This window comes from Delphinapterus leucas, chromosome 2, assembly GCF_059928025.1.
Source record: "Delphinapterus leucas isolate spDelLeu-1000000601 "Yukka" chromosome 2, BTC_Dleu_Yukka2, whole genome shotgun sequence".
NCBI classification, from domain to species: Eukaryota; Metazoa; Chordata; class Mammalia; order Artiodactyla; family Monodontidae; genus Delphinapterus; species Delphinapterus leucas.
Window position 1 is genome coordinate 35,655,406 of NC_143130.1, and position 72,089 is coordinate 35,727,494.

The window sequence follows — 72,089 nt, forward strand, 5'->3', positions numbered from 1 at the left end:
TTTTAAAATATTCTTTTCCATTATGATTTATCCAGGATAGTGGATATAGTTCCCTGTGCTATACAGTAGGACCTTGTTGTTTATCCATGCTATATGTAATAGTTTGCATCTACTAACCCCAAACTTCCAGTCCATCCCTCCCTATACCCCACCGCTTTGGCAACCACAAGCCTGTTCTCTATGTCTGTGAGCCTGTTTCTTTTCCTCCAGCTACTGTGGACTCATTCATATATGTCTATTTCCTAGAATAAAAGCCTCATCATGCCTTATTGAACCGGAAAACATTTCCAGAAACATGAGAAGTGAGTTAAAGGATATGACCATTTTGATGACCTTTCAGATTACTGTCGATTGCTTTTCAAATACTATTTCTGGATATTTTTTTCCAACGGACATCTCTCAAAGAGATGAAAGACTTATGTATGAAGGTGTTCATTTCGGTGTTATTTATAAGAACACCATTATACAACAGAAGGATAATAACTGACTTAATCCTATTAGGAATAAGGCAGCATGTAGTCAAATAAGCAATTAATGGTTAAACCACTTGTGAATGATACTACTTCTTGATAGATTATTGATCAGCTGTTGAAATAATAAAGACAAATACTAAATAGTAAAATTTAAAACTCTACCTGACAAAATAGAAAGAGAAAGCTTGAAATAGAGTCTCAATAGATTCTCAACAATTGTTACAATGTTTTAATACACACACATTCGAATACAACTTTAGATAATACTTTAAAATGAAGCTCGGCAAACTTTTTCTGTAAAGGGCCAGATAGGAAATATTTTAGGCTTTACAGGCCAGATGGTCTCTGTCACTGCCCAGTACTCAGTACTGCCCCTGTAGTGAGAAAGCAGCCATAGACAGACAGTATGTGAATGAATGAGCATGGCTGCGTTCTAATAAAACTTTATTTACAAAAACAGGTTGCAGGCTGGATTTGGCCCACGGGTCAGTTTGCAAACCCCTGCGTTAAAGGGAAAAGAGAGACTTACCTGGCGGTACAGTGGTTAAGACTTCACCTTCCAGTGAAGGGGGTGCATGTTCTATCCCTGGTCGAGGAGCTAAGATCCCACATGCCTCGTGGCCAAAAAACCAAAAACATAAAACAGAAGCAGTATTGTAACCAATTCAATAAAGACTTTAAAAAAAAAGGTTCACATTGTAAAAAATCTTTAAAAAAAAAATAAAGGGAAAAGAACTGTGTTGTGAATATATGAGAATATTTTTCTAAGTTTCCTTTTATAACCTTACTATATGACCATCTTTTAAAAGTTTAAGAAAAAGGTGGACATATAATATAAAAATGGGCAAAAGTCCTGACCTGATGATTCACAGAAGGAATACCACAATACCATAAACACAGGAAAAATGAAGTATTCACCACTTTTGAAATATGAAATGGAACTTTTAAGAACCCCAAAATACTTAGTGCTCACAGAAGTGTAGTGAGCTAGCCATGCTATTACAGCACCAGTTGGAAAGTCAAATGGCAACACTTCTCTAGTCAGAAAGGTGTTAATATGCCAAGAGTCTGCCACTGTTCAAAGCCAAAACGTCAGAAAATATAAGTAATGAGGGGCAATTCATCCAACCAACTATGAAAACAAAACGTAAAGTTTGAGTAATGAAATTAATGTGGAACATAGGAGAGAGACAGAACAATGGAAAAGGAGAAAAGGTTCAGAAATAAACACCAAAGTATGTGGGAATTTATTATATCTTATAGGTGGCATTTCTGATCAGAGAGCAAAAATATTAGGACAACTGGGCAGCCATTTGGAAAGAAAAACTGGATCCCTACCTCACACCTTCCCCCCAATTAATTCTATATGAAAGATTTAAAGAAAAAAAGAACTATAAATGTACCTTTAAAAATTGGGCAGTTTTTTTAAAAGAGCAAACTCAGAGAGAGGAAGGCCTTTTAAAGTATGCTGCAGAAACCATAAACAATATGACTGTGGGATAATATTTTTCTTAAAACTTTTTTTCAGACTTAGGGCTTCCCTGGTGGTGCAGTGGTTGAGAGTCCGCCTGCCGATGCAGGGGATATGGGTTCATGCCCTGTGCCGGGTAGATCCCACATGACGCGGAGCGGCTGGGCCCGTGAGCCGTGGCCGCTGAGCTTGCGCGTCCGGAGCCTGTGCTCCGCAACAGGAGAGGCCACAACAGTGAGAGGCCCGCGTACCGCAAAAAAAAAAAAAAAATTTTTCAGACTTACTGTATCAGAAAATTATAAAAAATTTGATAACACACTGTGTTGGGGATGGTGTGGGAAAACATGTCCTCTTATGCTCTGCTGTATTGAAATGTAGTGATATCTAGCTAAATAAAAATGCATATACCCTCTGACTCAGCAATAATTTCACTCCTAAATATTTACTTTATAAATATAATTGCACATTTAAATGAAATATAAAAAGGTCATTATGTCTTTCAATACTGCTTGTAACAGCAAAAGATTGGAAACAAAAGCTTAAATGTCTATCAACAAGGGAGTTAAAAATAATACTGTATACGTTACATGTATTCATACAAGTGAAAACTGTGAAAATTATGTCATTATGAAGAATGACAATGCTCTTTCCTTACTGATATGGAAATATTGCAAGACATCTGGTTAAGTGAAAAAGGCATGGGGGAAAATTGTGTTCATATCATGCTAAAATTTTATGGGAGAGAAAAGGAAAACGTATACTTATAAAAGTGTAGACGGTTTCTGGAAGGATACATGTAAAACTTGTAAAAGAGGATGTATCTGGGGAGAAGAGATGGGTGGCTAGGTGGAGGAAAGGGAAATAAACTTAGTTTTCATTGTATACCCTTTTTTAAGTTCTTTAAATTTATAATAAAGCATTACCTATTTAAAATTTAGATTTTCTAATAATATTTAAAGACTCAGGGAAATATTTTTCTCAACAGCATCCCCTATTTTTCCACTTGGATGGCTAAGAACCAACTAAAACGCAACATGTCCAAAGCTGCACCCCAGATTCCGCCCAGAATCTGCTCCATCCGCCATTCGCCTCACATCAGTTAATGGCAACTCTATTCTTGTAGTCGTTCAGGCTGAAAACACGGAACTATCAACGGCTTCGATCTCTTACATCCTACATCCAAACTCTGGCCACACTCGGTTTCTTGTTATTCCTAGAAAATGCCAAGCACCATCCAGTCTTTGGGCCGTTGTATTGGCTGTGCTGTCCCCGCTGCAGGGCTCCTCCTCGCAACCTGCATGCTTCACGCCCTCTCTTCGCTCAAGGCTGTGTCCATAAGTCACCTCACTGAACTGAGAAGGAACCAGCCCTCTAGCCAGCACTCCTGACCCACTTTGCTTAAAAAAATTACAGGGTATCCATGACCTTTTAGCATAATGTACAACTTCCTTTTATATTTGTTGTCTATCTCTTACTAATTGACTAAGCTTCATGAGCGCATTAATTTTTGCCTATTTTGTTCATTGATGTTTCCTTCATAAGCCCACAGAACTATTCAGTAAGCCCACAAAACTATTCGCTGAATGAACGAATTCATTAATGTAAAGTTTACAGAGCACAATATAAAATTGCACCTACAGTATAATGAGTTTTGTAGAAAAATATATTTAAAATATTTAAAGATTTTTTTAAAAAAGATGTTACATTATGGGCCTTTGCATATTTTGCAATATTTTTTCCTCCTGTTGCTCATGAAAGAGTATTCTCTCATTGATTGCTTGGCTTCTTCTCCTCCAATTTCTGGGGGAAGGAATGTATCTGCTTAGCTCAGATTCTTCCAGGTAGAAATGGGGAAATGGGCAGAAAGAAAAGATGAACTGCAAGGAAGTGAAACAAGTTTAATTAATTTAATATTGGGAATGGAAGCAGAGTCTCTGAGAGGAAAAATAGAAACTTGAAAAAGGTGAGGAAGGGAAAAAGGGAAGAGAAACCCCTTGATGTTGGGCTTTATGAGAGATTTTTGCTGGTAGGTGAAAGTGAGGGCTAAGGAGTTTTGGGGAAGCTGCAGGGTGTGGGAGGTGACAAGAGGATGGAAATGGGAAAGAAAATTTTAAGAAGTGTTCCTATTGATTATAAATGAGATTCCCTTTGATTTTCTTTAAGAATCTCCGGTGAAGATCTCAATGGCTTTTGATTACTTGCTGGCACTGGATCACATAAATTCTTGGCTTTTTTAGGGAGAAAGAAATATATGGCAATATCGTAAAAAGGAACGAAATTGTGTCATCTGCAGAGATGTGGATGGACCTAGAGGCTATCATACAGAGTGAAGTAAGTCAAAAAGAGAAAAACAAATATCGCATGTTAATGAATATATGTGGAATCTAGAAAAATGGTACAGATGAACTTACTTGCAAAGCAGAAATAGAGACACAGGTGTAGGGAACAAACGTATGCATACCAAGGGGGAAGGGAGTAGGGCGGGATGACCTGGGAGACTGGGATTGACATATATACACTACTATGTTTAATAGCTACTGTATAGCACAGGGAACTACTCGGTTCCCTCCTTCCCTAAATGGGAAGGAAATCCAAAAATGAGTGGATATGTGTATATGTATAGCTGATTTCACTTTGCTGTACAGCAGAAACTGACACAGCAGTGTAAAGCAACTATACTCCAATAAAATATATATATATATATGGCACCATTACAAATGGTTTGTTCAGGGTGGTGGCTTTCTGTATTATTTTAATTTTCTTCTTTATATTTGTCTGTACTTTTCACATTTTCCTCCATTATAAATGTATTCCTTTTATAGTATAGAAGGACATGATTTAACATTTTTCTTTACCCTTCATCCTTCAAAGAGTCTCTGTAGCAGTCAGTGGCTGCCTGAGGCATCTGTCCTTTGCCTGCCTATTTTAGGCAGGCTCCTGGACCAGGAAAGTGAGCCTGCTGTGCTGCAGACGGAGTCTTCTCCTGACCGTGGCTCTGGCCCTCTTCCCTCTGACTCTCACATGACTCGCACCCTGGCTGGCTCTGGTCTGTGCTGGCCTCAGCTCCCCAGTACCCTCCGCAGCTGGCTGCTTTGGGTGGGGTCCTTTGTCTTAGCTCTGGCCCTCTGGACCAGAAACTGAAGCCGATCTACCTTCATCTCTCCCGAAAATGGAGGTTTGGTTAATAGCTGTACCCATCTGACTCCTGTACATGAAATCTTTGGTTTTTTAATTTTAAATTTTATAACATTTCATCATGATACTCATCAGGGGCTACCCTTCCACATCATAAGAGTGGTGGCTTTGGGCTGCCACCTAGGGTCACCAGTTGTTCTGGTTTGCCCAGGACTGAGAGGGTTCTTGGGACAATGGCCTTTTCAGTGCTGAAACTGTGAAAGTCCCGGGCAAATCAGGATGAGTTGGTCACTGCTGTCATCACAGGCACCAGTAGGCTTTATCGCCACTGTCTTAGTTGACTTCTGAGGTTAGCCGTGAGGACACTCTCGTCACTCTGATACAAGTATGTTCTCTCCACAACAGGTGAAGACCATGTCCGCTTCTCTCCCCAATCATGGCAGGAATCAGATTAAAATGCAGGAACTTTCCTCCACATCTGTTGCTCTAAAGGGACTGACAAAAGTGTCAGAGGAGGAGAAGGGGCTCCACACCGGCCCACGCCACCAGCGGAGAAACACAGCCCAAAGGAAACATGGCTGAGGGGCTCCAAAGGGTCTTCTACTCAGATACTGTTCCCGGTACAAACAATACGGCTCTTCCCTGGGGTTGTGCAGACAAGAGCTGTACCTCTACAAACAGGTCAGCTCAGTGCTCCCAGTTCCTGGAAATTTGCATATCATGAATCTCCTTTGAGAGATGAGAAGGGTTTTTAGACAAAATTATTTTAAAAACACAAGGCTCTCACAGGACCCAAAAGCACAAACTCACAGCTTCTAACTAGGTTAGCTAAACAAGGACACTCCTCGGAGGGAACTGCTAGCAGACTCTATTTTAGGCATTTCAGGGGAACACTGGTGATCATGACTTACACTGGATAGAGTGGCTATTTAGGGACATTTATTTTTGCTGAAATATTTGCTGAGTATTTTTATAAAGCACTTCAAATCTGAAAAGATAAAAACAATTTCTGTAGGAGCCTTTAGAAGAGGGTGGGAAGGAAGATGGTGATCATAACACTGTAGCATTTATGTTATGACACTTTCTGATACATTCAATGCCATTTCTTTAGAGTGAAGCTAAGGAACCAGAGCAGAGATGACAGCATAAACTTGGCATGAAACAAATGTTGTGAGCTTGGTGCCTCTGTTGGTTTTCCCACAGCTTTCATCTTCCCAAAGGGATAGGATAATAACTAAAGTTCCAAGGAGGCAATGACTCCTTCCATTGGGTGGAAATGGGCGGTTGGGAATTGTGGATGCATTCAGGTTTTGGGATTTGGTTTTCAGGCAACTTGCCAGGGATGGGTTCCAGCCACCCAGACCATTGTCATTGTGCCTCCTCCAGGAGCACTTTCACTCCTGCTTCTCACAAAGAGTTAGGGAGTCTTGGAGGAATGGTATACCTGAGAGCCTTAGTCCTGCTTCCACATTAACATTATCTGGAGATCTTTTAAAACCATTCATGAGGGCTTCCCTGGTGGCGCAGTGGTTGAGAGTCCGCCTGCCGATGCAGGGGACACGGGTTCGTGCCCCGGTCCGGGAAGATCCCACATGCCGTGGAGCAACTAGGCCCGTGAGCCACAACTGCTGAGCCTGCGCGTCTGGAGCCTGTGCTCCGCAACAAGAGAGGCCGCGATAGTGAGAGGCCCGCGCACCGCGATGAAGAGTGGCCCCCGCTTGCCACAACTAGAGAAAGCCCTCGCACAGAAATGAAGACCCAACACAGCCAAAAATAAATAAATTAATTAATAAAAAATTTAAAAATATAACTTTCTGATAAAAACAATGATTTTTTAAAAAGTGGAAAAAAAGGACTGGAAGAATAAGTCTGTATCTTATCTGTATTTTCTAGAATATACCTGTAACGCATTTGTAATAACAATCCAGTAAAAGTTATTTCAAATTTTATAATAGTCTGGAGCACATCCAATCCCGGCAATGCTGGTCTCCCAAGACCTGGCAGTCCTGGTATTGATTTGCTGTGTGATCTTGGGAAAGCACCTCATCATTCTAGAACTCAGCCTCCCAAACTGTGTAGTGACAAGGAATCAAATGATTCTTAAGGCTCCTTGTTAGCAGCTCCAGCAAAAGAGCTCAGTGCTCATCTCTGAGTCTGTCATTCTCTTCCCTATGGACAATGACTGATTGAACAGATACTCTATGCAGGGAAACTGCTCAAGAATGGGAAATAAACACTATACTTCCTTGGCTTAAAAACAGGGGGCAGGGACTTCCCTAGTGGCGCAGTGGTTAAGAATCCGCTTGCCAATGCAGGGGACACGGGTTCGAGTCCTGGTCCGGGAAGATCCCACATGCCGCGGAGCAACTAAGCCCACGTGCCACAACTACTGAGCCTGTGCTCTAGAGTCCATGAGCCACAACTAGTGAAGCCTGCGCGCCTAGAGCCCGTGCTCCGCAACAAGAGAAGCCACCACAATGAGAAGCTTGAGCACTGCAACAGAGTAGCTCCTGCTCACTGCAACTAGAGAAAGCCCACACTCACCAACACAGCCAAAAATAAATAAATAAAATATAAATAAATTTAAAAAAACAAAAACAAAAAGAGAGGGCATACTCATGGATACAGAGACCAGATTGGTGGTTACCAGAAGTGGGGAGGGCATGGGGGGTGTGGGTGAAATGGGAGAAGGGGGTTAAACAATACAAACTCCCAGCTATAAAATAAGTCATGGAGATGTAATGTACAGCATGGGGACTATAGTTAATAACACTGTACTGTATATTTGAAAGTTGCTGAGACAGTCAATCTCAGAAGTTTTCACCACATACACAGAAAATCTTGTAACTATGTATGGTGACGATGTTAACCAGACATTTATTTCACAATATATACAAGTATCGAATCATTATGTTATACACTTGAAACTAACATAATGCTATAACATAATGATATAATTATATCAATAAAAAACAAACAACAACAACAAACCCAGAGTGCACAGGGAACTAAGGCACCAAAGATCACTTTATAATTTTCTTTGTGGTGTCAGAATACCATCTAATGTGATTCTCTTCTGTTAAGAGTGGAGGGAACTCTCCCCAAATCTCCCAACCAAAGCCCAAATTCTATAACATGTTCTTTCTAACACCTTCTTACTGAGGTGCTCCATGCTTTTCCATGGTGTGCTTTCCCCCTTGCTGCAACAGGTAATAAATCCAACTTGTTCAACTACAGGTGTGTTCCTGGAGGTCTTTGATTAGAGGGCACTGACAATATTAAGCATTCAAAAACATTTATTGCTATTATTAGCAATTGCTATTTTATAAATTTATTTATTTGGCTGCGTTGGGTCTTCGTTGTTGCACACGGGCTTTCTCTAGTTACGCTGAGCAGGACTTCTCTTGTTGCGGAGCATGGGCTCTAGGCTTGCAGGCTCAGTAGTTGTGGCTCACGGGCTCTAGAGTGCAGCCTCAGTAGTTGTGGCGCACAGGCTTAGTTGCTCCGTGGCATGTGGAATCTTCCCAGACCAGGGCTCAAACCCGTGTCCCCTGCATTGGTAGGCGGATTCTTAACCACTGCACCATGAGGGAAGTCCCAGCAATGATTATTTTAAAAAATAATTATTACAGTAAGTCCCCTACATACGAACCTTCAAGTTGCGAACTTTAAAAGATGTGAACGTGTGTTCTCGTGTCCAATCACGTAAGTTAATTCACGAGCCTGGAGTACATTGTCATGTGCGTGCATCCTCTACAAGTGGTTGTGCTTTTGTGTACTTTACTGTACAGTGCTGTATAGAGTACAGTGGATGTCCAGAAGCAAAAATAAAAGCAGAGGTATATAGCTGATTGTGTTAGTTGGGTACCTAGGCTAACTTTTTTGTACTTATGAAAAAACTGGACTTACGAATGCGCTCTCGGAATGGAGCTCATTTGTATGTAGGGGACTTGTATTGTTATTAATCATGTGAGTCTAGCATATAAGGTGCATCTCTGGGGATGTGGCTGAGATACCACCAGAAGGCAGACTGGGAATAGGTTGCAGAAGGCCTTTGTTTCACATTGTCTTGTATGAAATGGATGGCAGAGCCCTGATACACACCACACACACACACACACACACACACACACACACACACACACACAGATACTGACAAATCTCAATCTTTAGAAGGTTCCTCCACAAAGGGAGAAAACTTGTCTTTCCTGTTCACAGCTGAGTCTCCAGCATGCAAAGGAAAGCAGGTCACATCATATAGCCTCAACTCAGTAAATTTTTCCTGAATGAATGAATTCAAGCATCCTGGGAGACTTTAACAGTTTAATTTAAATATTAATAGATCAGGAAGACAAACATAGCTAAGACATATATAGTGCTTACTCCCTACCAGGAACTGCACTAAACATTGAACATGTATTAACTCAGCTGTCTCTGGTCCCCATCCTATGAAGTAGATACTATTATGAACTCAGTTTTACGGAGGTGAAAACTAAGGCACAGGGCGGTTTAGTGGTTCACCAGGGATCCCATGGCAGGTAGGTGGCTGAGTGAGGATTTAAATCCAGGTAGTCTGACTTCAGAGCCTGCGCTCGTAACCAACATGCTTTACTGCCTTGCAGCACAAAATAAAGATATAGAGAGTAATAATGTGCAATTAACTTCACAGGTGGATTTGTGTTGTTTCTATCCAAAAACACAGAAAGTACATTTTTTTCTTCCTTGAGTATGAGGGGAAAATGCTCTTTGCATATTTTTAATTGGTCATTTCAAAGGCCACAGAGTGGAAATTACGTAGATCATATAATTTGACCACAGCAAAATAACATTACCTATAAACACCAAAAATAACAGGGGGAAAGCAGGAATGAAATATCAGGAATGAAAAAGGGGATATAAGAACAGATTCAGAGGAGATAAAAATTATAAAGGAGTTCTATTTGTAACTTTATGCCAATAAATTTGAAAATGTAAATGAGATGGACTTATTTTCTAAGCAAAGAAAAATGACCCAAAATTGACTCAAGAAGAATCAGAAAATGAATACTTCATTACTTACCAATAACTTTGGAAAGAATAATTAAAGATCTAGCCTTCTAAAATCCATCAAGTCCAGATTGTTTTGTAGATGCATTCTTTAAATCATCAATAAGCAGATAGATATCTTGATAATTTAAAAATACCAGTGTGGGGCTTCCCTGGTGGCGCAGTGGTTGAGAGTCCGCCTGCCGATGCAGGGGACACGGGTTCGTGCCCCGGTCCGGGAAGATCCCACATGCCGTAGAGTGGCTGGGCCCGTGAGCCATGGCCGCTGAGCCTGCGCGTCCGTCCAGAGCCTGTGCTCCGCAACGGGAGAGGCCACAACAGTGAGAGACCCGTGTACTGCAAAAAAAAAAAAAAAAAAAAAAACCAGTGTGTAGGAAAAAACCAAGATGCTTTCAAAATCATCCTAGAAAGTTAGCGTAACCTTGTATCAAATTTGAATGAGAACCTCACCATCCCCTAAAAAGGAAAAAAAAAATTTTATTTATTAATATAGATGCCCCCTAAAAGCCCTAAGGTAAATAAATAATTCCAATCCAACAGCGTATTTTAATAAAAGAACATACATTGACCACATAAAGTTTGTTGGGGGAATATATATGTGGTATAATTAAGGGTGGCATCTTGAATCAGTAAGAGGAGGAAGGACTATTCAGATTTGGTGCTGGGACAGCTGGCTTCTCGCCTTCATCAAATCCTTGCCCTACCTTATGCATAAATCTAATTTCCAGGTGAATTGATAATCTAACCAACAATATCATCATCAACAACAACAATAACAAAAAAGTTCTAAGTTCCTAGAACATTTAAGCAATTATTCTTGCGATTCTGGGTCTCCTTAAGCAAGGTAGGAAATCTAGAAGCCATGAAAGAGAAGACTTACAGATTTGAGTACCCAAAACCTTGTAACTGCTTTACAGAGAAAGACCCCCCTCAATATTATTCAGTACTTAACAAATAATGGGTACCACATGGAAACATTTCCACAGGTAACACTATGGAAACATTAAGTGACAAAGGCAAACTACGGAACAATATTTATGTTTTTAAGATCGATAAAATCGATAACGCTCTGGCAAGTTTGGTAAAAAAAAAAATTGGCATGGGGAGGGAGAAAATACAAATCAACAATATTAAGAATGAAAAGGGGGTATAACTTCAGAGAAAAGCAAACACTATAAGGTAATACTAGTTGTAACTTTGTGCCTGTGAACTTGAAATTGTGAGATGGACAATTTTCTAGGAAAATGTAAATGACTAAAATTGCCTCAAGAAGTAGGACCTTTTTTGTAAAGGAAAAATAGAATTTTGTGTGTGTGTACAGATAGACAGATACAGATATAGATAGATAATATATATCAGTGGGTTTGTGGTTTGATAATGCAGGTTACCTCGGGGGAATGGGACTAATAATGGAAGGTGACCGGCTAGGCTGAGGGGGGGCAGCTGCTTTCTAAATATAATGCCGCGTGCTTTGAATTCTATACAAGCCACGAATTACTTCTGTTAGAAAGGGAGCAAATATTGTTGGTGAATGGCTCCCCGGGAAGTCCTAGGAACAAGCAGGAGGTGGGCTAAAGGATGGAGTTGGAATGGAATCCAATGGTTTGTCTGTGATAATCAGATTCCTCCCAGGTCTTACAGTCTCACTCGCCCCCTCTTCTCTCCCTCTCCTTCCCACACTGTGGACAGACATCCTGAGATCCGAGGGCGTTTTATGAAGGAAGGCAGAGCCGCGGAAAGAGCAAAGGAGACAGGAGTTCAAATCCCTACCCTAGTCTGGGATCTGGGAGCGTCCCCTCACTTCGCCTGATCCAAGGGTCGCCGTGTCCCATCTGCACCCACCCTCTGGGGCTCCTGGAGGCTCAAGTTAAGTTGTTAAGCGAGTCTAATCCCTCAAGAGCTGGAGATGAGGGGGCGGGGTGGCCGGCGCCTCTGCCCGCAGCTGCAGGTAGGCACATCCCCACCCCCGCTGCCCCCTCCTTCCTCCTTCCTCCCCAGCACACACACCCACACAAACCGCTCGCGTCGCGGCTGGAGAGATGCTCTCAGGCGCCAGCGGGCAGCAGAGCCTCGGCAGCCAGTAGAGCCGAATAAAGAGCTGGAGGGCTGGGGTTGCGCAGGAGATCTGCAAACCACAACGGGGGACAATTCTTATCTTTCTTTCATGCTTCTTTCTTTCTCTTAAAAAAAAACCTCCCTTGTTCCCACTGTAACTTGGAGGAACAAGGAGTGGTTTGAAGGAACTGACGCAGAAGTTTTATTTATAAACCTTAAAGAAGTTCTGGGCAAGTCACTCAACAGGACCCGCGAGGCCCCAGGTAACCCCAGCTCCCGGCGCTGGCTCAGCCTGGCAAGCCAACCCACAGCCTCAGGCAGGGGTGCGGGGCGCCCTCTGACTTTGCTTTTGGAGTAATGACACGACCCGTGACGTGGACCCAGGTGGCCTCGCTTGGTGAGCGTCCCCACCAGGTAAGCGCACTCCCGGGGTCTCCACTGGTCACCTGGGTGGGACCTTCAGCTCCTAAGAAGTAAGTCTGCACAGTTTAGCCACATGCATGAGTGGGAGGTTGGTAGGAGAGAGTCTGCTTTTATCACAGGAAATTGTGGGAGATAGGAGTGAAAGATGGTTTAAAAAAAAATTCCTTTTTTAAAAATTTTTGCATTGACGCGCGGGGATGAGATGCATAGGGGCATGAATTTTTGTAGGAAATGGTTGTGGATCGGGGCTGGAGACAGGCGTCTGAATTTCTGCAGGGACTGAAGGGGGAGCAAAGTCCACATTATTGCAGAAACCTATGATGAACGGGAGGTGAGAGGTTATGAGCCTGAAAATGTGCAAGAAATGGTAAAGAGTATGAATCTAAGCATTTTAGAGAAATGATGGGAGAAGCACTTACCGTCCTGGTTTCATCTGACCCCCGTGCTCTGCCTTCTCCACGAAGATGCTCACAGACACTGACAACAGTGGACGCCCTCACGCACTGCCCGCGCGCCCGGAGCCCGCGGCGTTCAGCACCTCGGACAGAGCCCAAAAGGGCTGCGCGCGGCGCCCGGTGAGCACAGGGCGTCCTGTCTCCTTCGCCCCAGGCCACCGCGGCTCGCCTCTGAGGGCGACTACCTAACCCCGCCCCTAGAGCTGGGAGAAAGGATTTTCGAATCGCAAGAGCAAACGTGGAACTCAGTTTCTGATCCGCTTCTAACTGCTTCCCGTGACTGCAGAAGGAAGAGGCGGAGTATAAAGATAGCCCCCACGTTTCTGCAAATACTACAGCTGAACGGGGTGGCCTCCTGGATTTGGAAAGGTGTACCCAAACTTCTTCAAATTTTAACATTTATTGAGCGTTTTCCATGTGCCAAGGCCCTGTGCTAGGAGCTCTACCTGAGTTATTTTATTGTTATAGCACACCACAAATGTGTCTGTGATTATCCCCATTTTACAGATGAGAAAACTGAGGCAAGAGAGGCTGAGTAACTTGGCCCAGTTTATACAACCACCGAATGGTAGAGCTGTGTTCTTACCGGCTGCAGTAGTCAGGAGATGTGTCCCGGCTGCAGTAGTCAGGAGATGTGTCCGAGCAGAATTCTCACTGTGAAAGAGCTCTGAACTTGGGCTCAGAGGAACAGAGTTTGAATCCAAGCTATACCACTTACAAACGTGTGCTCTTGGGCAAAATTACTTAACACGTCTGAACTTCAGACTCTGTATCTGTAAAATTAGGATAATAAAGCTTCCCTTGCAGAAGTGTGAGGGGAGGGTGGTCAAAAAGATCATGAATGTGGAAAGACTCAGCAAACTTTGAATTGTGGTTGGGTGGTGGAGGCAAGAAAGGAGGCAGCAGGTGATTGGAAGAGAAAGAGGACTGGTAATGGCATTAGTGGCACTCTACAGGGTGCTGGGAGGGCTTAGAGGTAGGATTCTGGATGAGCTTAATTCAACATTATAACCCCGTGGCTCTTTAGAGGACTTTGGAGATAGTGTTCACATATAGCCTGCCCTAACAATCTTGTAAGGCAGAATCGGAGTTCTATTCATTTGGAAAGACGACGCTTGCCCTTAATTACTCAGCTACCTAGTAGCAGAGCTGAGGTTAGAATCCAGATCTCCTGCTTCTCTGTCCTGTAATCCTTCCACCATGACTGGTGCATCCTCCAGAGCTTGGATTACGGAGCAATTACAGCACCAAAGTATATTTAGGTAAGCACTGTAAATATCAGGTTGGCCCATGCAAAACTGATCATGGTTTGACCATTTTCCACCTACAGAAACAGTAACGCCATATGGATCAATCTAATAAATGTTCATTGATTATATTCTATTTTGTTCCACAAAGAATTTAAAACAACTTATAAAGATCCACAAGATGCCAGGTTTATATATATTAGAAGCAGTCAAGAAAATAGAGGAGAAACAAGATGTAAGGCTGTAGCCAGAAATAAGATGAATATAAAATATGCATATTATAAAGTCCTAGAAACTTGCTTTGGGTCACAAAGTACAATAAAGTGTATATCCAGTCCCTTGCATAGGGATATGAGAAACTTTGCAGACGTTTGTAGGAGTCTGTTGCTCCTCCACTTTTGCATATTTTTCTGCTAGCATTAATATAAGTAGTCTTGAAACCAATGCAATGCCTCAACCCTCTGAAAGATTTACCACTGTGCCAAACAAGGGAAGTTTAACTGGAAATCTGATGCCAATGAGACTCAAGAAAGGGGAGATAAAGCAAATGGTATTTTATCTGCACTGAAGTAATGAAGTGTTAGCTATTTATAATGGTTCACATAAGCACATCATACTTTATAAGTTTACAAAAAGGGCTTCTGCGTCCATCAGCTCCTTGGAGCCTCCTAACAAACCTGTAGAGGTAAGAAACTAGGAAGTGAGGGGAAGAACAAAAACACAACATCATGACTTGTAGCCCGTGTATTTTACTCTTTATGCTTCATGTCATAAACCCACATACCTACAGAGGCTAGGTAAGTAACTTGAATGTGTGAACTGGGCCAATTGTAAGACTACAGAGAATGGCAGGGCCTTTGTCAAACTGGACAATGAATAATCCATCTTAAAACATTCAAATGAAAAAAAAAAGTTAAAGCGGGGCTTCCCTGGTGGCGTAGTGGTTGAGAGTCCGCCTGCCGATGCAGGGGACACGGTTTCGTGCCCCGGTCTGGGAAGATCCCACATGCCGCGGAGCGGCTGGGCCCGTGGGCCATGGCTGCTGAGCCTGCGCGTCCGGAGCCTGTGCTCCACAACGGGAGAGGCCACAGCAGTGAGAGGCCCGCGTACTGAAAAAAAAAAAAAAGTTAAAGCACTGTTCCAGTGGAGCAATACATAACTGTGCACCACATTTAGCCCTCAGCCCAGTATTATGCAGCCTTGTTCTACACTAATCAGGCTAAAGGTCTGGGAAGACATGGGAGTGAAGGAGCCTAGATTCAGTGAGATTAAAGACTCAATCTCTGTCTTTAAACTTCCCACTTATAAACTGGGAAAGATTGAACAAGATGGCTCCTCTCAGCTTCAAAAGTCTAAGACTTCCATAATTTTGTGGATAATGAAATAATTCAAAGATTTCTGGACAAAAAAGGCAAATAATTCCACCCATTCATCCCCTTCATTAAAATAATTTTTTTGGGGGGGTGTTAGTGATGTTTTAGTTTTCAGCATTTCTTTTCCAGTCCCTGTGCCTTCAGAAATTATGTTAGTCACCATTATAGTGGAGATGAATTAAACAGAAAACAGCCCTGAAAAGTGAAAAGGATGGCAGGGGTGGGAGGTGGGGGTGGGAAGGGAGCATGACAGGGAGGAACCAGCCAAACTTTGCTCACTTCTCAGTTTACTCCTTTTCTGAAACACTTGAAGAAACCCCTCACCACTTTGGGGTTGCTAATTTTTAAAGATAAAAACGTGGTGCCTAGAGCAGCCAAAGGGGATGGGATTTCAAAATTCTGGGCATGTACCAGCTCTTTTCACTCAGGACTGCTTCCTTTTCTTCCAAGAAGCTTAGAAAGCCTGAAAGGCATCTGCTGTTTCCAGTATTAGGTGTTTTTAACATTCATTCTGTGTGATGCACAGTAGGAGATAAATTCCCAAATTAAAGTAAATTCGGGGACTTCCCTGGTGGCACAGTGGTTAAGAATCTGCCTGCCAATGAAGGGGACACGGGTTCGAGCCCTGGTCTGGGAAGATCCTACATGCCATGGAGCAACTAAGCCTGTGTGCCACAACTACTGAGCCCGCGTGCCACAACTACTGAAGCCTACGCGCCTAGAGCCCGTGCTCTGCAACAAGCGAAGCCACCACAATGAGAAGCCTGCACACTGCAACGAAGAGTAGCCCCTGCTCGCCGCAACTAGAGAAAGCCTGTGTGCAACAACGAAGACCTAATGCAGCCAAAAAAAAGTAAATTTGGTCTTGGTTGACTCCCACATTCGATGGGTCACTATTCAATTCTAGCTTTCGAACATCTCTGCAGCTTGATTCTTCCATAACTTCCTCATTTTGGTGCTTCTGAGCCTCATCTTCTCTCAGAGCCTCCTCCAGCCTCCCATCGCACCCTTCCAATCCTGAATTCTATAGATTTCTTTAGAATTCTACAGATTTCTTCAACACCTAATGTGGAGTAGACACATTGAGTGTTTGATGGTGAATATATGAATGAATGAGCCAGCAAGTAATGCCAGTGTTTTAGTGAAGGTTTACCATTTTATAAATAATAAAAATTAACTCAAGCTCTGCTAAACAGAAACATGGCTTCTCGAGTGTTCACAGACCCCAGAGGGAGCTGAACTGCTGAAGAGAGAGGCGATTCTCTCCACCTCTCATATCAGCTTCTCAGTGTGTTAACTTCATTCTTCTCACTGTGCACTTCAGCCTTTCTGCTTCTCTGTGCATGTGGCTACCTGACCAATGCAGCCTTATCTCCAGAGTCCCTAACACTTGAGTTCCTACAAACAGCCCAAGATAACTGGTGTTTCTCAGTCTCAATGTCAAATTCTACCCAAGGTCAAGTCAGTCAAGCACATGGGGCAGGTCAGAGAGTACAAAGTCACCTACCAAAAGCTGAACACTGTGTGGGGAGATAGATGACAGAGAGAAGGGTCAGTGTGGGCTGGCAGGACATCTCAGAAGAGTCGCCCACTCACTGATCTCTGAATGACCCAGGGCAAGCCAATCCTTCACTCTTGGCTTCAGTTTCTTCATTTGTTAAATGGGGGAGAGAGGACAACTGATAGGGCCATTTGATGCTTCAAAGAAGGCAGCTGGTATCAGCCTGGGGCAAAAACATATGTATTAACACTTCATTGGGTTATAAAACCTTGGGAAGTCTAATGAGAACCCGCTGCATAGCACGGGGGACTCTATTCAATGCTCTGCGGTGACCTAAATGGGAAGGAAATCCAAAAAAGAGGGGATATATGTATACATATAGCTGATTCACTTTGCTGCATGGCAGAAACTAACACAACATTGTAAAGCAACTATATTCCAATTAAAAAAAAAGAATCTACTGTATAGCACAGGGAACTCTACTCAGTACTCTGTAATGACATATATGGGAAAAGAATCTAAAAAAATAGTGGATATATGTATATGTATAACTGATTCACTTTGCTGTACACCTGAAACTAACACAACACTGTAAATCAACTATACTCCAATAAAAATTAAAAAATAAAAAACAAACAAAACCCTTGGGAAGTAGGAATAAGGGGAAATGGAATACGAGGCCAGGCAAGAGGAAGAGCAAATACAAGGGCTACATTATTGAGCTACTCACATGTTAAAGACAAGTGCACTGATTGCTCAGTCTTGCGGAAGTTGTATAATCCATTGCATCCCACCCAAATCTTTTAAACTCACCAAAACCAGGCTATTAGGAGACGAAAGGGAAAAGCGTTTTCCTGACATCTACTTCCCATCTCCCATTGGTCAATATTTTGCTCTACAAAGGACTAATCCCCCCACACTTCTGAGCTGAGTAATTCTGTCTCTCCAGGCAGCTGTTGGAGAAACACTTTCTACAATAGTCAGTTTCTCCTGATCAGTTGAAACCAGGTGTGGGGCTCAGCCAGCTGCAGCAGTGACAGCAGCAGCAGTGCCCTGACTCTAAGACTGAGGTATAGAACTTGCTAAGGCCACTCAGGCAAGAGAGCAAGGTGAGCGGCCAACCCCCAGAGAGGGTAAGCAGACAGGGCTATGTGAAACTGTGATGATACATAAAGCGAGTCTGGCGTAATTTGCAAGACTCTTGTCAACTAGCTATGTGAACTGCAATCTTTTACTTTTATTTTTTTTAATTAACTTTTATTGGAGTATAGTTGCTTTACAATGTTGTGTTAGTTTCTGCTATACAGCAAAGTGAATCAGTTATAAGTATACATATTTCCCCTCTTTTTTGGATTTCCTTTCCATTTAGGTCACCACAGGGCACTGAGTAGAGTCCCCTGTGCTATCCAGTAGGTCCTCATTAGTTATCTATTTTATACACAGTAGTGTATATATGTCAATCCCAATCTCCCAACTCATCCCACGCCTCCTTCCCCCCGTACCCAGTACCCATATGTCCATTCTCTACATCTGTGTGAACTGCAATCTTTTCAACCCAATTTTCTTGACATGAAAAGTGTAAGGCAAATGCAGCACACCAACAGTTAATGTTCAGGCAGCTCATTTTATCTGGGCTATAAGAATGAGGGAAGGGGGCTTCCCTGGTGGTGCAGTGGTTGAGAATCTGCCTGCTAATGCAGGGGACACGGGTTCGAGCCCTGGTCTGGGAGGATCCCACATGCCGCGGAGCAACTAGGCCCGTGAGCCACAACTACTGAGCCTGCGTGTCTGGAGCCTGTGCTCCGCAACAAGAGAGGCCGCGATAGTGAGAGGCCCGCACACCGTGATGAAGAGGGGCCCCCGCTTGCCACAACTAGAGAAAGCCCTCGTACAGAAACGAAGACTCAACACAGCAAAAATAAAATAAATTAATTAATAAACTCCTACCCCCAACATCTTCAAAAAAGTAATAATAATAATGAGGGAAGGGTCTGATTCTGTCCTCACACGGAGCTCCTGCATTTTCGTCATTTAAGCAATTTCAGTGGGGAGGCCCACAGTGAAAAAATGGTTAGAGACAACCCAAAAAGTAGCTCACTGTGGACAGAGAATGTTATCTCTATAGATGGGCTAGACATTCCAGACCTCAGAGAACAACTCAGATGCTGCGCCTCCATCCTGCTCTCTCCTTAGGGGCCAGGGCAGTGTTGACTGGGGACAAGCCTGGGCTCAGGGGAGGAGGTGGCCAATGATTCCAAGTGAAAGGAGAGAAACATCTCCCAGATATTCCATCTTCTTCCCTGCTTTCCTCTTCTCTTTTGTCCCCTACCTACCTCCCCTACTCCCTGCACCCCCTCCCCAGACTTCGAGGTAGTCCAGAGCTATGTGATTTGCACCACACACAACATAGAGAGATAACGCAATGATCCACCCACGTCTCCTTCCCATCTTCCTTTCCTTTTTCCCTTCCTCCCTTCCTCCATCTTTTGCTTTATCTTACTTTCGAATTATCACACAGCTGATGGGGGAGAAAAGACAGTTTTCCTGCCTCTAGGGGCTCAGAGATATGAGGAGGAGGTGGACCCAGATGATGAACCAGATCAATACTTCAACTGAGAAAGCTGAACCCAGGGGATGCAGTATCCACTTTTTTCTTTTGGTATGTCGTGTGTGTGAGTGCGTGTGTGCATGTGTGTTTGTGTGTGTGAGAGAGAGAGAGAGAGAGAGCACACGCACAAGAGAGAGCGAGAGAGAACGTAAAGATGATGTATAATATTCCAGTGTATGAATACGAATATACTACAGTTTCTTTGTTTTCTTCTTGACGGGTTGTTTCTAGTTTTCACTGCCAGCATCATGTCTGCACACGTTCTGCTATGCATATTTACCAGTAATCTATTCCTGAGAACAAAGCAGCACAAAAATGAGTGGCTTAAAACGATAATCATTTATTTGCTCGTACTTCTGCGATCTGGACCAGCCTCTGGGAACTTCTGCGGGCCTCACCTGGGTTCCCTCACTCAGTTGCAATCATCTGGGGCTTTGGCTGGCCTGAGATGGCCTCGGCCACACTCTGATGTTCGCTGGGGCTGTCAGCTGAAGCGCCCTGCGTCCTTTCTGGTTAGGGATACCCCAGACTTCTGCACATGGCAGTTGGGTTCCAAGAGAGCAAATCTTGAAGCTGCAGGGTTCACTGGGGCCATGCCTTGAATGTCACACAAAGTTAGCTCTGCTGCATTTTATTGGTCAAAGCAAATCACATACTGACGCCTCCTCTCCATGGGAGGAGAGGCAAGACCTCATTGCAAGTGGTGTGCACCTGGGATGGCAGGACTTTGTGGCCATGCCTTTCAGTCTAGCACACAGCTAAACCCAGGCATGGAATTACTGGGTCAGAGTGTAGGCATTAATTTAGCGGAGCCATTTGTGCTCCCACCAATGTGTTCCTGAATCTTCCCATCTTTCTCCATCCTTGGTACTGTCGGTCTAATTTTAGCTGCGCTGGAGGGTGTAGTGGTATCTCATTGTGCTGTAATTTGATTTTCCTTGATTACTAACAAGGCTGAGCACCTTTTTCTGTGCTTATTGGCCATTTGTGTATCCTCTTTTGGAGGAAGTGATTTGTAGGAGTTCTTTATATAGTCTGGATATGAGTCAGTTGTCATTTTATTCCTCTTTCTCCCTTCCAGCCTGAGTGATTTTTCTCTTGATTCAAAAGGAAGTAACGTTTGAGCTGAGATTTGAGGGATGATGAATAATTAAAGAAGAGCAGGGAGGTCTTAGAGTTAGAAACAGAACAGGGTTAGAAGGAAGAAAAATAAAAAGTGGGGCATTTGAGAAATGACCAGATTTCAAGATAGATGGAGTATCAAGAGAGCAGGAGTAGCAGGGCAGGTGCTGAAGAGGTGCGGCCAGGAGGTGAAGGGCCCCTTGGATGGAATGGAAAACAGCATGTTTTCACTGCACATTGCCTTTTCTTTATTTAGCCCTTGAAAATTCCGCTTTAGATGTCCAGAGTTTGGGGACTAACAAGCTTATAGACACATAGAACTGTAATAAAATGATCATATGACCACAGACAGAAACAGAAGAGAGAGAATGGCCACATTTGGGGGGCGCACGTGGGTAGAGAGAGAGAGGGAGAGAGGAAGAGGGACTCAGTAGGAGATTGAAGAAAGAAGCATAGAGTTGAAGAGACAGAAACAAACTTCTTGTGAATATACTTAATAATATACGGTGTCTTTGGATGGTAGGGATTTTACAGAAAATCTTATAGGAACACACAAACACAAGTGCAACAAGATCAGACTGAGATGGCATTATCAGAATAATGCATTTGGAAGAAGCAGAAAATGATGTGAAGCAGAAAGATACAACCTAGACTGTTAACCACAGTTAATTCTGAAGAGATGAGTGGCTTCAAGGTGGGCTGGGGGCGTGTAAAGGGTACTCTTCTTCTTTATATAGTTAAGTGTGATTTGGGCTTTTTTTTTTTTAAACAAAGTATCTATTCATGGATTAAAAGTTTTAAAAGGCAATACACCCATCTCTCAACTTTAGCCAAGAAAAGCTGCTGACTTCCTATTTAATAGAGGAATAGAAATTGATCAATAACTGCTCAGGGTAGTGGGGTAAGAGGAAGGATGACATGCATCAGAGAAGGAAAACTCAGGCATTGTGACACCTGCCCAGCGGAGCCTGAGGGACAAAAAGTCCACATGGAGGGGCCGTGCTGGCAGAGCATGGCCAGTGAGGGACCCGGGGCTGGCAGGGCATCAATTCTGGGAGACCATTTCTCCTTATTCGTGGGAGACCTCGTGACCAACACCCATTTTGGAAGCTCTGAGTCCAGGAATTAGGTAATTGACATGAGGAGAAGCAAAGCAGAAAACCCAGGTTTGACAGACCTCAGCAGGGGGAGCTCTGGAACGAGCTTTATTTCCTAACATTCGTGAGCAAAAAGGCAATCCCCTTGTCCATCCTCTGCCTCAGATCTGTTCAACCAGAGAGGAGGATGTAGCATTGCATTATTTGAGCTATTCTGAGAGCCTGAATGAGGTGGGTGAGAACTCAGACATCTGCTCGAATAGTGGGGACTAAAACATGGAAATGGACAGCTGGATTGCTTTTGTTTTACAATATTTCCCCCCTACGACAATGGTGATACATGTTTACTTTAGGAAGTACAGCAAAAAGGAAAACTCTTCATAATCTTATCACCATTTTGGTGTATTTCCTACTGGTCTTTTTGATGCACACCTAGAACTACACTGCATTAAACCATTATTTATGAGGTAACCTATTAAGTGTGACTCATTGCTAAATGCTGAGGCTACAACAGTGAACAAGATAGACTCAGACCTTTCCTTATGGAAACTTAGACTTTAGTGAGGCCGACAGACAGAAAACAAAGTTTCTGTTAGCACAAAACTGCATTTGTGATAAGTGTCATGCAGTCAACCCAGTAAGAGCTTTGCACGTTTTATTGCTTGCTCTCTCCTAGGCGTCATGCCAACCGCTTTACGTGTGGTTACGTGTTTTATATACACTGTCTCATTTAATCTTCACAAAGTCAGGTAGTTTGCCACTATCACCACAGTCACCCCTGCCATGTTACAGATGAAGAAATAAACCCAGAGAAGTTAAATAACCAAGCAAGGTGGCATAACTTGGGATCAAACTGGGACACGGCTGTATCTAGAGTCTATAACAGCCTTGCTGCTCAGATCAGCTCTATAGAATACATGACCCTTTTCTCTCTTCTCCCCTTGCTAGGTCTGATCGCCACTGTGGCTCAGAGACTCTAAGCTGTAGCCAGTATGATGGATGACAACACCGAATTAAGGACTGATGGAAACTCACTTTTAAAGGCCGTGTGGCTGGGGAGGCTCAGGCTGACCAGACTCCTCCTGGAAGGGGGTGCTTATATCAACGAAAGCAACGACAAAGGCGAAACGGCTCTCATGGTGGCATGTATCACCAAACATGTGGACCAGCAGAGCATCAGCAAGTCCAAGATGGTGAAGTATCTGCTGGACAACAGGGCAGACCCCAATATTCAGGATAAGTCTGGCAAGACCGCCCTCATCCATGCTTGCATCAGAAGAGCTGGGGGAGAAGTGGTCTCCTTGCTACTGGAGAATGGAGCAGACCCCAGCCTCGAGGATCGCACAGGGGCTTCAGCTCTGGTTTACGCAATAAATGCAGACGACCAGGATGCATTGAAACATCTCCTGGATGCCTGCAAAGCCAAAGGCAAGGAGGTGATTATTATAACAACGGATAAATCATCTTCAGGCACCAAAACCACCAAACAGTATCTTAATGTCCCTCCTTCACCCAAAGAGGAAGACAGACAGTCACCTCCACTGTGTGCATCTCCCTCGGGTATTGAACTGAAGGCTCCAGGCCTAGGCTCTCCACCCAGTGAGAAGGAAGATGACTTCTTTAGCCTCCAGTCAGGGCATCCAGGTGGTTCCAACACCTCCAAGGCTCCTAATGAACCTGGGTCACTCACTAGGAAGGTCGGGAACCTCAAAAGGGCCCGTTTGCCTCAACTGAAGAGGCTCCAATCTGAGCCCTGGGGCCTGACCGCACCCTCCGTGTTGGCCGCCTCTATGCGCCAGGATGAGAGCCATGGCACAAGTGCAGACAGCGAGGTCATCAAGAGCATCAGTGACATGTCCTTCCCCAAAAGGGGCCCCCTTTCCAGAACCAACAGTACTGATGGCAAAGACCCCAGCCTCTTCCTCACGGTCACGGAGCAGGTTCTGAAGATTCCAGCCTCTTCAGCACCAGCCTCGTGGAAGGCGGCCTACGAGAAAAGTCAGCCTCCCCGCTCACGTCTGGCCAGAAGAGGAACTCTCCCTATTGACCAAGAGAAGGGTGGTATTGGCCCATCAGGCCCCTCTGCTCTCAAAGATGCAGTGTCCCTCAAACGGCTGGAAGATGACCTCTATGATTTAGATTTACAGCCAGGGGCCGATCCGCCCAACTCCATTTCCCTTGAATCAGGCAAAGGACCCTTAGATTGGAAGAAGCTCAACAACTCCCACTTGTCTCTTTTCCAGGGTTCCAGGGAGGCCCTGGATGCTGTGCCCTGCACATCTCCCAGCTCAGTGCACCGCAGGCCACCCCATCTTCTAGAAAGACGGGGGTCCGGAACTCTGCTACTAGACCGAATTTCCCAGACCAGGCCTGGCTTCCTTCCGCCTTTAAATGTAAATCTGAACCCACCTATCCCGGATATTAGATCGAGCAGCAAACCTTCCTCTCCACTTGCTAGTGGTTTAAAATCCATGGTACCTGTTGCTCCAAGTTCACCAAAGAGAGTTGACTTGAGAAGTAAAAAGAAGCTCCTCAGAAGGCATTCTATGCAAGTTGAACAGATGAAGCAGCTGTCTGACTTTGAAGAAATCATGACCTAGAAGCTTTTTCAGTGAGGTTTTTTTTTTTTTTAAATCTATGTAGTTTATGAAAAGTACCATAATCTAGACCAACACGGTCATGCAGAGTCCCTGCGTCTTGATCACTCCTTACTGTTGGTGTGTGGCTGCTTCAGAAGAGATGGAAACGGTGCTGCTTCCCTTCTGAAAGAACATCTGGGTTTTGATAGGCCTACTTGAAAAGAGCCCAGTATAATTGGGTTTTGGAGATTAAAAAATCTCCAAAGGAAGAAAGCCTTTGGAGTTTGAAAGTCACACCACAGGTACAATGATCTAAGCGGCTGACACCCATTATTTTCTATCAGACAAACAATTTAAATCACAAGATGGTATCTGGAGGATGTCATGTGTAATAAATCTATAAAGTGCCTACAAAGAAAACGAGGCTTTTTCGAATGTGCAAAAGTTCAAAACCAATCTTTGGGCTGTTAAATATGGGTATCTGTGTTACATCTGGAGGAACAGAAGTAGAATTCTCCCATCAGAGAGGTTCTGGTATTCGGGTCCTGCCTCTTACCATGTCATGGGGCACTGGCTAGTGTAGCATAGTTGAGATCTTTCAGAACTCCGGTAACAGGCTTTATCCACGCACTAATTCGGGTGTGCTTTGAGTCCCCAAATATTAGATCTACATGTCCCCCAAATTCTGTTGTGTCACAGTAGCTGGTGCCTCAGAGACGAATCTTGCCCAGAAATGAAACTGGCCTTGGCCTCCTGCCCTGACACAGGTTCTGTGTTGAAATCTTGTGAAAAACAGTCAGGGGCTATTAGCTAATTTGGAGTTTTGTACATACAACTCATAGAATAGACCCATAAGAAGCGTTTCCTGATTATTCTTTAAAAAAAAAACAACTTGGTAAGATCTCCCCAAACTAGAATGATACATGGTGATGGGAGATGCTCATATTACAAGGTAGAGTAGATGGTTCTCAGGCCAGAGGCAGTGGGGACCACTTGTAGCCTGAAAATTTTAAGGGATGCAAACTCTCACTTCCCCTTCACTTTTCTGGGAAATTCAAGAACATCTGGTTTCTTTGCCTGAATTAACTATGTGATGGGAGATTTGTAGAAATAACCTGTACAACCTTTTCAAGCCACTTTGTATGAACCCAAGAATGGAAGCAGACATTTAGCACGTTTGGTGTAATGTAGCCACAATCTAGATGAAGATATTTCTGGTTATTTTCCCATTTATTGTTTTCTTTCATGCTGCTTAGATATGTTTGCTCTATGGTTAAAAAAATTCAGTAGTCCTTGGGGATAGCATCACATAGAGGAAAGAGGAGAGACTTTGAGATTTGGGTTTGTATCTCTATTTCATCATTTACCAGCTGCGTGACCTTGAGGAAGTGGCTTAACTTCTCCAAGCCTCCACTCCCTCATCTGTAAAATGGGGTTAGTAATGCTTCACCTTACAAGTTTGTGGTGAGAATTAAATGTGATAATGTATGAAAGTGCCTGTAACTGTACCTGGCACAGGTAGAAGTAATTGGAAAAGTAATACCTAATACCTTACACAAAGTGAAGCAAAGTCTAGCTGAAATATTCAAAGGGCCCCTTGAGATTCTCAGGGGTTCTGTCTATACTGAGCCTTAAACTCACTTGTAGAGTAAGGAAATTCTGCCACAGAAGCTCTGCAGATCAGACCATTTCTATAATGACATTTGCTAGAAATGTATCTGTATATCCCAGTCAAAAGTGCTAATGATGGTTATAAATACACCGAGTGTTTGTTCTTTAGTAATTCCTTTAGGGAAGGCACATGCTCAGCCTCGGCACTACGGGTCTTTTGGGCTGGATAATTCTTTCCTGTGGGAGACTGTCCTGTGCGTTGTAAGTTGTTTAGCAGCATTCCTGGTCTCTACCCATTAGATATCAGTAGCATATCCTCATCCTAAATTGTGACAACCAAAAACGCTTTCAGACGTGGCCAGACGTCTCCTGGAGGTGACATCACCTTAGCGGATCACCACTGCTCTAGGAGAACGATTGTGTACATGGTAGAAATATGCCAAGAGCAACCAAACTGCATGAAGGTGTAGGTCTGGCTGGCTGGCTAGGCTGTCCCACTAACTTAAGGGCAATTCAAACTGTAACTTAGTAAGATGACTCATATACAATGTGGGCCTTCAGGATTCTTGACCTCAGTGCTAATGGCCTCTTGTACTTGGCAGGAAGGGAAGAAAATGAGAAGAATGGCACATAAGCTAGTGAAAATCTAGGGCTCATGACCTGGGTTGGGTGTCCCAACCCACACGCTTTTCAGGACCATTTAGATGGTAATAGTTCTCACCAACTGGACATGTTTACAGGCAAAGCAACAATTCTGATGTATTAAAGAGAGAACCAGACAGACAACCATTGCTCTCAGCAGCTCATCAAAGGAACACACACACGCTACACATTTTAAGTACTTTTCCAATGGTCGTCAGTGTCAGTTAAAACCAACGTCTGCCAGTACTGATAGTATCTAACTGGGGCGATAGCAAGACACTGCATAAGAGAATTTTTCTAAACCTTTAGCTAAGATTTGAAAGCCTAATTTATCCTAAGTAGTGAATGTGGTACATTCATAGCAATTAGCTTAGGTGAAACACTAAACATGATGAGTTGCCCGTTTGGAGTAGCCTGTCCATCCATCACACAGATGCGTCACAGCAGGTACGCTCATGCCACTTACTGCCTGCATCCATCAGTTGTGACCTTTCCATTGGCCCTTCTGTAGACGGTCATCAGGATAGTACCTTGTTTCATACTATCTGACAATGCATTAGTTGAATTAGACTGTTCCAAACTAGGACAACCACTGCAATACTTAATTACGGTTAATGCATACGTGGGCAATTTTCTTCGTGTTAACAAACCTCAGAGAGATGCTTTTCAAAAGCATATTTAGATTGAATCACACTTCCTAGATCAGAGATTTGGGGGAGCCTAGGGTCACTACAGAAGTTAGCCACAAACTAGTTTCAATAACTCATCTACTTAAGACTCTCTGCAACGTTTATCAAAATATATTATAGAATGTGAGTCTAAAGTTTCAAATCTGGAATTTGGGTTCAATTTCTAGACATTCTAAAGCCTTTGTTTGTTTGCTTAAGTCCATCGTCGAGCCTCTTAGAATTTCATCAAGTAAATGCAGGTTTTGTCTGAACTTCCTCCTTTGTGTGTGTTGGTACTTCAGATGTATCGTGTGTTGCTTGAACTGGTTCTCTACAGTGTTCTATCCTAGTCTCGAGCTGACGATGTGCTCAAGGATGTATCAAAATCCATGTAATGGAACTATTTAGATATTTCTAATATGTCAATAAAAGATATATTACAATCCTTCAATAGTAAGTATTTCCCATTTTTCTTAGTGAAATCTCAATTATAAATATTACCTTTTCCTTAAGATGGGTTTGGCATGACTGCCTGGTAACATCGACCTGAGCAAACACCTACTATTTTATGTACACGTGATTTAGAAAATGAATTTTTAACTACACAGGTATTATAGTTTCTTTTTTGGTTAAAAAAAAAAAGCTAAGAATGAGAAGGTGCATTGCCGCAATGGGGGTGAATTCTTTTCCTCTGGCCCTTCTGCTCAGTTCCCCCCAGGGTTGTACCTGCCATCTGCTACTGGTAAGGTCCCTGGATATCCCTCCTTGGGCCCTATTTCTAATGTCGATGAATGTTAACATAAGCTGATTTCTCTTAGCTCTTACTCCAGGGCAGGCTGGTAAGTATCAAATAAACCAGGTGGATGGTCTCTCTTCTCTCTTAAACTCTAGAATTCTGTGATTCAGACTTCATCCAGACTTCCTCCCTGGAAAGTTCCAAACCTTACCCCTAGGTTCCTTCCTAGGCGGTTGAAATAAATTATATTGTTTTGTGCCCGTCTCAGCCTGTTGATAACCAATGTTATGGCTGGACCAGCCCTTGTGGTTCTTATTGTGGTTGCAAGAAGCCCTCAGCAATAATCATCAGGAAACTTTGAAAAAAAAAAGGTTTGTTGCTTACAGGTCCTGAAAATTACGTGGCACACCTGGGGTCACACAGTGAGGCTGTGGGTAGACAGAGGGCCCAGGCCTGGGGTTCTGCTTTTATTGGGGTCCAAGCTGAGGACCTAGGGTTTCATGGGCTCACTCTTTATGAGTGAACTTAAAACATAAGAGAAGGAATTTAAAGTGTGAGAAGAGAAAAAACAAGGGGCCCAAATGGTCAGTCACTGAAATCAACCAAGATCTCTAAAACAAAGCTGGGGAGTGGGTGGGGGCATGACCTGGCTCTTTATTTAGTCCTTTGTGGCTGGCAATGTGTATTTATCGAGATAGCCATCTCTGAGGTGGAGGCCACCTTTGAAGTGGATGCCTCAGCCATCAAAATTAAGTCAGGCACTTGCATGGCAAAAAGAAAAGCCAGCTGTCGGGCTTACGCTACAGTTAACGAGGGGGAGAAAAGGGAAGCATCCTAAGTGTCCATCAACAGACAAATGGATAAAGAAGATGTGGTATTTACATATATACAATGGAATATCACTCAGCCATAAAAAGAAACGAAATAGTGCCATTTGCAGAGACCTGGATGGACCTAGAGACTGTCATACAGAGTGAAGTAAGTCAGAAAGAGAAAAACAAATATCGTATAATATCGCTTATATTTGGAATCTAGAAAAATGGTACAGATGAACTTATTTGCAAAAGTGAAACAGAGACACAGATGTAGAGAACAAACTTATGCATACCGAGGGGGGAAGCGGGGGTGGGATGAACTGGGAGATTGGGATCGACATATATACACTACTCTGTATAAAATAGATAACTAATGAGAACCTACTGTATAGCACAGGGAACTCTACTCAGTGCTCTGTGGTGACCTAAATGGGAAGGAAATCCAAAAAACAGGGGATATATATGTATACATAGAGCTGAGTCACTTTGCTGTACAGCAGAAACTAACACAACATTGTAAACAACTATACTCCATTAAAAATTTTTTAAAAAGCGGGGGAGGGGAAAGGACTAGTTTGAGCATGTCTTTTCCTCACTTCTTTCTGCAGGAAAGGGAGGTCAATGTTGTTTCCAGCTCCTCTGAGGACAGATTAGGAGGGACCCCCTGGGAGGAGAAGAAAGTGCTGGGGGAGGTGGAGGTGTGATGAGGGACAAGGCCCCCCCGAGTGAGGGAGTACATTCCCAAGATTATAGGAGGCTCAGAAGTTGGGGTCCCTTGTGTGGAACTTGCTCCTTTCCAGAGCAAAACCTTAGAGAGGAGTGGCTAGATGTGTGTTGACTTAAAAAAATGTACAACGTGAGAGTTGCGAGTTAAGTTTTATTTGGGGCAAAATGAGGACTGCAGCCTGGGAGACAGCGTTTCACATAGCTCTGAGAAACTGCTCCAAAGAGGCAGGGGGGAAGGTCAGTATATATGTGATTTTGGTGAAGGGGGTGTACATACAATGAAGTACGTATATATATTTTTTAATATACTTGGCAGTTTGCACTGTTTTTTTAAAAATAAATTTGTTTGTTTTCGGCTGAGTTGGGTCTTTGTTGTGCACAGGCTTTCTCCAGTTGCGGTGAGCGGGGGCTACTCTTCGTTGCGGTGCACGGGCTTCTCATTGCGGTGGCTTCTCTTGTTGCAGAGCACGGGCTCTAGGCATGTGGGCTTCAGTAGTTGTGGCACACAGGCTCAGTAGTTGTGGTTCGTGGGCTCTACAGCGCAGGCTCAATAGCTGTGGTGCACGGGCTTAGTTGCTTCGCGGCATGAGGGATCTTCCCGGACCAGGGCTCGAACCCGTGCCCCCTGCATTGGCAGGCCGATTCTTAACCATTGCACCACCAGGGAAGCCCAAGCACATATTTTTTGCAGAAGGTTCTGCTAGTCTCCTGAGGGTTACTGCTAGTCACGAGGAGCAGATGTCACCATGAAGGAATTTAGTGCTTTTCTAGATATGAGAAGATGCAAGGATTGGGCTCATAAAATTGGCTCCTGAAAATATCTATCTGAAGACCTGTTCTCCCAGTTTTTCCCAGAGCACAGAGGGCCTCATTCCTGATCTCCACCTGAACTCCTTTCAGGGGGTGTTGAAGGTCAGCAACTGCAGCGGCTCCTGCTTTAATCCTTGTAGAGGTAGATGGCAAGTGCCCACGACAAGTGCCAATTTGTAGTTGACATGTGCATCTTGGGAGAATAGGCCTGGGTCAAGCTGGGCAGGAGGGCAGCTGAGGCACTTGCCTTGAAGAAACACTGGAGCTTGGACAGTGAACACATCGGCACAAGGATCCCAGGGCTCCCTGAACCTGAAGGCTGTGCACTGCTTAAGGCATATACAGAACACAGTGGAGAGAGCTCCACCATGGCTGAGATGGATTTTCTTATCAGCGTTGGGAAGGAGGGGTTGGGAAGTACAGTCAATTTTAACTTGATTTAGCAAAGTAAAGAAATGTGACATTTCTCACATCCAAAGGTTAAGGAGGTGAAATTCACAGCAGTCCGTGTCCTATTGTTAGGGGAACCACTGATGGAAAACGCCAGGCCCTGGCCAAACAGGATAGTAACTACTTGCATGAGTTATCTTACCACAGGAGGTCCTGGTAAGGAACGTGGAACTAACAAGCTACCACCAACTGGAAGAATTCAGGAAAGGTCAAAAGAGACACCAGTCCATATATCCTACCAACTTCCCAGGATCCTCCTCACTGAAATCCATCCTGGCTGAGCGATGCATGTGCCACCAGGAAGGACCCTGAGTCAGAATGATTGGCCAGAGACAACCTGGAAACTAATCCCATCACCATAAAACCCGAGACTGCAAACCACATGGCAGAGCAGTCCCCCTGGGTTCCCTTACCCTGCTGCCCTCCGCCCGGGCTTCCCTTCCCAATAGTGTCCTGCTTTGTCAGCACGTGTATCTCCTCAGACAATTCATTTCCGAGTGTTAGACAAGAGTCCATTCTTGGGCCGTTGAAGGGGTTCCCCTTCCTGCAACACTACGGTCCAAGTTACAAAACGGCACGCATGCAGTAGGAAGGAAGAAAACTTGCTCACACTTGGAATTTATCTGCGGCAGGGCATCAAGAATAAGAAGCAGATCTCAGAAAAAGAAAGGAGGTAAGTATTTTAGAACTGCAGCATTATCTAATAAGTCAACACAGAAATAAGTGTCTGGTAATTCTCACCAGGACACCTTAGCTGAAGGTGAAGTTGTGATCCAATTCCAGTAGACTGACTGTGAAAGCACGGAGTTAAAAATCTAGCAATTTTCATCGGAGAAAAGCGTAATCATTACGCATGAGGATTGGGGCCGGGGGAGAGGAAGAGAAGAGAAAAAAGTGAAAGGCTAGAAGAGGTCAAGGTTGATGAAATAAAAATTCACATTTTAAGGCAAGACAAGAAAAATTGAAACATCAAACCTTTTTCTCTGTCCTTTGACCTCCTTCTCCACCCCCCACTCCGGTGTGCACTGTGCAACTGCATTACATGTTAACCAGACCTCCCGAATGGCAGGAACCTTGGGAGATACTGGGCCTCACCTAATGGAAGTTCTGAGCTTAAATCCTTATGACCTACGAATGTCGCTAGTTATATTACTTGTATTCTGCCTGTTTCACAAGATTATTGTTTATTGCATTACCAAATGTGTGACGGAGCCACAGATAAAATTAATGATTATTAGGCAGTTTGCAATGATTGATTAAATTTATAGTCCTATAAGATCAACGACTGTAATAGTGTAACTCTAGATATGGGAAGAAGCAATAAGAGGGAACCATCTCCTGGACCATAACAGACTAGTAAGACAGGTGATCCAGAGGCTTTTGGCTACTGTTAACAGAGCCTAGTCCAGTAATAGCATGTAAAGTGACCTATCAACAAAATCCTCACTTGACCTGGGAATGAGCATTCCCAGTGCCATGGGACAAATTGGTCACAAAATGCTCCCCAAACGTTGGTTGAAATTAAGAGTAAAAGGGGGCTTCCCTGGTGGCGCAGTGGTTGAGAGTCCGCCTGCCGATGCAGGGGACATGGGTTCGTGCCCCGGTCCGGGAAGATCCCACGTGCTGCGGAGCGGCTGGGCCCGTGAGCCATGGCCGCTGAGCCTGCGCGTCCGGAGCCTGTGCTCCGCAACGGGAGAGGCCACAAGAGTAAGAGGCCCGCGTACCGCAAAAAAAAAAAAAAAAAGAGTAAAAGGGAAGGGACTGTCAAATAAAGACTGTTGCCCACCATCTCTAGTTCTGCAAGAATCAAGTCATTCACCAGTGCAGTTGCTGACCTACGACACACCCTGAAAGGAATTCAGGGCGAAGATCAGGATGAGGCACTCTGTGCTCTGGGAAAATGGGCAGAACCGGCCCTCAGATAGTATCTTTAGCAGAAGTTTTTTATGAACCTGGATTCTTGGATCTTCCCATAATTAGAAAAACACTAAAACCATTAACCAAGATGTCTGCTACCGTGACTCGCAGCAACCTTCCACTGAGAAAGATGTGTGCCTGACTGCAGGTACCCCCTTTGCCAAAATCACATTTTGGCTAGCTTCCTCCTTTACCTCTTTGGAACAGTTCTCAGAACTCTTGGAGAGACTGTCTCCTGGGTTATAATACTCAGATTGGCTCGAATAAAATTTCCCATTTAGATTGACTATTGATTAGATTTTTCATGGACAAGGTCTTGCCAGTGTGAACCAGTCCAAATAGCAGCCTGATGAAAGAAGCCCACCTGGCTGTCCCTTCTGGAGTCCTCTGCCTCCTCTGGGATGATGGACCCAGAATCAGAGACACTCCTGACCTAGGGCAAAAATGATTTCTCATGGGGTGAGAGGTAAGGGTCTAAATACATTTTTAAATTATCCCATTACAATTTAATCAGTACTTAATCCTTTCTTTGCTTCAGTTGGATATTATTGCCTACCCAGTTTGATCCTCCCTTCTCCTTCCCATTAGATCCTGATTTTGTGTATGTAGTCAGTCACCCTATATCCTTGCAGCCCTTTTGACTTCATCCCGAGCTCCAAGGGAAGCCCTGATTGGTCTGAGTTAATTATGACAATCCCCATTCTCCTTATCAGTGATTGGCTAAAGGATCCAGCCTAAGCCAATCAGTACATGACTTTCCCCTTGTCAGTGGCTTAGATCCAGATATGGGCACATGACCTAAGTTGGCCCAATTGTACTGAAGGAAAGGACATACAGGTCATGAGTGAAGGAAATATTTCTCTTCCTTCTGATAGACATGACTAAATAAACATGTTGCTCAAGCTTGTTTGTTTGGTTTGACAACCTTTTTGTGACAATAAAATAATAGAGCCTAAGAATAAAGCCAACATGCAGAGGAGGGAGTAGCCAAGAGAAAAGCAGGGAAATGGACTGGAGCCCTTACCACAGTGCCTGAAGCTGAATTCACCTCTGAACTTTCTGCTATATTCAACGGTATATTTTTTGATATATATGATATGAGTAGTATATTTTAGAATTCTAGAGTCTATTTAATATAGGTTATATATCATTTAATCTAGTTGGAGTTTTAAAAATTTACTTGAAGCTAAAAGTATCTTGATATCATTCACTGATTTAAAATATCCTTGTAACATGCTAAATTCCTGCTTTTAAAATTCTTGAGTCTGTTTCTAAACTCCCTCATTTCATCCCATCCCACTTCATTCCACCCCATTCTGTTCCATTGTATTACATTCCATTGGTGTATTTGTCTTTCTGTTCCATATCAGAGCATCTATTTTAATTACTGTAGGGTTTTAACTCACTTTCACAAATGGTGAGTCACATTCATTCTCAATTCTCATTGGACAAATTATTTCGTAAACTCATTTTATTAAATGTTAAAAATGTTCTGAGATTATGACTGGGATTCTTTGACATTTAGTTATTTCAGTGCAAATTAACATTTTAAAAGATTAAGTCTCCCAATGCAGAAACATGAATTGTTACTCTAAAAATTCAAATCTTCATCTTTTTTATCCTTCATTTATAAAACTTAAAAGTGTTTAGTATTCCTACAATGAGGTGCCACCTCACACCGGTCAGAATGGCCACCATTAAAAAGTCTACAAATAACAAATTCTGGAGAAGGTGTGGATAAAAGGTAACCCTCCTACACTGCTGGTGGGAATGTAAGTTGGTACAGCCACTACGGAAAACAGTATGGAGGTTCCTCAGAAAACTAAAAATAGAATTACCATATGATCCAGCAATGCCACTCCTGGGTATATACCCAGACAAAACTATAATTCAAAACGATACATGCATCCCTACATTCACAGCAGCACTATTCACAACAAACAAAATATGAAAACAACCTAAATGTCCCTCAGCAGATGAAGGGATAAAGAATATGTGGTACGTATATACAATGGAATAGTACTCAGCCATAAAAAGAATGAAATAATGCCATTTGCAGCAACATGGATGTAACTAGAGATTAGCATACTAAGTGAAGAAAGTCAGAAAGAGAAAGACAAATATCATATGATATCACTTAGATGTGGAATCTATAATATGGAACAAATGAACCTGTCTATAAAACAGAACCAGACTCACAGACATAGAGATCAGAACTTTTTTTTAACATTTTTATTGGAGTATAATTGCTTTACAATGGTGTGTTAGATTCTGCTTTATAGCAAAGTGAATCAGCTATACATATACATATATCCCAATATCTCTCCCCTCTTGCATCTCCCTCCCACCCTCCCTATCCCACACCTCTAAGTGGACACAAGCACCGAGCTGATCTCCCTGAGCCATGAGGCTGCTTCCCACTAGCCATCTATTTTACATTTGGTAGTATATATATGTCCATGCCACTCTCTCATTTTGTCCCAGCTTACCCTTCCCCCTCCCCGTGTCCTCAAGTCCATTCTCTACATCTGTGTCTTTATTCCTGTGCTGCCCCTAGGTACTTCAGAACCAGTTTTTTTTTTTTTTTTTTTTTAGATTCCATATATATGTGTTAGCATACGGTATTTGTTTTTCTCTTTCTGGCTTACTTCACTCTGTATGACAGACTCTAGGTCCATCCACCTCACTACAAATAACTCCGTTTTGTTTCTTTTTATGGCTGAGTAATATTTCATTGTATATATGTGCCACATCTTCTTTATCCATTCATCTGTCGATGTACACTTAGGTTGCTTCCATGTCCTGGCTATTGTGAATAGAGCTGCAATGAACAATTTGGTACATGACTCTTTTTGAATTATGGTTTTCTCTGGGTATATGCCCAGCAGTGGGATTGCTGGGTCATATGGTAGTTCTATTTTTAGTTTTTTAAGGAAACTTCATACTGTTCTCCATAGTGGCTGTATCAATTTACATTCCCATCAACAGTGCAAGAGGGTTCCCTTTTCTCCACACCCTCTCCAGCATTTACTGTTTGTAGAGTTTTTGATGATGGCCATTCTGACTGGTGTGAGGTGATATCTCACTGTAGTTTTGATTTGCATTTCTCTAATGATTAGTGATGTTGAGCATTCTTTCATGTGTTTGTTGGCAATCTGTATATCTTCTTTGGAGAAATGTCTATTTAGGTCTTCTGCCCATTTTTGGATTGGGTTTTTTCTTGTATATTTTGGAGATTAATCCTTTGTCAGATGCTTCATTTGCAAATATTTTCTCCCATTCTGAGGGTTGTCTTTTCATCATGTTTATGATTTCCTTTGCTGTGCAAAAGCTTTTTAAGTGACAGGACACTTCGGTCTTATCCACGTGGTGACCTATATAGGCAGTAAAATTCTTTGCTAAAATCAAGATACACCTCACCTAATGATGTTCTGAAAAAAATTCTTTACTGAGTAGCGAGACTACAATCGTTCTTTTGTTTGTCTTTACCTGATCATAGTGAATATAAAACGCTATAGTAATGATTATACAAAATACCTTCTTAGGTCAATGGTAATAGATAAGACAGTAAATTAATGTATCTGCTTTCAGCGCTTTTGAGAAGTCAAAGGGGAAAAAAAAAGATTGTTTTGTCCCAGAAGAACCTTCAACTTATACAGACAACCAAGAGATACCTGAAATCCCTGAGTGAGAGACCTGTATTTGTATATTCAGGAAGCTTCAGGAAGCTTTGTGTGTGAGCACGCCTGCCGGTTTTCCCCAGAACAGATGTAATTGTGGGGTTTTACTTACTCTCACCAATCAACCCCCTTGCCCCGTGGCATACTTTTTCACCTTGGGAAGGGGATGGGAATGAGAAAGGGGGTGTTAATTGGGTCCCCAGAGTTTGCATATCTTTCCTCTAGCCTTCCTTGCTATTGTGGATAGTAGGTTTGGGCACACGCAGTTCTAGACCAGGAGACAGATTCTCCAGAGAAGCGTGAGACAAGTTATAGAGCCAGTCAGAAGCAGAGCCTGTACCTTGTAAAACCCCATGGGCTTCGTGCTGCTGCAGCCAGAGAGGATGGACTGCGTGGACCTGGGCCAATTCCGGGTAATCCTCAAGCCTGCGGGTCCCAGAAGATGCAGAAAACGTCTGTCGGGGATGTTGGCAGAGGGCCCTTCCGGGGATGTGCGCGCTGGGGATGGGCGTCCCGCCTCACCTTCGCCGAGACGCCCCAGCACAGCAGCGCGGGGCGGGGGAAGGGGCGTGTCCCCTTCGCCAGCCCAGCCAGCGCGCAGGCGCAGCGGGCAGAAGGGGCGGGGGGAGGCCGCGGCGCTCTCTGGCCTCGGTCCCGGGACCACCCCCGAGCGCGCGACTGCGCGCTGAGCCGCCCGCCCTCCCGGAAGCGCAGCGCCCCGCAAGCGCCACGTCTGTCCCTGTACCTTATCCCTGGTCCCCCAGCCACCGTCCCATCCGCGAGGAGCGCACGCCCGAGCCGCGGCCCACGGGACTGGACCGGGAGCATCATGGGCAGCGTGGCCTCGCGCTCCGCCTGCGCGCTGCCCCTTCTGCTGCTGCTGCTGCTGCAGGCGGAGCGGCCGCGGGGCGCGGAGCTCACCTTCGAGCTACCTGACAACGCCAAGCAGTGCTTCCACGAGGACGTGGAGCAGGGCGTGAAGTTCTCCCTGGATTACCAGGTGAGGCCCTGGCGCCCGGCAGCGCCTCCTCTCCCCCTTCCAGGTCTCCATTGGTCACTGGTGCGCCCCAGGCTGGAGTGGCTGGAATTAGCCAAAGAGGCTGAATGGGGCGGGAATGACCACAGACCAGCTGACTTACCCGCGAGGAAGTCAGAGCCCACTCGAGACAGGCCCGACTAACCAGGGCGGGAGGTAGCGCCGCAGGTGCGCTACCTGGATGCGGATGCCCGGGGGCGGGTCCTGCATCCTGGGGAGTTGTCCTCAATGACCTGCAGGCCCCTTGACTCCAAGGAATGCCATGTCTGATTAGCTGGACACAGGCTCTCTGTCCCAAGTTTTTTGGACCAGTTTGTCCCCGCCTGTACTGAAAAATGGCAGTGAGAGGAAATGGGTCCTTGGCATTATTTTTCCCTCTCTCCAGTGTTTGAAGTCAAGTTGGGGTGAGCGCGGCAAGTGATGAGAAATGGCGCTTTGGAAAGGAGGTGTCAGCGCAGGCTTTGAGCCCTTGCAGTGTTTCTAAGGAGTGGTGTTGTGGCTGCTGCCATATGGCTCAGAAAAGCTCCTAGCTCCTGCAGTCCTGGCTCCTTTGAGAGATTTCATGGCTCACAGTTCAGGGGAGCAGGTCTTGAGTGAGAGATCTGCCCCTAAGGTTTAGTGAGCAGATCTAAGAGTAGGGAGCTGAGTGGGAATTATACCCAGACCCGCGTCTGCTTGTGGACGCATACTGACAGGCATTACAGAGATGAGTTGGCACGGGAAGCAGGAGTAGGGGCAGGCCATATGGTGGGCCCTCTCTGACCAAAGCCACTAAAAGAGGCGTGTGCTTGGGACAGCACTATGTGTGATGACCTCCGAGTCACTGATGTGGCCACTTTCACATGTCCGTGGACAGTGTGGAAATTGCAGCTGGGTTAACAGGGGTAACCTAGATACAGTCACCAAAACATGATCGTTGTGAGGATGGAGGGGGCTGAGAGGTCATCTGGTCCCTGCCAGGTCAGGAACCCCTGTTAGAGCAGGTTCAGCATAAGTTTACACACCTCCAGCATTAGGAAGCTCACTAATCACAAAGCAAATTCTTCCATCTGAACAAAAGGAAATTTTAACATTTGGAAGCAGATGGAGGCCATTGACTGTGTTCTTTGATGGACCTTAGTTATAGTCATTGACCACCTTGCCCTTTGCAGGTCTTATCTTTCCTGTGTTTAGAGTTTGAACTAATGATTCCCGAGGGCTCTCCCACCTCTGGTAATCACTGATTCTGTGAAGGCTTCAGTCTATGTTTGCTTTCCCCTTGCATTCCATCAGCAATAATATTAACGTTTACCAGACACGTTCAGCAGTTTACTTAACCTCGGAGCCTCAGTTACCTCTTCTGTAAAATGGGGAGGATTAGTCTCTTGGCACTCTTGCAGAGCAAAACTTTTGGAATCAGGCAGACGTGGATTCGAGTCTTAGCTCTGTCACTTTCAAGCAGCATGACCATGGCCAGTTAACTTCATCTCTCTCAGCCTCAGTGTCATCCTCTGTAAATTGGGGAGTGTCAGCCTTTAGAAGACTGTGAAGATTAAATGAAAAAAATGTTTGTGACATGTAATCACTGCCTGGTCGGCCTTTGGTAAGTGGTGTTTACCTCTCTGGTAACAGCAGACTGTGGGTGTCTTTTGTGGTTGTCAGGTCATCACTGGAGGCCACTACGACGTTGACTGCTATGTGGAGGACCCCCTGGGGAACACCATCTACAGGGAAACCAAGAAGCAGTATGACAGCTTCACACACCAGGCTGAGGTCAAGGGAGTTTATCAGTTTTGCTTCAGTAATGAGTTTTCCACCTTCTCTCACAAGACCGTCTACTTTGACTTTCAAGTGGGCGATGAGCCCCCCATTCTCCCAGACATGGGCAACAGAGTCACGGCTCTCACCCAGGTGAGTGGACGCTAACAGGCTGAGATGAACCGCCCCCCCCCCCAGCCTGCTGCTCCTTGTCTGTGCCCGTGTTGGCTATGAGCAGTCACCAGCTATCCAGCTCCAGTCTGAAGTCTCAGTATTGACTCTGCCCTTCTGTTCACATCCAGTCCTACAAGACCCTATGTCCTCCTTTTGGTCTTCCTCTCCATTCTTTAACTGGATCCCTGCCATGCTTTCCTCTGGTATTCCTGCATTCCCATTTAGTCTTTGACACAGCACCACTTTCAAAGTACACATAGCATATGCCTCTCTGCTGATACGATGTATCTACATGAGAAAGACCGTCCTCCTTTGTGTGGTATATATTAGTTAGGGTAACAACGGCTGGCTGCTATAACAAATAAATCCCAAATATCAATGGCTTAGCACAATGAAAGTTTTTTTTTTTTTTTCTCACTCAAATAATAATCCAGAGAGTGGGAATAGGGGTGGAGGACTTTCCTCCATGGAGTGACTCAGGAAGCCAGGCTCCTTCTTTCTTGTCATCTTTCTGATGTCCCTTAGGGCTTCAGAGTCTTCTGTTTCTAGCCACCGAAAGAAGGAGAGAATGATAAAGTCCCATCTGCTTCTTAAAAGCCTTGGCCCAGAAGTGACGCCATCACACCCACTCATATCTCATTGTTGAGGAATAGTTAGTCCTGTGGATAGACTGGATGAAACGAAGGCGGCAAATACAGTTCAGTTGGGCAGTCAGTTCCTAGCAACAAACTTCACAATCTGGAAGAGAAACGGTGACACTTTTGGAGGACGGATAGTCATCTCTGTCACCCATGGCTGTCACGGTTAACTATAATCCGACCCAAGCCTCCTCCCTCAGTCTTCCCTCCTGCTATTTAAGCTTTTCCCTCCCTTCCATATGCAGGCTCTGAGGCTAGGACTCTGTATTACCCCTGAATCCCCAGCACCCCAGCGCCCCAGTGCCTGGGGTGTGGCACAGAATAAGAGCTCACCAAATAGTTATCAAATGACTGAGTGGCAGGACCCAGGGAAACCTGCGAGACAGGAATGACCCTCTGTGGCTGCACCTGTTCCACACCCAAAGCCAGAGCATCTGAGTCTCCAGCAATGCCAGATTACCTTCTGGGCTGCCCTCCAAGGTGACCACAGGCTCCATTCCTCTGTGGCTTTGACCATGGGCTCATTCTCTGAGCAGTTGGAGGTTAGCACTGCACTGTCCGGTCAGTAACAGCTATCTACATATGGCTGTTGACATTTAATTAAAATTAAGTTAAAAATTCCCTTCCTTGTTTGCTCTGTACCAACATTTCTAGTGTTCAGTAGTCACAAGTGGCTGGTGCCCACGCATGGAGAGTTCCACTGGACAGCAGTGCGTTTGAACTTAGCGGCATGACTGCTGCTAGAAGTTCCAGCCCAGGGTGTGTCTTATGTGTAGGATCTTTCATAACCTATCCTCTCAGGAGGTCTGTTGGTCGTTGATGAAATAGCTTCTGTTTTGAAGATTTTATGAGTCTCCAGAAGCTGAGCTGAAGGATTTCTCTCTCTAAGCAGTGGAAAAGAAACCAGTAGAGAAAAGGCTTTGTGGATTAGCGCACTAGAGACGTTCTTTCCTGGAGCCTTAGAATTAGAGTTTGGTTTTGTTGCAGGAAGGAGTGATTGCACTTCCCCTCTTCTACATCTGGGAACCTCATCCTTCCTTCTGCCCAGCCGCAAAAAAGCTGTTTCCTTCTCCTTCTGCACCTCTGACCCCCCTGCCTGGTCTGTGCCTGTCTCAGACAGCTCCCGCTCGCCTGTGGTGGGCCCGTGCTCAGTCTGCACACTGTACCGGGTGGTGGGAGTATGAGGTCAGAGGGCGCTGTCCCAGCTGTCAGGAGCCCTGTGTGGAATGCGACCCTGTAAACCACGGAGCTCCAGGATGCTCTGATCAGAGCTGAGATTTAAGGGTGAGGGTTGTCAGGGGATGGACCAATTGACTCTTCCAGGAGGGTCAGGGAAGTCTTCACAGGGAGAGTTTTAGCTTAAAGCGACACTCTGGCTGCTTGCCTAGGAGTGTGTCTGGCACGGGAGGAGGAAAGGCCTCCTGGGTGGGGAGAACAGCAGGTGCAGGTGTTCAGGGCACCACCTGACTTTCCTCACCGGCCCTGATCTTATTTTGCTTGGCATGGATCCCCTTTCTACCTGCAGCTGTCTTCTCTCTTCCCCTGAGGCTTTATCCGGCTCAGTGCTGGGCCAGAGGCTGTGTGTTCTGGCACCAGTAGCAGCCCCAGGGTGAAAGAATAGGATCCAGAGTGACCGCGTCCCGGGCCAGGGCTCCAGGCCAGAGGGGCTTGTCTTCGGCCCGAGTTGCAGCACGACCAGGCTCCTGGCAGAGGACATGGGCTAGGGATGCTGCTGAGGGAGGCCAACCTTGAGGTGCCCTGGGCGTCCTGAGAGTCTGGGCAGATCCTAGCGGAGGCTGAAGGTTCCTGACAGAGGTCCAAGGCCCAGGGCTGCCTCAGTGGTGGCCGAGGGAAGATTAAAGGTTTTCCTAACTCTACTCTGAGGCCGGCTCCTGCGATGCTGCCTTTGAGCTCTTGAAGAATTTAAAGAACCAAGCGCGGACTTCTCTGGCAGTCCAGTGGTTAAGACTCTGCGCTTCCATTGCAGGGGGTGCGAGTTCGATCCCTGGTTGGGGGAACTAAGATCCCATGTGCTGCGCGGCCAAAAAATAAAATAAAATAAAGAGCCGAGTGCTTCTGTCCGTGGAGGTCCTGATGAGGTGAGGCTGCAGGAATTTGCTGCTGGTTACAGAGTGAAGACCTGGGCATCAGCAGGTGGTAGAGACGGGATGGGATGTGGGCATGGGATGGAGGAAAGGGATGCTCCTGGGAGAGAGACAGGTCAGGGTGTCTCCAGAGACTAACTGTCATGATGGAGCGGAGCCCGCAATCCCCGTGAGGTGCCCGGACACTTTGAACCAGCCAGGGCTGGAGGTCTCAGCAGGGTGAAGGTCTCACTGCAGGAGAGCTGGGGACCCATGGCCCTGGGAAAACAGGGCTCTTTGCAACAGAAGGGCCTCTGCTGTCTTCCTGCTGGGTAGGAAGCAGGCTGGCTGGGTTGCCTAACTGAAATTTTGTGGGAACAAGCTGAAGTGGTATCTTAGACTAACGCCAACGGCAGATCCCAGTGGATGGGGAAGTAGCATGTTTTTACGGTAAGGGGATGCTTCCAGGTGTCTGTGAATCTTGGTGATGTGTGGCCTTGGGGTCTCCTGTGAGGCCCGTGCCAGGTTCTAAAGGTGTCTGCTGGTTTTAGACGCCAGGAAAGCCGTAGAGTACCACCTCCTGTTCTGTTACCTCCTGAGAACTGGCTTCCTTCCCTGTCACTGATCGGATCTGAGGTGGTTCCTGTAAAGACCTCAGGCCCTCTTCATAGAAGTGCAGTGCTGGTCTCTGGCTGATGATATCTGATCCACGTCTTTGAAGTGATGCCTTACGTGGCATATCTGATGTGCCCTCTGCCCGGGGTGTCGGCACCCGTGGTTTCTGTGTCCTCCGTGTCTCTCCCCCCACCACCCCCGCACCCCCACCCCCACTCCTTCTCCAGTGATTCTGGACCCTGGGAGGAGGCTGGAGGTACCAGCCTGTACTGCTGAACGCCTGGGCTAGGGCTCAGGGGTCCCAGGAGCTCCCAGTTCAAGTGAGTGTAATGTACATCTTGAGTTTCTGAATGAGCTTGTGATGGAAATAAACACGGAGGGTGGAATTCTAGCCTGGAAAACCAGTGAGCCCTTCCCTAGTGTTTAAAAACAAAGCCTCTGTGTATTTATACATTCTAAACATGTGTGTATGCATGTCTACGTGTACACATGCATGCATATACACATGGGCACGCGTGTGCATGTATACACATGTATATGTGTATCTCTGTTCATCCCACTAATTTCAAGAATGATCTTCTCTACTTTGTTACCGAGTCCCTTAAATTGCTCCCAGATCCACTCTTCTTACCCCACTTGGTGACCTTCTTAATTGAGGGCCTCGTCTTTTCTTCCCAGCAGAATTGCAGCCACCAAAGTGGTTTCCCCACCACCAGTCCGCCTCTGCATCATGGCTGGCAGGGAAGTTCTCTTAAAGTGGGATCCTTGCCTTGCCAATCTTCTGCTCACAGAGCTTCGTGCTGAAGTCTTGACTCTCAAGGCCTTTACCGTGAGCTTCCACCTACCCATGACTTCCTTCTCACATATCCCCGATGGGCTGCACGTACTGGGCTCTGCATGTGCTCTTTGCCATGCTTTTCTTTCCTTTTTTTAAAAAATAAATTTATTTTATTTATTTATTTTTGGCCGCGTTGGGTCTTCGTTGCTGTGTGTGGGCTTTCTCTAGTTGCGGCGAGCGGGGGCTACTCTTCCTTGCGGTGCACGGGCTTCTCATTGCTGTGGCTTCTCTTGTTGCGGAGCACAGGCTCTAGGCACACAGGCTTCAGTAGTTGTGGCTCACGGGCTGTAGAGCGCAGGCTCAGTAGTTGTGGTGCACGGGCCTAGTTGCTCCGCAGCATGTAGGATCTTCCCCAACCAGGGCTCGAACCCGTGTCCGCTGCCTTGGCAGGCAGATACTTAACCCTTGCGCCACCAGGGAAGCCCTGCCATGCTTTTCCTGCGTGGAATGCCTTCCCCTCATCCTCTGCCTGGTGACGTGCTGACCATCTGTCAAGGTTCAGTTTATCTCTTCCCTGTGTCAGGTACACCTCCATCTCTGGCAGGATTAGCAGCTTTCTCTGAGGTGTTCCTATAGCTCCGCTCACCCCTCTGTTGTTAGCTCCTTTGGCATTGCAGGAAGCTGATAACATTCTCTAAATTATGACCTTCTTGAGACCCAGGACTGTGTCTGACTTATTTCATCTCTCAGTTCCTAGGGCCCAGCACAATGTCTGGAAGGCGAGTAGGCACTTAATAAATTAAGTAGGCACATTTGAAAGAATGAATTAGTGTAGTTTGGGCTATCAGAGAAAACTGAGTATGATTTGGAATTCCTGTAGTGTCATTTTGAGAGGTGTCTCTCCTGAGTTCCCCAGCCCTACCTTCAATAACCGTGGTCTTCTGAAGATCACCAGGGTGCTATAAATATAGAACTAATGGCCTTACCAAACCTTCCTGTGTCATGGTCACAGGGAGTGACTGGAAGGGCACAGTAGGGAAGCGTCTACAAATGCCATACCTTGGTTCCACTTGGACACAGGTTTGTGTAGGTTAAGCCTGACTCCACTCTGTGACCTCTTTCCTGGTTCCTTCACAGTTTAGTCCCCTTCCTTCCTCTGTGACAGTTGACATGCCTTCATCAACTCTGGAAGCATTACCAGGAGAGCGAGGAGGGGCAATGCCACCATCGTCTCCAGTGCAGAGGTCTGTACCCTGAGAGGTCTCCTCTGGTGATTGGCATCTGAAGTCAGTTGTCACTTAGGAGTCCCCTTTGGAATCAACTTCTTGATGTCAGGAACCCTTCTCAGGATCATTTGTCCATTTCTCAACATCACACATCTGTAGGTACAGACATACCTCGTTCTACTGCACTTCACAGGTGCTGTATTTTTTACAGTTGAAGGTTTTGGGCAACGCTGTGTTGTCAGATGATGGTTAGCATTTTTTTCAGCAATAAAGTATTTTCTAATTAACGTATGTACATTGATTTTTTTTTTAGACATAATGCTATTACAGTCTTAATACACTACAGTATAGTGTAAACGTAACTTTTATATGCACTGGGAAACCAAAAAATCCCTGTGACTCACTTTATTGTGACATTTGCTTTATTGTGGTGGTCTGGAACCACACCCGCAGTATCTCCGAGGTATCCCTCTACACCCTGCCTACCAAATGTGGGGAAGGTGAAGAAGCCCCATGCTAACTCCAGTCGCAAGAGAAGACCGTAATATAGCCCAAAAATAGGACACGCAGGTGTCACTGAGAAAGCAGGATCAAGTTTCCCCTTGGGGGAAAAAGTGAAGCACAAACAACCTTGTTCTTGTTCTTTACAGTGGATTCTGCCCCTTGACCTGATGCCTAGTCGAGGTCCACTAATTCCATCTCGTACACAGTGACCTTGTCAGTTTTCCCTCCACGTGACATTTCACCGCCTCTTCCCTATAGATCAGAATGAGGGGGTCAACCAACATGTGCAGAGGAAACCCACACCCCTAGGAGGTAGACCAGTTGTCAGACAGAAGATGCTGCCTTGTCAACGTAGAGGCTAAAGGGGAGCTTTTCTCTCCTCACGTAGTCTAGTTTAGCTCCTTGAATGGCCCAGAATCAAGAATATCTATGAAGCAAGTAAGGGCAACTTCTTTTTTTGGTCATAGTCTCCCCTTTGGCGTCCAGAAACTGTTCAATTTGTGAGAGAAATGAGGGTTTCACGGGGGTCTGTCAAGGTGGTGACACAATGGTTTGGTCCCTTCTAGCTTCTTACGTTGAGCTTTATAAGTAGTTCACCTTTGGAATTTGGGAAACAAACGTCTGTTGGATGCTTATGAACTTCTGTAGCACAAGAACTTACTGTTGGGATAGAATTTGCTGGGTTTTGGATAAAATGATTGCTTTAGAGGTTGCCTATGAGTAAGAGCACATGTTCTTTCACAGGCATAACATCTTAGTTTTCTATCGCTGAGTCAATAATTACTACTAATGGCTGAAAACAACAGCCATTCATTATCTCACAGTTCTGTAGGCTCTCAGCGTGGGCCAGCTCGGTTGGGTTCTCTGCTCAGGGTCTCAAGGCTGAAATCAGGTTGGGTTGGCCTCTTCTCTGGAGGCTCTGGGGAGGAATCTGCTCTCACACTCATTCAGGTGGTTGGCAGAATTTAGTTCCCTGCAGCTGTAGGACTGAGGTTCCTGTTTCCTTGTTGGCTGTTGTGCTGTCCACTCCTAGAGGCCTTTTTCTGGTCCTTGCATGTGACCTCTATCTTGAGAGCCAGCAACGGTGCACTGAATTCTTTTGAATCCAGCCTCTCTGACTTCTCCTTCAGCCACCAGCTGGAGAAAGCTCCCTGCTCTGAAGGGCTCCTGTGATTCGGTCAGGCCCACTGGATGGTCCCCCTCTCTTAAGGTCAGCTGTGACATGTAACATAATCACAGGAGTGGCAGCTCATCACATTCACAGCTTCCTGGGATTGGAGCAGGGGACCTTGGTAGTGGGGGTGGGATGTATTCAGAATTCGGCATGCTACACGTAATATTTTAGCAGGTAAAGGAAGTTGTGAAGTAGTATGCGTTATGTGTGAGTATATGCATGTGTGTGTGCACATTTATGTGCACACGTCTATGTCTTTGCACATGTTTGTGTGTGTGGGTCTATGTACATGAGAAGTGTATGTCTTCATGTGTTTCTGGGTATACATAGAAGTGTAGGCAGCAAATTTAATAGAATGAACAGTAGATTCCAAGTCCAACACAATTGTGGTTTACTTCACGCCCTGACGTTCATTAGCTGTGTGACCTTGGTCACAGTATATGCAGTAAGCAATCAGCCAATCCTCCTTAACACTGGGAGTAATGATCCCTGCCTGTCAGGGGTATGGTGAGTAGTAAATAAAAACACAGGGCAGTATTTGAAAGCATAGGCTCAGGACTCAGACAGTTGAGTTTAAATCCTGACTCTGCCATCTACTAACTATGTGACTCTAAACAAGTTACTTAACCTCTCTGAGCCTCAGTTAGGCTTATTATGAATATAACCGTGTCACATCCTTAGCACAGACACATAGTTAGCATCCAGTAGAAATTACCGAGGATGTTGAAGATCACATTTGCTGTGTGTGTGCTGGATCCTGTTCTTCTTTTCTGAAGGTTCACAATGACTGCTCTTCTCTTCCTGCCTAGATGGAGTCCGCCTGTGTGACCATCCACGAGGCTCTGAAGACGGTGATTGACTCTCAGACGCATTACCGGCTCCGGGAGGCCCAGGACAGGGCCCGGGCCGAAGACCTAAATAGCCGAGTCTCTTACTGGTCTGTTGGTGAGACGATCGCGCTGTTCGTGGTCAGCTTCAGCCAGGTGCTGCTGCTGAAAAGCTTCTTCACAGAAAAACGACCTGTCAGCAGGATGGTCCACTCCTAGTTGGGGCGCTCTGCTCCCAGGCCCCTCCCACCCCAGGACGGAGCAGCTCCCTTTGGTCACAGGCTCCTGGGGCTGGTGGGTGCGACCCAGGAGCTGCCTGGAGAAGAGCACAGGGTAACATGTTCTCACCTTGCCTTCTGTTCAGATGCTTGGTCCTTGTACTCCAGCAGCCAAAGCTCATAGAGCCCAGATAGCGGAAGGCATCCAGCTGCATTATGTGTGAAACGCTGAATGCAGAAAGGGTACAATCAGGCTAGGGATTGGCCAGTGTGGGAGGGCAGGCAGGCAGCCATCCAATGGCCTGGCTCGTAGGAGGAACCCCAAGGGCCCAGGCCTCCAGGGGGCAGCTCAGGGCTCTCTTTTTGCTCCACGACGCATGGCCCATTTGGCTTGTGTGTCCTATCCTGTGTGGAGGAGACAGGGCCCTGTCTGGCCTTTCCTCACATGGAGCTCTCTGTACCTGTGGAAACCAGGCGTTGAAGCGGCTTTGCAGAAATCCCCATCCCAGGTGAGCCATGGAATCAGACATGCAAGCAAGAACAAAATGGTAGCTGGGTGCCTTGGTTGGCTGTGTATCTCCTAGAAGGCAGGACTCTGGCTAATAAAAACTGTCTGTGAGCACCATGGAGACTTGTGCCATTATTTCTTTGCTCTAAAGGAGCTCACGGCTTAATGGGGAGCATTGGTGTGCATATAATTAATTACAGCATAATAGAGCAAGTGATGCCTCAGAGATCTGTATGTGTAGACGTTTGTGGAGGGAGTAGTAAATAACTCTCAGTTGAATGAAAACAGTGAAATAGGGAGTTGGTTATTTTGTGTTCTCAGACCCTAGTGCTTACTGTCAACAACTGAGTCATCATTTAATCCAAATAGAGAGGCTAAGAACAGAAAAAGAAAAGACTGAGCAATGATGAGTGGCTGTCCCAAGGCCATTTCCACAGCAGCTACAGTGGTCTCTTTAAAACCTAAGTCAGACCCTGTCACTCCTCAAAACCTTCCCAGGGCTCTGCATGTCATTCACAGCTCATGAAAGTCCTCACCGTGGTCTCTGAAATCCTGCATCTGGCACCCCAGCCTCTGGCCCTGGAAATCCCCTACCCTACTCCCTCCACTCACTTCTCCCATGTCTTCCAGGTCCTGCTGTTCCTATCACACCAGGCCATGCTTCTGCCCCAGGGCCTTTGCACAGGTTGTTTCCTCTTTTAGAACACCCTCTCCCTGATATCTGCATGACCTGCTCCATCATTTCCTCCTAACCAGTGTCACTTTGTCAGTGAGGTCTCTCCTAACCACTCTGTTTAAGATGGCATCATCTCACCTGTCCCTGTCCCTCTGTGTCTCTGTCTCTGCTTTACTTCTCTGTATGTCATTTATCACCATTGACAGATATGTTTACTTGTTTGTTTATTGTCTAGATGTAAGCTCCATGAAGGTAGGGACTTTGTTCACTGCTGTATTTCTTAGTGTATAGAATAATGCCTGATATATACTAAGCTCTTAATAGATATTAGTTATTAGATGAACAGCCTTGCCCATTAGTAAGAGATTAATGCATACTGATCAAGTGTCTGTATAGTAGGTCTTGAGGGAAGATGATATGATGTCTATTCTAAAAAAACCTACCAAGAAATCTGAAATCCTGAGCTGTCTAGCAAGCGTTAATCGTGCATTGTAGGGAACAAAATAAACAATCCCATGAGATAGAAACTCCATAAGCCTTACTTAGCTTGATTGAAAGATAAATCCTACTTATACCTGTTCATAGAGTTTTGATGGTATTTCTTCTCTAAGTACCAAGTATATATAAAAGATTTTTTATGAAATATGTTTGCAGTGTAGTGAAAAACAATACAGCACATCCTTATGTGCCACTACCTGGATTAAGCAATATAATGTGACTGTTTCCTCTTAGAAGCTGACATTCTGTGCCTGCCTCTCCTGCATTTTGCCTTGGGGCTACCATGGCCCCCCTCCTTTGCCATGATTTGAGTGGCAGCAGCCAGGCCGCAGGTGCCTGTGTAGGGCACGACCAGGACAGAGCAAAGGCCCTGTCCCTGGGTGGTGAGCGGTGGTTGACCAGCTGCCCCAGGGCGTCTACTCTTCCCTGTCCTCCCCTCCCTAAGATCCATGGCTGGTGGATTAAAAACTAAGGCCACTCTCTCATCCCAAGGCTGTTCTTTCCAAGTGTTTAAAGTGAACATTAAGGGACTTCCCTGGTGGTCCAGTGGTAAAGAATCCGCCTTCCAATGCAGGGGATGTTGGTTCAATCCCTGGTCTGGGAACTAAGATGCCACATGCCGTGGAGCAACTGAGCTCGCGCGTCTCAATGAGAGAGCCCGCATGTGCAAACTACAGAGCCCACGTGCTCTGCAGCCCGTGCACCACAGCTAGAGAGAGAAAAAAACCCACACGCCATAACTTGAGAGGAGCCCATGCACTGCAACAAAGAGCCTGCGAGCCACAACTAAGACCCAATGCAGCCAAAAATAAAATAAAAATTAAGAATTATAAAAAATATAAAGTGAACATTGAACAACAAGGCTGGCAAGTATTAGCAAATGAGGGTTACCCATTGTGATTCTCCATCCTGGGGCTCCCTTCCCCGCCACCTCATTAAATCCTCTGCAGAGACACCAGCTAGGTCCTAGACTTTAGCCCTTGTCGATACGCATTCCCAGACCCCAAGGGAACATGAATACCCAGGCAGAAACAACCAGACCCCGAAGGATACCAAAAAGGTACAACACCTTGACCACCATTCAACCAGGTCATTTGAAGCAAAGTTGTTGGAACGTGTGGACCCCAATTTTTAAGTAACAAAATAAATATACTCTAAACGAGAAAATGTTAATAATATTTAGCTGTAGCAAGAAGTTGTAATAAAGAACCAAGTGGAAATGTTACGGATGAGGAATATAAAAGTAGAAATGAAGACTACTCCAGAGGAAATAAAAGCATGACATAGAGCTGATCTGTATGAAAAACCGTCCTAGATGGCAGCAGGAAGAAAGGAGAAAATATTAAAAGAAAAAGAGAAAAAAAAAAAGCTAAGAGATAGGAAAGGTGAAAATAGAAGAGATAAGAGATGGACAATAGGTGAACCTGAAGTAGAAAAAGTATATTTGAAGAAATAATAAAAGTACATATATTGGAATGAAAGAAAGGAAAGATCTCAGAGCAAAAGCCTCACAGAGTGACAAACAGGGTTGAGGTTTGACCAGGTGAATCCCCATATGGACACATAATGACATTTAAGAATACCAAAGGCAAAGAGAATTCCAAATGCCTCCAGAGAGAAAAACAAATCCTCTGTCAATCAGACTTCAATTAGATTTCTCAACAGCAACATTGCATGCAAGAAGAAAATGAGGGCACATTTTTTTAAGTAGAAAAGGCAAGAATAAAATAACCCTGGACTTTAGCCAAATTGTAAACATGAAAACCCACTGAGAAATCTCAGGCACGTAGGACCACAGCAGAGGAGAAGAGAACTAAACCTCAGAGGCAGCAGTAAAACATATGAGAACTGATATTTATTGTCTAAAAGTCTTGGGCCAGAGTAAAGGAGGAAAGAAAATACATGCCAACCAAATACTGCCATTCTGAACAAGATCCAGAGAATTTAAGAGGCAGGCAGAGAGACTAAAGAGAGTGAGGGTATACTAAAGGCTCTTGTCTCGTTTGGGAAAAGATACTGATATTGATGATTTTAAGAAATCAATAGAGGGCTTCCCTGGTGGTGCAGCGGTTAAGAATCTGCCTGCCAATGCAGCGGACACGGGTTCGAGCCCTGGTCCGGGAAGATCCCACATGCTGCAGAGCAACTAAGCCTGTGTACCACAACTACTGAGCCTGCTCTCTAGAGCCCGTGAGCCACAACTACCGAGCCCACCTGCTGCAACGACTGAAGCCTGCGTGCCTAGAGCCTGTTCTCCGCAGCAAGAGAAGCCACCACAATGAGAAGCCCGTGCACCACAATGAAGAGTAGCCCCCGCTCGCCACAACTAGAGAAAGCCCGCATGCAGTGATGAAGACCCAACACAGCCAAAAATAAAATACGTAAAAAATAAAGAAATTAAAAAAGATAAAATGGAAAAAAACAAAGAGCTGGAAGTTATCAGGGAAAAACCGAGAGATCTGTATAACAAAGGATATCTGGCATGCAGATAATTGGGATCCTTGAAGAAGAAAGTAGAACCACCACAACAAATCTAAAGACATAAAAAAAGAAAGCTTTAATAGAAATAAAGGAAGACCCCAATCCTTGGTTTAAAAGGGTACCTTGCATTTTAGGAAAAATTGAAGAAGAATGATCAACACAGACATATCCTAGTGAAGTTACTGAGCTTCAAAAAAAGATAAGGAAACTATCAACATCTATGTTACATTAACAACAAAGACAAAAAGCGCAAGCAATCGACAAGAGGAAATCATGTGCTCTCCAACTTTTCTATGACATTTACTGTGAGACAGATGGCAAAGTAGCGTCTACAAGGAATTTAGGTAAAGAGAGCGTAGACTAAAGAAGATTATAAACTGCTAGCTTGTCATTCATGTACAAAGGCAGCAGGTGACCATTCTAAAGCTGGAAGGAACTCAGGGGACAGAGCACTCGTGAACCATTATTGAATAAGCTAACCTCCTGAAAAGCTCTAGAGAACCAGGAAGGAAAGAAGCCATCATAGAAAGGGCAGATGGTCAGGAAGTGTTTCATCCATTAAAATAGACCCCTGAGATGAGACAACTATGGAAAATCTAGTTAGAATAAATTTTATAAACTCTAATGATTTAAAAAGAACAATACAGGCAATGGGGAAGATAGGAGAAAGTGTAAATGCTAATGTTCTTATTTTTAAGGTTTAAGAATACAAATTATGACAACTACAAAAGAAATTCTATTGAGCTCTTGCTGTGTGCACATTTCTAAGTGCTCTCTGTGTATCATTTCAGTTGATTCTCACAACAGCTCTATGACATAAGGATTATTAATATTCCCATTTTATAGATGAAGAAACTGAGGCGCAGAGAATTTATTCAACTTGTCCCAAGGCCATACAGCTAGGAAGTGTCAAGTGAGAAAAGCTATTTGGTCATCTCAAGAGGCCTTGAAAAATAAGTTAATAAGATTAGTAAAATCCATTCCTGATGGAAACTTCTGATCAAGGAATAATTGGTCAGGGGTGTGTAAGGGTGGCAGCTGGAGTGTGGCTGCAGGCTGGAGCTGATTCTGTCCTTTGTGATTCTGATGCCCCTGAGGTGGGACATTTCTTCTAGACTGGAGTATTAGTCACAGTTCTCCAAGGAAAAAGAACCAATAAAACCAAATAATTTTATTTTAGGAATTGGCTCACGTGGTTATGGAGGCTGAGAAGTTCACCATCTGCCGTCTGCAAGTTGGAGACCTGGGAAAGTTGGTGGCATAACTCAGTCTGAGTCCAATGGCCTGAGAACCAGGGGATCAATGGTGAAAGTCCTGGTCTGGGTCTGAAAGCCTAAGAACAAGTGCTGACAGAAATCTCTTGCATTCCTATACACTAATGATGAAAAATCTGAAAGTGAAATTAAGAAAACACTCCCATTTACCATTGCAACAAAAGGAATAAAATATCTAGGAAGAAACCTACCTAAGGAGACAAAAGACCTGTATGCAGAAAATTATAAGACAATGATGAAAGAAATTAAAGATGATACAAATAGATGGAGAGATATACCATGTTCTTGGATTGGAAGAATCAACATTGTGAAAATGACTGTACTACCAAAAGCAATCTACAGATTCAGTGCATTCCCTATCAAACTACCACTGGCATTTTTCACAGAACTAGAACAAAAAATTTCACAATTTGTATGGAAACACAAAAGACCCCGAATAGCCAAAGCAATCTTGAGAAAGAAAAACGGAGCTGGAGGAAGCAGGCTCCCTGACTTCAGACTATAGTACAAAGCTACAGTAATCAGGACAGTATGGCACTGGCACAAAAACAGAAACATAGATCAATGGAACAGGATAGAAAGCCCAGAGATAAACCCACGCACATATGGTCACCTTATCTTTGATAAAGGAGGCAAGAGTATACAGTGGAGAAAAGACAGCCTCTTCAATAAGTGGTGCTGGGAAAACTGGACAGCTACATGTAAAAGAATGAAATTAGAATACTCCCAAACACGATACACAAAAATAAACCCAAAATGGATTAAACACCTAAATGTAAGGCCAGAAACTATCAAACTCTTAGAGGAAAACATAGGCAGAACACTCTATGACATAAATCACAGCAAGATCCTTTTTGACCCACCTCCTAGAGAAATGGAAATAAAAACAAAAATGAACAAATGGGACCTAATTCAACTTAAAAGCTTTTGCACAGCAAAGGAAACCATAAACAAGACGAAAAGACAACCCTCAGAATGGGAGAAAATATTTGCAAATGAAGCAACTGACAAAGGATTAATCTCCAAAATTTACAGGCAACTCATGTAGCTCAATATCAAAAAACCAAACAATCCAATCCAAAAATGGGCAGAAGACCTAAATAGACATTTCTCCAAAGAAGATATACAGATTGCCAACAAACACATGGAAGAATGCTCAACATCATTAATCATTAGACAAATGCAAATCAAAACTACAATGAGGTGTCACCTCACACCAGTTGGAATGGTCATCATCAAAATATCTACAAACAATAAATGCTGGAGATGGTGTGGAGAAAAGGGAACCCTCTTGCACTGTTGGTGGGAATGTAAATTGATACAGCCACTATGGAGAACAGTATGGAGGTTCCTTAAAAAACTAAAAATAGAGCTACCATATGACCCAGCAATCCCACTACTGGGCATATACCCTGAGAAAAACCATAATTCAAAAGGAGTCATGTACCAAAGTGTTCATTGCAACTCTATTTACAGTGGCCTGGAGATGGAAACAACCTAAGTATCCATCATCGGATGAATGGATAAAGAAGATGTGGCACATATATACAATGGAATATTACTCAGCCATAAAAAGAAACGAAATTGAGTTATTTGTAGTGAGGTGGATGGACCTAGAGTCTGTCATACAAAGTGAAGTAAGTGAGAAAGAGAAAAACAAATACCGTATGCTAACACATATATATGGAATCTAAAAAAAAAAAAAAAATGGTCATGAACAACCTAGGGGCAAGACAGGAATAAAGACACAGACCTACTAGAGAATGGACTTGAGGATACGGGGAGGGGGAAGGGTAAACTGTGACAAAGTGAGAGAGTGGCATGGACATATATACACTACCAAACGTAAAATAGATAGCCAGTGGGAAGCAGCCACATAGCACAGGGAGATCAGCTTGGTGCTTTGTGACCACCTAGAGGGGTGGGATAGGGAGGGTGGGAGGGAGGGAGACGCAAGAGGGAAGAAATATGAGGACATATGTATATGTATAACTGATTCACTTTGTTATACGGCAGAAACTAACACACCATTGGAAAGCAATTATACTCCAATATAGATGTTTAAAAAAAATAAAATAAGTACAAGTGCTGATGCCCTAGGTCAGAAGTGGGATGTCCCAGCTCCAGCAGAGAAAGCAAATTCCTCTGCCTTTTTCTATTCAGTCCCTCAATGGATTGGATGATACCCACCACACTGGTATACAATCTTCTTTACTCAGTCTACCTATCCAAATGCTAATCTCTTCCTGAGATAGGCTTGCAGAAACACCCACAAATAATATGTTACCTGCTCTCCGTGTATCTCTTAGCCCAGTCAAGCTGACGTATTAAATTAACCATCGCACCTGGGTTGGAAATATCCCCTTCCCTGAACTTCAGCTCTAGCAGGCAGATGTGAAAACGCCAAAAAAAAAAAAAAGATAGAGCCCCGCCCTAGGCTGGCTTGTCAGCTAGACTTTAGGCGCTTCCTACACTTTGTTTCAAACCACATTGTGACTCTGGGTGGATCAGATCCTGAAAACTCTACCTACCAGAGTGGATTGATTGGTTTACAGAATCGAGGGACATGGACATTTCCACCAACTTCTGAGTATCAAGGCACGATTAGTAATCACCACAAGTTGCTTTGGGAGTCTGTCATCAAAGCAGAGGGCTGGCAACCTCTGTTAGGTATTCCATCCGGGCTGTGGTGGACCCTGGAGGACCACGCCTCCCTATTACCAAGGCTGCATCTTGACTGACTGGAATCCAAAGTATCTACACGCCTCCCCCCCGCCGTTAGCTGCTCTCTCTTGCAAGCTGTATTAGTTTGCTGGAGCTGCTGTAACAAACACCACAGACTGGGTTGTGTAAACAGCAGATTTATTTTCTCATGGTTCTGGAGGCTGGAGGTCTGAGATCAAGGTGTCAGCAGGGTTGGTTCCTTCTGAGGCCTCTCCCTCTGTCTTGTAAATGGCCATCTTTTCCTTGTGTCTTCCCACAGTCCTTCTGTGCATGTCTGTGTCTAAATTTCCTCTTATAAGGATGCCAATCATATTGGATTAGGGTCCACCTCAGTGATCTCATTTTAACTTAGTTACATCTTTAAAGGCCTTGTCTCCAAATAGAGTTTCATTCTGAGATATTGGATGTTAGGACATAAATATGAATTGGGGGGAGATGCAATTCGGCTCATAACAGATGGAATTGGATAAATCCAACTCTTTTAATTTTTGCTACTTTAAAAAAATTAAATTACGTTCTTTTCAGAACCTCTATTTTGTCAAGATTAGATACATTTCATAGCTTGAATCAGGCACTTTTTTCCCAGCTTCTTTTATGAGATATTGGTCGTACTCCAGTCTCATTGGGAACATGCACAGAGATGCCTGGAGTGCAGAACAGTTTGGTAGCAATCGCGTCCTGACTCTGCCGTCTGGGAGCTCTGCAAGGGTGAGCAAATCACATGGTCTCCCCGCTCAGAGCCTCTGCGTTCTCATTTGTGATACGATGTGATATTAAGGGACATGGATAATGATGTTCATTGCAGCATTGTGTGTGGTGATAAAACATTGGGTATAAACTAAATGTCCATCAGCAGGAAAAGAGAGAAGCAAAATGTAGTATGTGAGAATACTTTACAACGGTTAGAAATAAATAGAATAGCTCCCTATACAGCGACATGAAATGGTATTGAAAACATACTGTTGAGTGAAAAAAAAAGTTGGAAAATTGTTCAGTGTGATACTACTTATGTATCACTAAAAACACACAGAAAATAGTATTCTGTATGGCTTATGGAAGCATATGAATTTATGTCTGTGTGTATTAAATATACTATAAATGTACATACTAAGATGATAAAGACACCCACTGAATACAAAGTTGTAAAACAAATGGTTACCTTTGGGAATGGAGGATGGGAAATGGAGATGGGGAAGGATGGAGGGGGATTTCTATTTCATCTTGGGGTATTCCTTTTTCCTTTTTTTAAATTAAAAAATCTCAAGTATATATGACAAAATATTAGCGTTTGTTAATTCTGGGTGGCACATATGTGGGTGTTTGTTGTATTACCTTTTGTACTTTTCTGTATTAAAAATTTCAAAAGCAAAGTAAATACAAGGATGGTAATAGTACTTACTTCACCTCTTAAGGCTATCGCAAGGTTTCCATAAGAGTATTTGTGAAAATTCTTTGCGAAATGAAAAGTTCTCTACAAATATTAGGTTTTATAGCTAATCTGTTCCATTTGCTGTTGATTCTGTTAACTTCCATTTCAAAAGTCTACATGGTCTGATAGCTTCAACCTTTGGGTGGTGTTGGCAGTGATTATGGTAGTGGTCATGATGGAGGTGACAGTGGTGGTGGTGATGATGCTGGTGGTGGTGAGGGTGGCGTGTGTAAGGAATAAAGTCAGATCTGTGATCCAGTTCTGTGCCTCACCACGCACTGCCACAAAATATAATACACTTCTGGGCAGAGTGTCTTACTTCTACGGAAAGAGTAAAGTCTACAGAGGCAAACTGCATGAATGTGTATCTCCCACTACTCCTAGCAAACACTGCTCGATGTACTGTATTTAGCACTGTATTTTTTTTTTTTCCTGTAAATACCAAATGAATTCCATCTTTTTCTTAGAACTGCGGCAATATGAGGAATGACCACAAGAGGACAATAGAGAAACATCAATAAAGCTTACTTTTGCTTGGAGGGTTGGGCTGGTTAGTCACTGCTTGGGAGCAGAGACAGGTGTGCTGCCGAGGAACTCAGTTTGTGGGAATTATTCAGGGCTATTCAACGCGTCACAGAATGCCATGGAATTTAAGAGCTGTTGAGAACTACCTAGTTCAACTTCCTCAGCCCCAGCCAACATCTTGACTGCAACTCTATGAGACTCATCCAAGGAGATGAGGAGCTGTAGGCTGGAGGATAAAGTTTTAAAGGAGTTTTGCTCTAAAGCTTTGCTGTGTTTGAGCTGTAGCCAGAAGGAGATGTGGGGTGGACTGTTTCTAAAGAGGGTGGGTAGTGCAACATATGGGAATCTCATGGAAATGCTCAAGTAGAGAGAGAAAAGGGGGAATATTAAAGAGAGAGAGGGAAAGCTACAAATTGAGATGAAAAAGACTACCAACTCAATGGAAAAAAATGGGTCAAGTGTCCAGAAAAAAATCTTTAATTACTAGTGCTTCAAAATAGATTCCTTCTCCTCTCTTTCCGAATAAAATACTTCATAAAATTAAATGGGGAAATCGGGTTTAAAAAATCCCCTTTGACACACATTTATGTGGCACAGACCATTGGTTCCATTTTTGGACAATCACCCCCATTGCTGGCTCTCCAGAAAGCACAGGTCAGCATTCAAATTAGCTCTGGTACTTGGTGAACATTCAAGGCTCTCTACTCACCTGTCACAAGTCTATGGTTACTTTTTTGGAGACAAACTCTGTCCAGCCCCAGCATGTAGGGTGTCCTGTGGTCAACCCCAAACAGGGCTGTCAATACGATTTCAGATACAGCAAAACAGGGGGATGCTTACAAGGTTTACTTATGTGCCATGTTCCTTTGAAAATTGATTTTTCTTTATGCACTTAAGCTTTCAAAGTAAAATAAAATAAAAGTCATAATTTAAAAATAATCTTTATTTGTAGCCAAGACGATTCTGTATGTGGAAACCCCAGGGTAATTAATCAAAAATCTATTAGAACTAACAAGAGTACAGTAGGAGGCTGGTTAAAAATATATACAAAGTCAATATTTTCTTGCAAACCAAGAGTTGGTTAGAAAATTTAATGGAAAAAAAGATCCCATTTACTATAACAACACAATTATATATATTGTACCACTAGAGGAAAGAGCTTTCTTAAATGTGCAGGAATATTATGAAGAAAATAACTTCCGTGAGTTATAAAGCATTATCCACAGTACGGTCCCATTTGGGGTTAAAATATGCAAACACACACACAACATACACACACGTTCTTGCATAGATAAAAATCCCAGAAAGAATTTCATAAAAATTTCACCATGTATTTATTTTTCTTGATGGCAGATCAAGTGTGATATGTAGCTTTTTTAAAAAATATATATTTTCATTTTATTGGAGTATAGTTGATTTACAATGTTGTGTTAGTTTCAGGTATACAGCAAAGTGATTCAGTTATACATATACATGTATTCATTCTTTTTTAGATTCTTTTCTCATATAGGTTATCGCAGAATATTGGGTAGAGTTCCCTGTGCTATACAGTATGTCCTTGTTGGTTATCTATTTTTTATATAGTGGGGTATGTATGTTAATCCCAAGCTCCGGATTTATCCCTCCCCCCAGGTTTCCCCTTTGGTAACCATAAGTTTGTTTTCAATATCTATAAGTCTGCTTTTGTTCTGTAAATAAGTTCATTTGTATCTTTTTAAAATTAGAGTCTACATATAAGTGATATCATATGATATGTGTCTTTCTCTGTCTGACTTACTTCACTTAGTATGATAATCTCTAGTTGCATCCATGTTGCTGCAAATGGTATTATTTCAATCTTTTTATGGCTGGGTAATATTCCACTGAATATACGTACCACATCTTCTTTATCCACTCATCTGTCGATGGACATTTAGTTGCTTCCATGTCTTGGCTATTGTAAATAGTGCTGCAGTGTGATTTGCAGATTTTGTTTTGGGTTTTGCTTATCTATGTTTTCTACTGAAAAAAAAAAAAAACTGAACACATGTTCTATAATAAAACAAAATCTAAAAAAGAAAGAAGCCTCACTACCTTCAGCAAAATGGTGCCACTCCTTCATTTTTATTGATTCTTCCCATTGTGCAACGGTTGACCTCTTCGGGAGGACTGAGTGATCCCAGCTATCCCGTCACAAGCAGGGCTCCAGTCCTGGGAGTGGCTGGAGTTTCAAACCAGACCTCCGTCATAACCAGTTACCTGACATGGATCGAGCACTCCATGCACCCTTGCCTGGCTTGGTGCACACTGTGACCCTCCCCAAAGGGACAGCAGATTAGAGAGTGGGGGAAGAACAAGTGCCAGTCTTTGCCCCTTGGTTCAGGTCTGGCTCAGCATCTGGGGTGGACGTGCTGGCAGATGTGAGCCTTCAAGAAATCCAGCTTCGGGGCTTCCCTGGTGGCGCAGTGGTTGAGTCTACCTGCCGATGCCGGGGGCGCGGGTTCGTGCTCCGGTCTGGGAAGATCCCACGTGCCGCGGAGCGGCTGGGCCCGTGAGCCATGGCCGCTGAGCCTGCGCGTCCGGAGCCTGTGCTCCGCAACGGGAGAGGCCACAGCAGTGAGAGGCCCGCGTACCGCAAAGAAAAAAAAAAAAAAAAAATCCAGCTTCAAGGAGTCAGCCTTGACCCTCACCTGCCTGGCTTGTCCTCCCTTTCTCTGAGCCCGTCCTTTACCTTTTCCGTCTGTGATTTTCCGGGAGTCAGCTGCTGCCCACTTTACAGCTAGTTTTTAATGGATTGACTGATCAAAAGTTCAAGAAAGTGCAATTTGATATTAAATCTTAAAGTGAGAGGTTTAATTGTAGATGTTTTGGCCCGAGCGAACATCATTATTGTAAATTAAATGTCAGAGATGTCAGCAACATAACAGTTTTCTCATCCAGCTCTTTGTCATTACTGGGAGAGCTGGCCTCAATGGAACATTCTGATGATCTGTTTGCTGACCCCCCGGCACGTGTCTGGTGTGGCAAGTACACAGGAAGAGACCACCTCTAGACCTAGAATCAGTGTGGGTCTGTGTGATGCTTTCCCGCAGGGATGCGGCAATCCAACAGAGTCTTGTTAGACTGGGGAGGAAAAACAGTCTGCTCTGAAGAGTTCAAAGTGTTCTCCAGCCCCAAATATTCCCCTACTAGAACGAGCCCTTCATTCACTGAATAACAGGGTGGGATTTTTGTCCGCTTTCATTAGTGATGTATTTCCAGTGCTTTAGAACACTGTTGGCATGTAATAGGTGCTCAATATACACTTAGTGAATGAAGGAAGGAATAAATGAATGAAAAAATGTTTATTTAACACCTATTATGTGCTAGACACTGTTTAAGACCTGGATCACACCAGTGAACATCTGCAGTTGTGAACTGACAGCGAAAGCCCCTCCTGTCAGGAGTTTCCAGAAGGGAAGATGAATGATAAATAAATGTATATCGTCTCAGATGGAGAACCAAAAAAAGCAGGGTAAAGGGATGGAGAAGGTCAGCAGATGGTGGCGGGGTAGAAAAGGAGATCAGGAAAGCCCACTCTAAAAATTACAATTTAAAGTGCTCATCTCCCTTACCTTGCATTTCCACTTTTAGAAATTTATCCTACAGAATCTCAGCAATGCACAGAGGTCTATATGGAGATTCTCAGTGCAGCATTCTTTATAATTTCCTTAAACTAGGAACAGTGCAAATACCCATCAATACGTTAAATAAGTTAGGATATATCAACACAATGGATTACTAGGCAGACGTTCAAAAAGAGGAACATTTATATGTGTTGACGTAGACGAAGTGTACTGAATACATTAAGTAAAGTAGAAAAGCAGATCTCAGAATAGACTGTATAATACGAGCTCTCTTTTGTGAAAAATGTATGTATCTATATGCGCATTTGTAAATAAATACACAAACATATACAAATACGTGTATGTTTATTTATGGATAAAAATGTTTGAAAGGATACACCAGCTTAGTAGCGAATGCCTCTGGTGAAGGGAGATCTATTTTCCATGTTATACACTTCTATATTTTAAAAAAAAGCATGCATTACTTTTAGAATTTAAAAAGTTTTTTTTTTTTTTTTTAACAAAACACACTCTTCTTGAACTAATGTTATACCTCCTTCTCCTTAGGGTCCTTCTGTCTGTGGATGTGTCTTCATACCCCTCCCCCACCCAGCTCCTGGGGCATTCAGAGCCCCCTCTGATTTCGGTTGATATCTGAGCCAGTAAGAAAAGCACTGGCCTGGAAATCAGGAACCATGGGCTCTACTTCTTCATTATGATGGAAAACCATTGCAAAAGTCACTTCCCCTCCTGAGTCTCAGTTTCCCCATCTGGAAAATGGATGTACTGGTCTATAGCATCGCTGAAGTCCCTCCATGCTGTCATACCCTAGGATTCTTTGATCCTGTGATTGTAAGTCCAAATGTCATGAAAATTCTGTATCAACATCCTTCTTGGGAGATGAAACGCTTTGTTAAGCTACTGGTCAGTCCCAGTTTCTACATGAGCACAGGCTGGTTTACCAGATAAAGCAGACTACAGACCCCTAAGGGAATGGGCATGTGAAGGGTGCCTGTTTACGTGAGGAAAACCAGAACATGGGAACAGACCTGGGGGAACAGGCCTGCCCATTGTCTTCCATCGGGGGCCCAGGGCACTGGAGAGTAGGCTGAGGGGTGCCATGCTGGGAAAGGCTGTGCTGGAAGAAGGTGGCCTGTCTAGGAAACTCTGTCATCAGCTAGGAGAGGTGGAGGCATTGAGGCGTGACGGACAGAGGTCAGGACTTGAAGCTAGCACACTTGTGTGTGACACCCATCTTGCCGCTTCAAAGCATAAAACTTTAGGTGACCCACTCTTTCTTTCTGGGGTTTCAGGTATCAGACCTACAGGGTATGTCTAGGCAAATGGTCCACCAATGGGCCTGACTGAAGAAAGTTCCATTTTGTTGGCCATGAATTGCAGTTTAGACTGAGCAGGCTGAGAGTGACCAGTACCTGGCTGGGGTGGAAGGTGGCAGGGATGGAATGTGTCTTTTATGACAGCCACTTGAAGGAGCCAGCTTCAAGGTCAGGAGGTCAAGGACAAAGGCATCCCCTGGCCTGGCCCAGAAAAGGTCATGGGTCCACACCAGGCCCTCTGCCCACTGCCTCCCTACTCCATCAGCGGGAGTTATATTCAGCTAAGAAGAATTACTTTCAAAGATCCCAACATTTCCTTATCTGCCAAAGCTAAGAAGGAAGCTCCTCAGGAAGTAGGCCAGCTCTATGCAGCTTTCCCTGGTGTAAGCTATTTGCATCTTGAAGGAGCAGTTTGCAGAAAACTTTTCGGGTAAGTAACAGATAGCGGGGCAGGAGGGCTGTGATCTGAACAGGTCCCTGAAGGTCAGTCTGGATAAATCGGGGGAGCAGAGAGAAGGGGGAAGGGGGGGCTTTTCTTTCCACCTTGTCTGGACTGCACACCATCTCTGCACTAGGGGTACAGGGGCTGGAACCCAAGAGTGAAAGCAGCAGTCCCACTTGTGGCGGGAGATAAGCCATGGACGCCCCAGAGAGAGGTTCTCGGACAAATAAGATTTTGCCCAGGAGTGGGAGACAATGTGGGGCAGGAGGCTTATGTAGCCAGAAGGGAAAAAAAGCAATTCAGAAGCAAAGCACTGTATCTGCATCTGTACACTTAGAAGTGACATAATTTATTTAAAGGTGATGGATCCTTATACAGAAAAATCACCTAATGGACCTCTGAGTTGAAGAGGAGGCTTCCCTTCCACTGGGCATGAGGGGAAAGGAAAGAGGAATAAATGGCTCCCTAAATAAAGGATGCAGAGTTTGGGAGCTGTTTTCTGGCAGCTGGAATGACTGAGGGGATCTCAAGCACAGAAAAGAGAGAGAAGGGGAAATGAGAAGATGCGTGTATCAAAAAGGTGACAGTAAGCTGATCATACCCAGCAAGAGAAATACATGAGTACATACATGTAAAGACCTTATTATAATACCTGGAAGGCCAGGAGCCCTCAGGAGTGGCTGTTATTTCCCCTTAGGTGCACACAGAGCAGGTCTCTTCCTTACGATTCAGGAAGGCACATCAGAGGAATAGTCGATACGTTTTTAGGACATTAAAGTCTAGTGTTAGATTTAATCTGTTGCCTGTACTTTGCTGTAATCTCCCTCCATTACCCCAAACCTTTAGCAAAATCTGGTAAAGCCAACCAGTGATGGTTAGTGAGACTGCATGAAAATGGAGTTAGGAGCTGGGGCCAGGGTAGGGGGCGGCGAGTGGGGAGAGAGGAAGGTAGCCCCAGAATCTGAGAACAAGAGTCCAGAGAAAGCAACAGGCTGCAAGTAGGACCAACCGGAGTATTGAATCCACTTGGAAATGCCTGGGACCTTTGGGGTGGGGCCGCGCTGGGCGGGATCCACACAGAACACGGGATGGGATTTGAGGCATCTTATATGGATGCTACAGTAGAGGGTCCAATATGGATGCTACAGTAGAGGGTCCAATATGGATGCTACAGTAGAGGGTCCAATATGGATGCTAAAGTAGAGGGTCCAATATGGATGCTAAAGTAGAGAGTCCAATATGGATGCTACAGTAGAGTCCAATATGGATGCTTCAGTAGAGGGTCCAATATGGATGCCAAAGTAGGGGGTTCAATATGGATGCCAAAGTAGAGGGTCCAATATGGCTGCTACAGTAGAGGGTCCAATATGGATGCCAAAGTAGAGGGTCCAATATGGATGCCAAAGTAGAGGGTCCAATATGGATGCCAAAGTAGAGGGTCCAATATGGATGCTAAAGTAGAGGGTCCAACATGGATGCTAAAGTAGAGGGTCCAATATTTAAAGTGTATATCTTAATGAGTTGTGACATATGTATACATCCATAAAACTATCACCATAATCAAGCAAATGCACATAAAATCACCTCAAAATTTCTTCATGTTCCTTTTGAGTATTTCCCACCTCTTTTGCCCTCTTATTCCAGACAACCACTGTTCTGATTTTTGCCACTAGAGATTAGGTTGTATTTTTAAGAATTTTATTAAAAAATTAATAATGCAGTATTTATTCTTTTTTATCTGGTTTCCTTCACACAGCATACTTATTTTATGATATATCCACGTGGCTGTATGTGTCACTAGTTTACTCCTTTTCATTGCAGTAATTTTTCTGTTTTATGAATATACCATTATCTATTCCTTTAAGTGTTGATTGACATTTGGTTTGTTTCCAGTTTGGGGATATTACAAATAAATATTCTATGAGCATTACAAAAAATAAATAAATAAAGTAGAGGGTCCAGGTTTGCATGGCATGTACTTGATCATGCTGTCTGAAGAACCAGGGCTGTTTAGGTGGGTAAACAGAATCTTCTGGTGCACACAGTTACTTTTTAATTTTTTTTGATAAAGGATGTTCCTGAAACATAAGAAAGAGGCCTGCTCTGTACAGACTTAAGGGCAGAAGAAAAGGGACAATAACAGCTACTACTGAGGGCGTTTGATATCCCAGGCATCATAATAAGGGCTTTACATGTTTTTATTCATTTATTCCTCACAGGGACATACTGTGGTGTAACACTGCAACATGGGTGTCTTTGCACATCAGTAATTCAGAGCATCCCAAATGCAGTGCTTTAAATGGGTTATAGATGTCCTGAGACATAGGTGTCTAGAGGGCCAGAGCTGCAAGCTGGTTGTCCACTTAGCCCCATACAATATTATACAATATTTTCATTTTCTATGTGTGCTGGGAAGTGAAAACCAGTACAGAAACACTAATTTAGACAGTATTCTACAGAATCACGTACAATAAATGTATAATACTCCGTATAAATATATGTAATTGAGATTTTTAACCACCTCTCTGCGTTCAGGTTCCAATTCTGTCATTTGCCAGTGGTGTAGATTCAGCCTGCGTTCCTTCATCTGTGAAATAAGGACACTAAATTTTATCTCATATTAAGTTTTGTGAAAATTAAGTGAGGTAATCCAGGTGAAAGTATTTAATTTTAAATCATAAAACTATTTAAACTTTCAATTATAGTTATAATTTTTACATATTTTGCCTTAATAGCTATTAAATTGATGATCCCAAGTTATCTCAAGAGAATCAAGTGAAGCACTTAGAACTAAAAGGAGATTTCAAAATGTGTCCTGTTATAAAATAAATATACCAAACCTAATTATTTTCCTTTATAAGAGCATTAATAACTTGGATAATATAAAGAATAAAAGATCTCATTAATTATTGAAAAATAGATACCATAGGAATTAAACATTCTAGGGTCTATGAGAATAATAAAACATTCTAGGGTCTATGAGAAGGAAAACAAGGTCATGAACAATGACTTAACAGAAGTAGAACGACGTTATTTTATAGGTCCTGGATTGCAAAACCAGTCCATTTATCAGAATTAGTTAATACATTTACTATAATTCCAATTCCCATTTCAGTGGGATTTTTGGGGAGGGAAATTTACCAAACTATTTAAAGTTGATATAAAATATTTATTTACGCATATAAGTGGTTGTAAAAATTAAAAAGGGGAAAGGATGTGGGACTTCCCTGGCAGTCCAGTGGTTAAGACACCGAGCTTCCAATGCAGGGAGCACGGGTTCGATCCCTGGTGGGGGAACTAAGATCCCACATGCCACTCCTCGCAGCCAAAAAAAACCACATTAAAATTAAATAAAAACACAGCATTCTTTAAAAAAAGGGGGGGGGGAAGATAATGTGTATCATCAGACAATATAGTATTTCAAAGTTATAGTATGAAAATTATGTGATCAGGTGCAGATTGATCAATGAAATAGAATATTCCAGATCCAGATCAGGTATATATAAAAATTCATTAGATGACAAAAGTAGCATTTTATGTTGAAGAGGAAGAACTTGTCAATAAACAGATTAGGAATAACCAGATAACTATTTGAAAAAATAGATTTTGTGATCTCCTCCCATACATTAACATAAATTTCAGGTGGATTTAAATGTAAAAAGCCCCTCAAACAAACCCTCAAAATCACTAGAAGGAAATATAATTACTTACATAACTTTTATTTTAAAAGGACTTTTTACTCATAAAACAAAGGTAGAAATTATAAAAGAAAAGGTTGATAGACCCAGCTAATAACTCGTTCAAATTTTGTGTGTCAGATACCAAATATGACAAATAACAAGCTAGGAAAAATCCTTGCAAACTGTATCACAAAGAAATGACCAATAACTTTAATATGTAAGGAATGCTTACAATTTCCTTTTTAAAACTCCAAGTGGAAAATGACAGCCAAAGGCAGGAAAAAAAAATCATTCACAAACTACAAATGGTCAATAAATATATGAAAACGATTTCACACTCTCTAACAATATATATTCATACTAAAAGAATAGGATAGTTTACAACTGGGCAGCAAAAACAATAATTTAAAAAGCAAATTCTCAATTTTCTTCAGTTGTAATGTAAAGCAAAAGCACATTTGACTCTTTTTGTCCTGTGAGCACCTTTCCATCATGCATGTCTTTGGGAAGCCCAGTCACTGAGATCCCAAAGCTACTTGAATGTTAGGCACATAGCCTGGGGCTGACTTGCAAATCTAATTCTCCAGGGGGATGGTCAATGTCCCATTGGCTGTGTGACTTTGAGGAAGGAGTCACAGGACCCTTGGCACTGAGCAATCCAGCATCCCTCTGTGTATTTAACAGGATGTACTTTAAGATGCATTTTTTTCTTTCACTGATTGCCAAGTGATGGGGTTTGAACTCAGAGGATGCTAACTTCCAAGTCAGTGGCAGAGATTAACGATGGCTGCATTATTGTTTTCAAAAGGCCCAGAATAGTTTCAATTCCGTTTTCTATGCTCCCTCAAGATGAACGGGTTCTTCAATACCTCCACTAAGAAGAAGTTGGAGATGAATCTGTGCCTTGTAAATTGTGGAGAGACAGGTAGAATTGTTCACTGATCACCCCCAGAGCCCTCCTCAGGTTGTCTGGAAGTGGGCTACCTGGGACTGAAGGTCACCTGCTGTCAGCTGAGAGAGGCTGGGCACACACTTAGTTTCCCATGTGTTTCCCAGGCTCCTGTGTCCCTGAAGCTAGAACGCCACTTCTTACAAAGTCACCAAGTTCTAGCATCTGGTGTGTAAACTCGGACAGCATGGCACCCGTGCACTGACGTTTCCTCTCTCTGCATGCCAGGCTGCTTTCATGCTGGCACTGTGCAGATGACGTAGCCAAGGCAGGGCCTACCCTTGGAGCATACCATGGTTTGCCCGATGTGCTCTGCCCCTTTGTATTTCTCCATGGATGAGGACAAAGCAGGGGACTGTATGTCTCATCGTACTAGCTTGTATGTTTCCCCAATAAAACCCGTTCCTTACATCCATTCATGTATAAGGTGGCCTTCGGCCTCACCTGTCTCCACATAAATGGACCTTCTTTAAGTCGGTTTAATTCATTCCAAAGTAGGCCTCAGCACCCTGGGCATTCAGAATGGACTTAATACTTGGGTGATTCGCATCTTTTAGTTCACAGAGATAGTGGCTGTTAAAAGCCACGATTAGCCCTCGGTCCTAGAGAAAGAAATAGGGAGTGTCTTCATGCATATTAATGATTTTTGGTAATGATCGAATGACCTATTATTGCTTTCATTCCTGTGTTTGTTGGGTAAGTGGATAAAAATAAAACCTTCCAGGTTGTCAAGTTCCTAAATGAGTTGTTTGGTAGAGCCTCTTGGCTCCAACTACCTGGTCTGGAGAGCTGAGAGGGTATTTCAATATCGCAATATGTCTAGGAAAAACAAATTCCTCATTGGTCCTCAACTTTCCAGGGTTATCCTGGTGTTCTGGAGTTCTTTACCTTATTCTGAATTATAAGCCCAAATACTAAACATTCAAAAATAAAATATATAAATATGTAGAGCCAGACCCCATGTTACCCTGGAGGGGCTAGTGTTGCATCAGCAGTTTTGAGAATCTGTTAGCTCCAAAAACCATGAGGCGACCATGACAGACCTGGCTCAGTGCTGCTGTTGGTGACAATGACAAGGAAAAAAAGTGGCATTGGAGCGTTTTTCTCTGGTATTAGGAAAGAAGCCCCAAAATGCACAGGTTTTCACTCAAAATAGGTAGGTGAACAGCAATAACAGTTAAGGGTGCTGTAGTGGACATGCATGGTTTTTCCCTGCTCGGCCTCATTTTCCCTAATTCTGGTCAGAGCTTCTCTAGCTTTTCTTGGGAATCACCCTTTTCCGTTTCCCACTCTCTGTGTGGTTCAGCTAGAGCTGATTGCAGCCCAAGCTCCATTTTTAACTGACCCAGGCTGCTAGGTCCTGGATTAGTCATGCAAAATTACAACACAGAGCGTTCCATTCTTCCTTCTGGGTGGAGGATTTGGGTGGAGACCTAGAGCCATCTTTAACTGAATGCACCTCATCTGGTACCCGACATTGTCCAATATTATGCAAGTATGGTACGAGAGTAGAGCTAGTCAGCAGTTGACTAGATACGATAGAGAATTGAGTTAGTGAGGTGGACATGATTTCAGCACTAAGATGGAATGGATAAAGGATATTAAAAACAAGGAAAACTGTTGAGAGATAAGAGGACAGTTCTAGGTGATTCGAAACAAGCATTGTGTAATTCATCCCATACACCTACCTCTTTTTTGTAGTGTGGTGGTAACACATCAATAAGCTATTAACCTTGGTTCTTAGCCAGTGCTTGTTTAATTGCCTAGACTACCTGGTGACTACAAGGGAACTGGGGGTGTCTCAGTTGAGAGTGTAAGAAAGAGTCGATTATAGGGTTTGGGCTTGTGGCAGGTGATCTGGGGGAGAGTTTAGGGAGAGGAGCTTGCTCTGAGTTAGATGCTGTCAGGAAGTGGGGTAATTCCATGACTGGGTGTCTTAACAAATCTGATCTAGAAGGACGGACGAGCAGTGTGAGGCCCAGATTGTCCTTGGTAAAGAAGCAGCAGATGTTCACATCAGCCAGAATGGGGATGTTTGCTCATTTTGTCGTTTGAACAGTACTCCCGTGTTGGCCAAGTTCGCCCATGATGGTGGAGCGGTCGTGTTTGTGTCTTGCCTCAGCTTGGCCAGAGTGATGGCCTTGTCTGATGTGGATGTTCTGTGAAAGGGTTCATGTTCACAGGAGAACTCCGAGGCCCGCTCCTGGCTGCCAGGGGCTGCTGGTCTCTGTCTCAGGAGGAAGGGAGATGCCTTTTTCCCCCCTGCATCTGAAGTCACCACCAGCAAGTGGCAACAGCAGCCCCCAGGCAGCGCGGGCTCCTGGGTTCTGCTCAAGCAGCGGCATAGAGCCTGGGCTCCGCTCCAGCATGAGTGACATCTGGTAACTGTAGGCTCCTAGTTGCCTGTAGCTTCCACGGGCGAGCGGACTCAGCTTTCTCTCTCTGCTACTCCTTCCCTTCTGACCCTCTGAAATTGCTAGAGTGGTTCCAGTTTTCCTACCTGAACACTGGTTGATAAATGTCCTTTTATAAGCAGGCCTGCTCTTCAGTGTCAAATGTCTACCTCTGCTTTTCTCACCTCCTAAGTGACAGGATTTAATGATTAACGAAGTATTTTTCAAATGGAGGCCGTGGATCCTGAGGAATCCACAAGCATCTTGAGACTGGGAGTTCTGAAATGGGAGGAAGGTTGGGGGAGCCCTTTGGCTCAGGGTGGCTCTGTGAAGAAAACCGTCAGCTTCGCGAACGCCTTCTGCCTGTGTGGCTTGCTTTGGCGTGGACACAGGTCTGGCTTTTCTCTTTGGGGTGTTTTCTATCACCTGAAAGTACAAGCAGCCCTGCACTGGTCAGAGCTCAGTCACAGGGGGTGTGAAAGGCATCTGATTGCAGAGTCTTCCCAGCCAGTTTCTGCAGACAGGCAGACAAGCTATTAATAGTTTGCTGTAATCGAGCCGAAACGATATGCGTTGGGTTCTCTTGAAACTGCCTTACGTTTTAAACTCTAAAACATTTGAGACTGTATCTTTAAAAGATGTGCCAGATAGGTCCCACTTCAGGAAAACCAAATACACACAGAAATGTGTATTCTTTTTTTTTTTTGCGGTACGCGGGTCTCTCACTGTTGTGGCCTCTCCTGTTGCGAAGCACAGGCTTCAGACGTGCAGGCTCAGCGGCCACGGCTCACGGGCCCAGCCGCTCTGCGGCATGTGGGATCTTCCCGGACCGGGGCACGAACTCGTGTCCCCTGCATCAGGCAGGCGGACTCTCAACCACTGCGCCACCAGGGAAGCCCAGAAATGTGTATTCTTAAAGGGATTCATTAGGCTGCAGATTTTAAAAATGAGCTTTCTAAGTAGGTTTAGGAGATGATGTGATGTATACAGATGCATTTTAAGTCTAAACCTTTAGAGACACGGTTATGTTGAAGAAATCTATATAACATGCTTTCTGATGATGTCGGTTAGGGGCTGGTGACTTTGGGTGACAGAAGTGGTGAAGATGCAGCCTCAGGTGATTAGGGAAATTATGAGGGCAATAGGAGGCATATTGGCCAGGAGGAAAGCATGGAGGCAGCCTGGGGTGGAAACCCCTGTCGGGATGGAGAATTTGTGACATGGGAGTGAGTCACTGAGAGAGGGTGAAGGACAGGTGTGTGGAATTGAATGAAATAGACTCTTTGTTCTGGAGGTTCTCACCTTCTCTGCAGAGCTTTCTGTAATCCTCCACACCTCTGGGTTTTCTGTCCCTTCCCTCCCTCACCCCGACTGCTCTTCAATCCTGAGCTGGTTAATTAGAGTTGAGTAAGAATCCTTTAGAATTCTCCTTTCTTTCTTTTTTTTTTTTTTGCGGTACGCGGGCCTCTCACTGTTGTGGCCTCTCCCATTGCGGAGCACAGGCTCCGGACACGCAGGCTCAGCGGCCATGGCTCACGGGCCCAGCCGTTCTGCGGCGTGTGGGAGCTTCCCGGACCGGGGCACGAACCCGTGTCCCCTGCATCGGCAGGCGGACTCTCAACCACTGCGCCACCAGGGAAGCCCAGAATTCTCCTTTCTTATCCGTGCCCCTACTGTGCCCATAATGTGCTCAAGCCTTTTCAAGTGGACTTTCAGGTTATGTCCAAAAAATGAGCTTTTCCCTTGTTTGTCTGATCAGCTTGAAAGGGCGTATCCACTGTTTCTTGATTTATCTATATGGGATTCTTCAGACCCAGCTCACAGCCTGCCTTAGACCAATCTAATGAGTGGTGGTGGGAGGGAATAGAGCCCTTGTGTTTCTGATATTTGCAGATTGTTTTTAAGATTTTTCTTTTTTTTTTTTTTTTTGATGTGGAC

General features: G+C 44.2%; 2 protein-coding genes across 3 annotated transcripts; both read left to right on the top strand.

Moving 5' to 3' along the window:
* Window positions 1–22,983: 22,983 nt before the first annotated feature.
* ANKRD34C (ankyrin repeat domain 34C) lies at window positions 22,984–25,380 on the top strand. The gene has a single exon (XM_022554557.3). It carries the CDS (start codon window positions 22,999–23,001, stop codon window positions 24,604–24,606), a length of 1,608 nt encoding a protein of 535 aa, XP_022410265.1. The 5' UTR covers window positions 22,984–22,998; the 3' UTR covers window positions 24,607–25,380.
* A 10,814-nt stretch (window positions 25,381–36,194) lies between these two features.
* Window positions 36,195–48,276, top strand: TMED3 (transmembrane p24 trafficking protein 3). 2 transcript variants are annotated; one of them, XM_022554559.3, is made up of 3 exons: window positions 37,234–37,640; window positions 39,318–39,566; window positions 47,416–48,276. In XM_022554559.3, the coding sequence occupies exons 1-3, from the start codon at window positions 37,470–37,472 to the stop codon at window positions 47,650–47,652; spliced, it is 657 nt and encodes a 218-aa protein (XP_022410267.2). In that variant the 5' UTR covers window positions 37,234–37,469; the 3' UTR covers window positions 47,653–48,276. The 2 variants fall into 2 exon arrangements, with proteins under 2 accessions (XP_089762807.1, XP_022410267.2); XM_089906681.1 differs by lacking the exon at window positions 39,318–39,566 and having other exon boundaries at window positions 36,195–37,640.
* Window positions 48,277–72,089: the final 23,813 nt, after the last annotated feature.

What these genes read in the sequence shown, in the direction of transcription:
- ANKRD34C (XM_022554557.3), top strand. Translation starts at nt 22,999, where the DNA reads ATGATGGATGACAACACCGAATTAAGGACTGATGGAAACTCACTTTTA.
- TMED3 (XM_089906681.1), top strand. Translation starts at nt 37,083, where the DNA reads ATGCAGAAAACGTCTGTCGGGGATGTTGGCAGAGGGCCCTTCCGGGGA. An exon ending in AGTTCTCCCTGGATTACCAG is followed by an intron (nt 37,641 to 47,415) that starts GTGAGGCCCTGG and finishes CTTCCTGCCTAG; the next exon opens with ATGGAGTCCGCCTGTGTGAC.